Below are 72,089 nucleotides of genomic sequence, written 5' to 3' on the forward strand. Positions count from 1 at the left end.
TGTTAGTAGTTTGAGTTTCCCTGTGAGTCTGAATAACGTGAATAGCCACACGAAGGGCTCCTATTTAGGCTGGGCGGAGATGGGAACCATAAGGGTTTCAATGACATTGTTTAGCTAAAATGGCTGGCTTTCTCTCGTAATAAACTATGGTCACGCATTGCGGACTTTTGTTCATCCGTTCCGAATCAGATAGCTTTGCATTACGAATTTGCAGTTTTCCAGAACCCTTGAGTGCCTTTAGTGCCTTTCATATAAAGGAACTCTTGAACTTTTTATAGTTAGATTGAGCCTATATATGCCTCATGTTTATTGGTTATGTTCTCATATTTGTTAATTTTCTTCACATGTGTAATTCATGTCATTTTGTTCGTGGTCAAGAATATTGAAAAGCTTCATCATTTACAATCCTTGCTAAATCCCTGGTGTAGGTACCTTATAGACAATACACCTTGGATGGACTAGATCTGAATGAAATGGATGTAATATCTTTTCAAACCTTGGTGGATTCCATACTGGATTCAGTGGAAAGAAGTCTTCAATTTTCTGCACTTGACATGGTATGTTCTTTATTTTGCGTTCAAACATGGCTCTATTATGTACCAAATACCAAGTAGTAACTAGTAAGTAATAATGAAGCTCTGGATAAGCATTGGGTTTAGTTACTGTCTCATTGTCATTATCACCTTACTGCAACTCTGCAAGTAGATTTGGTTTCTCACCTTGGACTTATTGCACATGTGTGTTTGTCTGTGTGTGTTTCACAATGATGTTTCTACAAAATTTTATTTACGCATCACTAAGTTCGCCTCTTCATAGGTCCCTTCTGCTGAACAAATGGAGAGTTTGATGCTTGACAAAACAGATCCTTCTCCTTCTGAAGATTTTCATAATATGTGCAAACAAGTAAGCAAATTTTAACTTTATTTCTTCCTCATCCACCTCAAGTAGAAAATCTAGTTCTTCATAAACTCAACAGTTCATTCAGACTCTCTTGGGGATATCACGCAGATACCATCTGCCATAATTAACAAGTCTGAGGTAGGACAATTATCTTCAGACTCTTTCCTCTATACTCCGCCGTAGCTCTCTTCCGGAGGAGCGGACCATTGATCTTGTTTACCCTCCCGTGTTTTGGCCACGCCCGGAAGTACTTATAAAAATGAGTAATAGACTTTATTGCGGTGGCAAATTACACACGCATACACACACTTTTTTTTTTTTTTTTGCTAAGTGAGCTGAGAATTGTATTAAGTAGAGGAAAAAGGGGAAGGAAATTACAAAAAGTGAAGGTGTAAAAGAAAGAAAAAGAAAACCGAATCACAGAGTGATATCTTGTCTTAGGCATTAGTACTTGAAGAAGTGAATTGCAACCCTAGTAGGTAGGCCTCCAACACAACACTTCTTCAAGTACCTCACCCATTCGATCAAATCTAAAGTAAGTACTTGTGCAAGCCTCCCATTTATATAACCATGGAGGCTTGCCATGATACGTAAAACGGGACTCGAAGACATAGTTGTTGCTTTTTTGCCGCTTGATCGCCGAGAAGTGGTATATGTACATGACTTATAATATCCTTGAACAAGTTGTATTAATTTTCTTGGGAGCTGGTCCATTGTCATCATGCAAACCTGATTTGCAGCTTTCGGATCTTGGACATAGACAAACTTGTTAATGTATTTATGTCTTTCCGCTATCATTAGTATTTATTCTTTGTGCAAAGATGAAGCGAGGTCATTTCACGGTTGCATACTTGTTTTGGAGTTCTTCCAAAAGGATATGTAATACGATGTGGAAGATATGGAGGACGAAGTTAATCGGTGGAAGAGTAGATTGCATCGGATTTGATTTTCTTAACGAAAGTGTAAGCTTATTGTTGTAGTTATTAATTTTTCTTACATCAACAATCAATAACCTGTTTCTAGAGACGATGATAAATTCTCGCTTAAGCAATAAAATGAAACGATGTTATCCTATGATTTTCTAGTCTTCTTTAGTTAGAATGTATCTCGAAACATCCTTCCGATCTATTATTGATTTCTACGCTTTATGAATTAAGTAGAACAAAACTATAGTAGTTGATGCTCTTCTTGGCATAATGAGTATAAAGCCAATTACTGACCATTTAGTAAAAGCAAGGTATAAAGCGTAACTGCTCTCTATGTCATGAAAGTGATTTATGGTGAAAAAAGTAGAAAAATTAATGTTCCGGGTCATTCTCTCATCGAGACCTAATTATGTGATGGTTGTCGCGTTTTTGTGAACTAGTTAGTTAATTCATCGGATTGCTATAATGAACAATGTCTTATTTGACTATATATGTCTACGACATGAATACTTCAGAAAGTTGTATGATTATGAATCTTCTTTGCTCAAAAAAATTCAATGTGTTCTTAATTTTGGTACAGTTGTTGTCTATTACAATTCAAACCCAATTTTTGTTTGATATTGTTAAGTGTTACTATAAACCTTCCGACTCGTAGCGAACGCGTGTTAGTACTAAAACCTTCCGAAAGTCAAGGCTGGAAAAGTATGTGCCACGGTGAGGCTTCTCTTCATTCTTTCTTATTTGATGAAAGTTTTGATGGCACTGACCTATCAAAACAATTAGATAGTACAAATGCATAGTGGTGAAGAGTTACCATTTCTCTTGCCTACTTACATCATAAAATGACATCAGGTGAAATTTTTAGGATTCAATAAATAGATGGAAAAGGGAGCTCAATAACAACCACAAATTCGCCTTTCTCATTCCATGTTGGTGTTAGACAAGCAACTTCTGAGTTACTCTTTGCTGTTAAACCCTTGCCCCTCTTTGTCACCTAGAAACTGTTATAGTTTGTGTTTTTTCCTAATTCACTAGCATCATTACCGTCAAGCTAATCCTTTCTTTGTAAAAATCTTTCAAAATGCATATATTGTGGTGATAATATTGTAAGAAATATGCTAAGATGGTCGCAATAATAATTATGACCGAAGTGAGATTGTTTTGACCAATTATTATCGTATCTTTGACGCCATCTCAAGTCCGAATGATACATGTATGACATGCAGGTTAATAGAGCAAAGTATCATCAAAGGTTAGATGTCATGTCAATTTTCATCTTATTAGTTTTCTTATACATTTTCAAATATCCTTTGGAAAGTTGCTATATATTTAACCATGATATCTGTTGGTGTATTCTGCAGAATTTGAATAGGTTTTTTCTTGCGTAGCGCGTAGTCTGGCAGCGTGAGAATGTATTGTATTTGGATACTCGAGGAGCAATTTCTGATCTGAAACGCATGATGAGCAAAGCAGCAGTTGACCCTCGTGGCATCGGCTTTTTGCCGCTTCTTCGCCGCACATAGCGGTTTCTACATCTTAAAAGACGAAAAGCAGTAGCAGCCTCCGTGGTGGTCATGTTTCTCAACTTTGCACTTTCTAATGGTTTCCCAAAGCATATGGGACGCCTGTCTAGTTCTCATTGGAAAGGAATCATTTGAATATTCCTTCGTCTCCGCCGACACGGTTTGACACACGGTCATACCCGATTGGCTCCAAATCTATAGTTGTAGAAAGAATATCAAGAGAACTATCACGGAAAAGCAAGTGTATGATCGGATCAATCAAGAGATAGTGGTTCGGCCAAACAACTTTTTCCCTTCCGAAAGAAAGATAGGGTCAATTTCCAGCACTAATTCCTACACTTGATTGGTCTCATATGTTACCTTAAAAGAGTTGGTTCAACACATATGGCTTAAACGCTATTCTAGAGCCCAGCCCTTCCTTCGAGCATTTTTGTTGATGGTTGAGCTTCCCCGATCCTAGCCTATCCATCTCGCCCTTGTTCATTTTGCGGTAGTGCGTGTTTTTTGTGCTTAGGTTCTTTCCCCGAGCCTCCCTATTAAATAGTAGCAAAGGATAGAAGGAATAGCTGAAGGATAAAGGTTAGGACAAAGGATATTCCGCTCCTGTTAAACAGTAGCAAGGGATAGAAGGAATAGCCGAAGGCAGGACTTCTTGACTCCTAAATCATAGGCAGGGGGTTAAAAATCTCATTATAGGTTGGTCGATACCTTTACATCTGACTATGCCATCTGTTGGAACTGCTTTTTGTAGTTGAGTTTGTTTGCTTGATTTACTTTATGTTTAGCCTTACTTATTTTATTGTTTCATTGGTGATAACTTTATGACACGAGGTTTTTTAATGGTTTGGCATTTACATGTACAATTTAGTTCAAAATCTATTAGTTTTTTGCTATTTTTGTCTTCTTATTTGATCCGTACCTTCATGAATGTGATCGAAGTTATAACTTTGATAAGTTCTTTCTAAGCTTTTGGCTTGGGCACCAATTTACGCATATAGGAGGTGCATAGTTTCACATGCATTGTCAACTTGAGTGTGTATTAGGTTTATTAATGTTTCTAATAAATTTACTTACGTGATTTTTTTTTTTAATTTGTTATGTCAGATTGGTCGATTGGTCGCCAGAAGTAGTAGAATCAAGAAGAAGCTCCGAGTGGATGCTGCTCAAATTAGCATGTTATAGACATTATTTGTAGAATTTTAGTTTTGAATAATTCGTCTAATTTAGTTGAACGTTGTTAAGATTATGTGAGACGATGTTTTTTCGCAAAAAATAGTTATGTGAATTCTTTAAGATCTTTTGTATTGATCGAATGGTTTAGTAATGAAATTCATTTTGTTATGATTTGTGGTGAATTATTATAGGGTTACTGTGTTCTATAAAAATTGTTTTTGGGTAGGGATTATGTAAATGAAAATGTACAGGTATATATATATGAATTGCACTATTTGTAATGCTAAATCGCCCCAAATAAAGTGTGCTTTTTTCTCGAATTTATATCATTCGCAACAATTTTGGTGTAGCTAAAAGATTTGATTCTACCGTAACGTAGACACTTTTTGCCACACTTAGTGTGTCGCTAAATTTATGGACGCCTGTTGCCACGCCTAAAATGTATAGCTAAAAATTCAAACTTTCCTTAGCGAAATAGTGTAGCAAAAGGTTGCCTTTTGCGATGCCTAGTTGTGCACTAAAGGTATCACTTTTGCAACGCCATCCTAGTTGTTACAAGCTCTTTTTCGCGGCGCTGCCGTGCAAATAGTTTGAAATAAATTTGCAATTAATTTAATTTTCATAAATGAAGTAGCAACGGAATTAGTGTATTAGCAGCGCCCATAGGCGTCGCAACAAACTAGGAACATTTGCCACGCCACTTTTGGCGTTGCATTTGAGTATTTGAGACGCACTTTTTAGCCACGCCTTTGCAACGCCATCTAGTGCGTTGCGACAGATTTTTGCCACGCTCAAAGGCACCTTTAGCGATTGGTTATGGCGCTGCTAAAAACATGTTATGTTGTAGTGTGATATCCTTTGTGATATGATGCTACAGTAGTGTCCTCTTTTTTTCATCCGTTTATTTAGATTGTGGCTTTGTTTGGTAGTATGTACCCTATTTTCTAAAAGTTTGTTAACTTTTGTCATATGCGATTTATTCTTTAAGTGATTTTAATCTGCACCAACAATTTCTAATATGATAATCCAGGGATTCCAGGCCAAGGTGTAGATCACTTGGGCTACAAGAAGCCTAGGCAGCCAGAGCACATCTAGGCATCTAGCTGACATGGAAAAGCTAAGCTGCATTTACATTATATGTTCTCATATGTTACTATCTTAAAGTTATAGCTCTTTTTAATTAAATAAATTCTGTTTATGGTCAATCCTTGACTCCTCTACTTACGTGACTCAAAAGCAATCCTCATACTCCAACTTTCAAAGACGCACACGCAGAACATTCCGTTCAAATTGCATGGACTTCCGGTATCATCTGTTTTCCATCCATCTCGCCCCATCTTCTTCATTGTAACAAAGAAAGCCATCCGTGTCTTCGATCTGGTGAAGCGTAAGCTCATCAGGACGCTGGAGCCAGGCGTTCGTGAGGTTTCCTCCATTGCAATTCATCCTACAGGTTTTGTTATCATTGCTTAATTTGTTTGTTTATCACTTTTCTTTGTAGACAAATCTTCTCGAGTTACACACCAAACTTGCTTTTCTGGTGTTAACTTTCCATCCAGGCGATCATCTTATTGTGGGTAGTCGCGAGGGAAAACTTTGCTGGTTTGACATGGACCTTTCATCTCAACCTTACCGAAAACTAAAGTATGTCACTCCTCTAAGCTTGAAAACTTTTCTGCAACTTCTTAGGTGCTATGTATCTACCCTTGGATGGCTTTGCCAGTTGTTAATCCCTCCTAATGATTCTGCAATCCCATAGAAGCTCTCCCTTAAAGACACCATTATTACATCTACAATTCAACTGGGATTAGCAAAAGGCTCAGACTTTTAAAGATATTATGTTCTATTGTGACACTTCAAGCACTTTAGATTCCCTTCAACACATGATTTTGTAACTGAGTCCTCAAATTTAGTTTGGGGAGGGTGGCTTGAGGATCATATCAAGTATCAAGTTCTCCTGATCATCATGTTCATGTATCATCAGTTTAAAAGGGAAAAAATGTTAGGGATTTTGATATTGTTTGAATATCCAGTTGGTTGAATATATTATACGTGCATTTTGCAAGCTAATTTTAAAGGCTTAACTACCATGCAGGTGATCAAGATATTCAGGCATTGTCTACCAAGAGAACCATTTATGCACATAGAGTTACAATTGATAAAGCTCTGCACCGTCAAAAATTCATGGCGGTTCATGTATCAATTTTCTCTTTTTAGGTAGTGTTCTTTCAAAAAAATTAAGTTCTCACTTTATCCTTAATCGTCATGTGTTGATATCTCTGATTACGTTTTTCTTCTGCAAACTAAATCTCTTTCCATAGCTTTATTTCCGAGACAATGAGTACAATGTTTAGTTTATAGCTAACGACAATTTTATTATTTTTTCAGTCATGCCACTACATGCGGTGAGTTGCTACAAATCATTATTAAAAGGTTTAAAATTATAGATGGCGACATGAATGAGGTTGTTTTATACATTTATGTTTAGGCGGACTAATTTAATTGCATGACACTTTTTGTAAGCTCTTCTCTATATTTTTTTTGTACTATATATGCTCTTCCTTCTTATATCAGATTGAATTTGGACTAATTTTATTTTTTGGCAGGGTTGGTCAAGAACAAGCTGCGTGAGTATTGCAAACAATTTTGGACCATCATTGGCAGCTAAGTTATAAAAGTATCAAACCTTGCAAGAGGCTGACAAATTAGTAGTATAAACAATTTCGTACTTTTGGACTGAGCTTTACTTCTGTTGTATAATCATGAAAGCCTAAAATTTGCAACCTAATGTTGATGCATGTTGCTTTTATATTATTTTGACATCTGTAAATACTAAAAATTCATCCTACACTTTTATTTTCCATCCACGTGCGAGCACGTGCATTTTAGCTAGTTTAATTAGGGTATTTGGTGGCAGAAAAAGGCTGGTCTAATTTAAAAGGCCAGGTTAATTATGATGTACTTTACTAATAGAGATAAGACCACACACTGACCTCCTTGGTGATAAAATATTGATCATTATTCCCTCCGTCAATGGCACCAATGGGATATTTATAATCATACCAAACCAATATCTCAAACTAATTAACTTGATATTTGGTTATATACGGTGTTTTTAGTGGAATAAATTATTTAAAACACTAACACAATTTTTCAATAACACCAATATCATATCACAACCAAATTTTGATAGTATATCATTGCCATGAGAGGATAGATTATTATAATTAACTTAGGTATAATAAAACGATGTGTCGATGTATTACAACTATCTAATTATATGTGACATACTGACATGACAAATTTTGGTCTAATATATCGAAAAAAAATTATAAGATTTTTTTTGGAAATGGATGCTTGAATGTGTTGAAATAGTTGAAATATTTAATGGGTTGGAAATAGTTGAAAAGTTGGATGCTTGTGGAACATTGGGATATGCCGAGAAAAGTAGTTGGAAAAATTATGCCATAGTAAAAACTTTTTCTATGATTTAAACTTATTGATATGGCCTGATTACATTACTTTGATGAGGTTAATTTACAAATTTAAACATAGACTGTACCATATAATATTCTCAAAGTACGGCTATATATATAATGGTAGATGTATACATATAAATGAACATTAATATGTTGCCTAGGTCTACGCAATGAACATATTAATACATATATTTGCCTAAGTCTATGCAATGACCATTATATTTATACATATAAGTCATAAGGCATCAACATATTAATTAGTTTGTAGATATATAAATATAAATTAATGCAAATATATATAATGGTACGCACAACAATGTGTACTTAGGTCTATGCCATTGTATTTGTTTGCATATGTTGACTTTCATGACTGATCGACCTCTACAAATTAATTAATATGTTGATGCCTTATGACTTACATGTTATTATGCTAAAACATATACTGACATTACATATGTCTTGACCATGATATGTGTTACACGTATTGACCATAATATGTTTCAAACACACGCTGACCTAAGACTGACCATGCTCACCTTGACATTCACTTACCATGAATGATTTTAACATATGCCGATTGTGAATATTTTATACATATACTGACCACCATGTATTTTGTTTTTTGGAGTAATGACATGCATGGACTCTAAATTAACCGGAACTGATCTACACAACATGCTGCTTATGTGCTACCTGAATGCTATATACAATGCACACTAACCCATATATAGAATGTTCGTGATCTGAGAACTAACACATCTATTCCTTCTACATGTACATCAAACCACATGCAAATAGAAAAACTTATTATTATTATTATTATTATTATTATTATTATTACTATTATTATTATTTTGCTACCGAAATTGATGGATAATTGAGATTCCAGGGCTTCAAACCAAATTGCTAATTTTCGTGTGATCGTAGCGATCTCTTTTTCACTGTAGTTGGAAGCGCATAAAAAATTAGTGTAATCCTCAACTGAAAGATTGCATAACAACCCATAATTGATCAATCCCTATCCAAAGAGAGGTAATAATACCTGATTGGATCCAAGCAAACTTTAATGTGAATGAGATGGCCCCTTTGCACAATATAAATTGGGGATTACTCTTAGATTACTTTCCTCTTAGATCGATTGGAAAATGATGAAACTGGCTTTAAAGTATTGGAACACTTCCTCCCACACTTTCCAATTTGGAGATGTCAAACTTGTCCCCAATAGTAGAGGAATTTGCTGCACTACTAGGCAGTGTAGATGAGGGTGCATTAGTGCCAATGCCATGAAATGAAATGTGATCTTACCCTTATTCCCCAAAGCCACTCCATTATGTGTCTCCAACTTCAGTTTTACGAGCTCCAAGAAAGGTTTTAGCCCTGTGCGCCTATATTTTAGACCAAGTCCTTCTTCGCAATCATGCATCAGAAATGATGTCCTTCATACTTTTGGCTACTTATTTAGAAGTTAATCCCAACACTACTGCACTTGTTCCCGTCGAAACTATCATTGGGTTTGATAATGTGACGGCTGACCAACCTTTCACCGAAAGTCCTCATTTTCTTTGGGTAAGATTTTATTTTTATATTTTTTTTATGCACTTGTGGTTATGCGCCCACATAGACTTCTTGGAAAATCAACCAACGAGAAAGCTTATACACGTACCAATGAGGAAGCTCATAAGTGTTGTAAAGGTGCATTCTTGTCACGACCTTACGAATCTAGATGATTGGGGAAGATGATGTTATGACTGAGTTCAAATGATCAAACTGCCTACGTATCCAGTTATATGGTGAACTAGAATCAAGTCAGACGTAGTTCATATTGGAATTAAATGATTGTATTAGAGATGTAATGACTGTGAGCACGGAGTTCTCCCTCCTTTTGTTTGGTCACCACCTTGTATTCATATCTTCCAATCTTTGGTGCTCCATTAATTGCCTAATGAATGAGATCCACCTTTGGTGCTCCATTCATTGATGATCTTTAGTGCTCACGTGTAACCGAAGGCAACTTGTCTCTTGGGTTGCCTGGTTGACCACGAACTAAGTGTAACATAACGATCTTACCAGCTATGGCTATGGTCGCTCGTTCTAGCGTAGCTGGAGATGGTGACTCTAGTTCGTTTAATATGAGCTAATTGTCTTTGGTGATGGGCACATCTATTGACCAGTTGCGTACAACATTACAGCGACCTGACTAAGGTCTTAGTATAATCGACCTGGTGAGTTGTGCTGGACACGTGTATAATATACATTGGTTGTGTATATTAGTCCCTCACACAACCCCCTCTCATTAGGTTGTTCTTATTTTGTATGACAATCTAATGAAAGATTAATTCCACACGTGGGAAGCAGATGTGGTAATGACTGAAGATGCAAGTGGTGTTGCTTTGACAAGTACTGAATTGATCCTAGAAGTGTAGGTCCTCAATTAGCGAGAAGTGGTAGGCTATGTAGCCTTTGAGCTCAAGTGAGCGTTTTGCTCTTAGAGAGCGTTCTGCACTGAATTGATGATAGAAGTGTAGGTTCTCAATTAGCGAGAAGTGGTGGGCTATGTAGCCTTTGAGCTCGAGTGAGCGTTTTGATTTGGAGATGCAGTTGATAGCTAGCCTTGAATTGGTGTGACTATAGTTGAATCGAACTCGATCCTTATTAGCAGGGCATCGAGTTGATTGGTGGATAACTAGCTTTTTTGGAGCGTTATTATGGTTTATAGTTAGTCTTGAATTGTCGTGATTGTAGCTATCCCCAGTTTTGGAGCTTGATTGACCTGTAAAAATGCGAGCTACCACCAAAGAGTTAGTACGAACTAACAGTAGTAATTTTGGAGATGTATGGAGCATAATAACAAAATTGAACATGTTAAAATGACATTAATAAACCCTAGTCCGGATATGGTTATGGCTAGCCCCCAGTTTGCATTGGAGTTTGATTGACCTGTAAGAAATGCGAGATATTGGGGAGGGGGCCAATATGTGGATGACCTGCAAGGGGGCACTAAAAATGCCATATGGCAATATGAGTCATTGAAAATGTAAGCAGTTATATGATCGAGTCATTTCATAATGAATCTGTTTGCAGATGCCTATAGCCAATCCCAGTTCGGTGATATTTGTTGCTAGCCCTAGACTGACATTGGGCGTGCTGTGTGCACGACCTGTTAGGAGTTTCTCCTGAAGTCATGGTGTTTGAGCTCGAGTTGACTTGATGACCTGTTGGGAGCTGTATTATCCTGTAATAAATAAATTTGCTAGAAAGCTAGAATGAGCCTCCGCCTTTTCAATCCAAGCGAGTTGCAACGGATTGAGAATTTGATCGACCTCCAGCATATTGGTCTATGGTGATACACTTTCAAGAATGCAAGTGTATGGATAATGGATCTGTGTTCATTTTGTTGTTTAGCAAATTCCATACTATTGTAGTGACATATATAGAAAATGAAAGTCAATACTATAATAGTGTTCGGATTTGTAGTCTTAGAACTGACAATGTCATCAAAGCTTGCTCCAAACAAGAAATTCATGCATGTTGCGACCTAGTTGATAATATTTAATTTAGAATTGAGTCCAGCATCACCAGGTACGTACTTATTATCATTATGTACCTAGACATGCGGCTGTAAACTTCGAGGCCACATGTAAACTCTTGGAATGTCCAAGGTTCCTGAGTATGGTAGTATATGTTGCACAACAATAAGCCACAGTACAAGGAAAAGGGGAAAATTTACTCATCTGTTTAGAATTGTGTAGCCTCTTTATTCAGCAATTCGCAATGTCTGGATAGTGTTGATTCGAAAGTTTGAAACTTGCGTTCTTATACTAAAGTACATCTGCGCGCTATAATATTAAGGTAGGACCAATTCGTAGTACAAGCGAACTGCCCAGGAGGGTGCTTGGACTCGCAATAGGGGGTGTCAGGTCGCCATTCTTAAGTCATCCCACCTAATAGAACTCTGTTAAGCCAATCAAATGAATTGGCATATCAAAAGAGTTGAGTACGCTTAGTTCTGTAATTAAAATGGTAAGTCAATGAGACAAATTAATAATATGCTATGCAAATAGAGAATTGGCAAGTCGTAGACTAGTAGTAATAGGATATAATTTTTGTAAAGGCAGTGATCTGCAACTGTCACACCCCGAATTTCGACAGAATTCGGAAAAACAATATTTGTTCCCGAATCTTCGATCTTCGAGGTGTGACGCACTCTCAACTCCTAAAAACCCATAAACAGTTTAAATATGCGGATAATTAAAAACCAATAAAATTTTAACTTAAACAAAAGTCCTCTTTATTACAAAAATTTACAAATAAGATTAGGTTACAAATCTCTTTTCAATAACTCTTTATTTAAATTTACAAATAAAAATACAAATAACCTTGTCTCAGCTGAAAATCTATATCACCTCAAGGGAAAACAAAACATATCCCGAAATACAACGCTTCTTAAAAACCACAAGCAACAACCAACCTTCTTCAACACACTAAACATGTAAAAGACTTATCAACTATGTTCATTTAATGAACACACCCGATAAGCAAACATGCAAATCGGGTCGACATTATAAAAATGCTGGTGTGAGTAGCTCTAAAATACAACATATATTTATACATATACATACACAATCCATAAGGCAGTTAGTTCCTCCACCGAGGCGCCTTAACTTCCAACAGCTAATATGACATTCTTAACTACAATAAGTAAGGCAGGTAGTTCCTCCACTGAGGCGCCTTAACTTTCCACTAACCACACAACAAACCATACGCATAATAAAAAGGCATTTAGTTCCTCCACGAGGCACCTTAGGTTATAACTAAACTAATAACCAGCCAAGCATATTCTATACTTACCGCATTTCATGCTCAATTACAGAGTGGGTCGTCTCTGCATAAGTAATTAGTTTGACCCACCCTTCTGCAAAATCATATACAATCATTTATCTAAAGATATATCCTTAATCAACATATTACCATAATTATATTAATTAAGACTTTCTTTGCGTGTCCCTAAAATCACGTCGTATCTATATCTTTCTTAGTTTTCCTGGCTACCACAATCGCTTCCCAACGCCGAACATGTACATCCACATGCCTCCCCTCACATAATGAACCACTCCGTGCGTAACTATCCTGAGTGGGATGCCGCACACCAGGTAACCCTCACACGAAAATCATTATGTAAGTACTGTCATTATACGGCATAAAATATCGTGCGTCTCGTTCTAATTTTGCAAATGGAATAATCAAGCCACCATTCGGCTACGCCAGAAGGGCCATTCAGCTTCACTGAAACGCCAGAAGGGCCAATCACATTACTTTCGCCATAAGGGCCATTCAGATTCACTGAAACGCCCGAAGGGCCAATCATATCACATACGCCCATCACAAAGGCCAAATCACATGAGTTGTGGTAGCTAGGTTCTAGGATTTTCGTTACGTAATTTATTCAAGTGTTATACCTTTATATCTCAGAATAATTCTTATTCTATCTCATGCCAGTATACTTAATTGTACTGAAGCTCAACGTTTCTCGTTATAATACAATCCACATTATCACGTGCCAATACTATTCATTGCACGATATCCAAATATCTCTATATCAAATCTCAAAAATTATATATTGCACTACACCATATGGAATATCTCAGCCTTCATACATACTACAATTCATTTAAGTAGCAACTCATAATAATAATCAATCATGAAATCTATTCGTTCAATATATTTATGTGAACTCAAGTCACCCTCAAAGGCACGCATTATTTTCATTTGTGCACAATATGAATAGTATATAAATAATCAAAATATAAGTCTGTTCCACCAAATATCAAAATGAAACGACTGTAAAAGAAAGAACAACTCAAGTCCAAATATCACGCATAATTATTCGAGTCCAAATCACAAGTCAAGTCAAACTGATCAGCCGTCAAAAACCCAAAATTAAAGTCCATGAATCTGAGTCCATGTGTAGTTTAATTCTCATAAAAACGTACATATCTAAGTCTTATAAGAATTCCCCTCTTATTACGTGCCAGTATTTATATTCTTTACACACTACTCACGTCAAATCTTAATTAGATAATAACAAACAAAATTATACCATTTTCGACAATATTTATATTCTTTACACACTACTCACGTCATTGTTAAAGTCAACCTGTCGTTTCCATGTTCAACAGGTTCAGGGTCATAGCCATGGTTCATGGGCAAGGGCAAAGGTGTATGGCTCCTGGGCTCATGACTAAGGAAAATGGTTCGGACCCAACTAGCCAAGCCCAAACCCAAACCTTAAAACCCGGCCCCAAAAACCAAAGCCCGAAATCGAGGCCCAAAAGTCTAAACCCTTAAAGACTCACCTTGACCCATTTTAAGTCAAATGGGTCGGCCCAAAATAAAAATAGAATCTAGCCCAAACCAAATAAAATAGAAACTGGCCTAACACTCTACTTAGTTTGGCCCAAAACAAAATAAATAGAAAAATGGCCCAAAGCAACTATGTGGTCCGGCCCAACCAAAAAATAGAAATCTCGGCCCAGCAACTAAACCACCTAAGGCCCAAACCCCAAGGCCCAAACCGACCAACAGTGTCATCTTCTCCATCAGCCACCACCAGCACTAGCTCGCGCGCCGGGCGCCGGCCACCACTCCTCACCTCCTCATAACATCGGTTCGACTCCCCATCAAAACTCAACTAACTTTAATAAACGCCAAATCCTCAAATCATTCAATCAATATTTTTCTTCAAAACTAGATCTAGAATTCGTGCCGCCATTAACGCCCCTCCGGAGCTTCAGCAGCACCACCTCACTACACGACCCAATCACCAACAACCCATCCCAACTAAAAGAGTTCAAACAAGTCAATATGATTTCAGTTCCTTTTTCTGGGCGACGCCATTAGCGCCTGTTCAAAGCTTGAACAGAGCTTCAACAGCCCCACCCAAATCCGGCATTCAAACCTCCCAATACAACCAATCCAACCACATTTACCTTCACACACACACAATCCATCCAACACTACAATCTTCTCATACAACCCGACAGTAAACCATCGATTTCAAACCTAGCAGTTTAACCACCGATCTCCCAACCCGACAACACCAACTCACCATCAAACCAAAACGGGAAAATGCATCTTGAATATCTAGATCTACAAAGTTAATTACATAAATACCTAATCGATTAATTTCTCAATCTTTATCGTTAGATTTGGGACAAGTTCTCCGGAGACAGCTTGGTTCTTAAAACAATAATCAATATGGTAAAGGCAGTTAACCCGAAATAATATACAGTACTAAAACAGAACCATAACACACCAAAACAGAATCACAATACAATATGTCAACAGAAAAGAAATTGACAGTAACGAGAACCATAAAAATATACTGAGCGGAAACAAAACTCTGACAGTAAAGCTTTTTCAGTAGATTCGGTGAAATATATTTAAAATATAACTACTCACCTTAATTAATAGCTCGACGAATCCCTTCTAGTCCGAATCGTCGCGCTCCAACGCTCTAGCCAACGAGCTTTTATCCCTGCCTCCATTTTTATTATATTTTATTATCTAATAACCCTATTCTCCAGAACAATATGAATATATATTTGGGTTTGAAACATAAGCCCAACACAGACTCGGGCACAGAAACCAGGCCCACATATCCCAAATCCAATCCAATTAAATTTTAAATAAATAAATAAATACGTATTTTAAATACGGGCGTTACAGCAACCCTATTTAAATTCTTCTAGTGATCTTATTTTATTCTTAATGGTCTGCATAGTGTAGGGGTTGTTGAGAAGAAATCAAATCAAACATGACCAGATGAAAATGATCAAGGGTTGATGAACACTTGTCAAAGTCGATCGAATGATGTTTGGAATGCTTTTTTATGATCTACAAAACTAGATCTTGAGATATTGTACTGACACAAAGCTATGACATAAGGAATTATTGCAATTTGCAACAAAAGCAACAAGTAGGTGATGCATATGTAGTTGCATGTATAACGTATATACCGCCATGTACATTTGATCTGGTTGAACTTTTGAGTTCATTATAGGGGGTGAACCACTTGGATATCCACTAGATGCGATCCTAATAGCATCAGCTCAAAATTTTGATGCATAAATAAAGAAATTTTGTGAAATAGAAAATTTCTACTTGCGTGGCACATGATGTAACTGAACTTGGAATTAGCATCCCATTCAGTTATGCAAGGCTTTATCAGCTCTAGCCATACCAAGGAGATCAGTAGTATCATGAATGACTTAATGAGGTCGAGCATGATTTGTAGTCAGCAGCGTTATGTCGACTATGCACAAGGATCTTAGCATGTTGATTTTTATAAACTAAATACAATAATCTTGTGGAAAAATAACATGTATGATTAGAAGTTTGCTATGTTGATGGTATGGCCAACAAACTTTTGTTCATGGTTATCCAATCAGGCGTACCAGTGTTTCAAAATGTGAATGTTAAACCATTGCCTTATCAGTAGAAACTAAGGACCAAAATTCTATGAACATATGATAGTTCGCTAGTTCTGAAAATTAGGAATAATATAAAAAGTACCCATGGGCCTTACAACTTTTCAAGACTACCAAAACTAATAAAACAAACTTATCTGGTCGGTGAAAGAATGCATTATGAAACCCACTATTTTCGTATAACTTTTTAGAACGTTGGAAAATTTTGATAATTGCCATGCTTCGTGGTCTTGAAAGAATTTTGAATTAACGAAAGAGAAGTTGAATTTTCAAGATATACCCCACAGACGGTGCCAATGTAAAGGTGTGTTCTTGTCACGACCTTACGAATCTAGATGGTTGGGGAAGATGATGTCATGACTGAGTTCAAATGATCGAATTGTATACGTATCCAGTTTTTTGGTGAACTGGAATCAAGTCAGACGCAGTTCATATTGAAATTGAGTGATTGAATTAGAGATGGAGCGACTGTGAGCATGGAGCTCTCCCTCCTTTTGTTTGGTCACCACCTTGTCTTTATAACTTCGGATCTTTGGTGCTCCATTAATTGTCTAATGAATGAGATCCACCTTTGGTGCTCTATTCATTGATGATCTTTAGTGCTCATGTGTAACCGAAGGCGACTTGTCTCTTGGGTTGTCTAGTTGACCACGAACTAAGTGTAACATAACGATCTTATCAGCTATGGCTCTAGTCGCTCGTTCTAGTAGCGTGCTGAAGATGGTGACTTTAGTTCGTTTAGTACGAGCTAATTGTCTTTGGTGATGGGCACGTCTATTGACCAGTTGCCCACAACATTACAATGACCTGGCTGAGGTCTTGGTATAATCAACTTGGTGAGTTGTGCTGGACACATGTATAATATATATTGGTTGTGTATATTAGTCCCTCACAAGTGTCTTATCCATGTACCCCCGATGCATCGATGGAAACTTATATTAAACAAACTTGCTAATGTCCAATCTTACAACATTGTCTAGAAATTTTAATTTGCTGGTGGGGGCTCACTGGTCATGCCAGGATACATAGTCGATCATTCAACTGCATGATACACTTGCCTTGTTCAAGACCCCCTTTTATCATACAGATAGGGCTATCAGGTAGTTTGGATTTCAGCAAGAGCCATCGATGTCAACCATTTATCCAACCCAAATGAGGATCACTGCTAGCCCAGTTGTGGAGATTCAATATGCGTGGGAGCATTGCAAAGTTGCTCATATATATCCCTTGTTTGTCTAAAGTCTAAAGAGCCAATGGCTTCCCAAGAGCAAGGAACTAAATTTCAGAAATTTTCGCAAAATTTTTACAAAATTTTTGTTTTTGGTGGGCATAAAAACATTTTGAACACTACATTTTCTGTTTGCAAGTTTTCAAAGTAATTTCACAAAAATTTAAACTATTTGTTCGATTTTGTTCATTTTGCACACTAATGTGCAAATTTTCATGAAATTTATAGAAATTTTCGAATGGTGGCAAGTGCAATAAATAAATAAAAAAGTGGTTAAATTATTTTTGTCAATTTAACATTTAACATTTAGTATTTACTAGTTACTAAACATTAAAGACCTAATATTTCTCAAACAAGCATTTAACATTTAGTATTCACCTTGCCATGCCATTCTTGTTGCTTTTCCCTTTTAATTTTTAATTTTTAATTTTTTATGAGGCACATTTGATTATTGAGATATATCATATATGTCTATTTGAGAGGATTGTTATATTTTGAGAGAGTGAGTTAGGGGTGGGAATTTGGCCCTAACGACCCTAACCCGGCCCTGACCGACCCGACCCTAAGCCCTATAAAGCCCTCACAACTAAAGCCCTCACAGAGTTTAGGGCCGGGCCGGGCCGGCCCTAATGCCTTCTAGGGCAGGGCTAGGGCTAAGATTCTAAAACATAGGCCCGACCCTAACCAAGCCCTAACCGGCCCTATTTCATACTTTCACTATAAATACACATACCATAATTGTCCAACTCTTTGTTAAATATTTTCAATTAAAATAACATTGTCCTTTGTAATTTATCACTTACACCCAAGGGTACTTCCAATAACTTGTTTTATATAACAAAAACTTGTCAACTTAGTGACCCATGAAGAACAATGAGCACTAGCCTAATAAAAATAAGACTTTATTCCTTTGATCATCAAGTCAAAGTCCATAACTTATTATTCTCAATTTCTTTTTCTCACTTATTTCTTATAAATTATATTTTTATTCACATCCAAGCCAAGTCTAAAACTAAATGTTTCCTTCCACACCATTAAAGCAAAATACAGAGCAGACATTTGTAACATAGAAACCGAAAAACACCCTTTGTCAGAAAAATGACATTTGTAATCTCAAACATTTCTCCATCACTTGTTCAAAAGCCAATATTTTCATTTCCATATACAAAGCTTGAATCACTTTTAAATTAGAAGAAATGTAATATTATATTTGTTTGAATCTATTATAGAAATAATTTATGATATTACAAATAGTTTAACAACTTCCATGACCCTTTAACCAAAACTATTATGTTTCTTCTTTATATCTATTACTTCTTCCTTTAAAATGATAATATAATTATTTGTCTATGTATTTCAATGTTAAATGTAATTTTAGTGAGGTTTGAGTACAAAGGAAGAACAAATTCGAACTCTCGATGTACTTGATTCATTAGATTGTGGATGTGCATTTTAAATTTTGGACTTATACATGATTATTACTTAGATTGGTTGGACTTTGAGTTTGTAGATTATTGACATTTTGTAATATAAATGAGTTTTAAAACCGATGTAGTAAAAAAAAAAAATATATAGGCCCGGCCCTAAAGCCCCGAGCCTAAAGCCCTTAAAGAGGGCTAGTGGTCGAGGGCTTGAGGTTTAGACTTTTAATGACCGACCCTAACCCGCCCTATATGCCGACTTTTAGGGTAGGGCCGACCCGACCCTATATTTGACTTTAGGGCCGGGCCGACCCGACCCTAATATTTGAAGGGCTTTAAATGTTTAGGGCCGGGCTAGCCCGACCCGGCCCATTGCCCACCCCTAGAGTGAGTTGTTCATCTTGGTCATTTTTTGTGTATAGACATTTAAATTTGAAAGAATATTTGCTACGCCATTTTGTTTGTTGTTGATGTATTCACATATTTTCTCTTGTTTTTCGCGAAATTTTCTCGAAAATTTATATATTTTCACCAAAACAATAACCAAAAACGAAATTTAATTCCTTGCCCAAGAGTACCAAACCTAGAAGATGTAACCTAAAAAGCCTGTAAAAAGCCCAAATGTGTTTATGGGCCGAAGAAATATATAAGTTTGGGCCTAAGGGTTTTAGCAGAGAGGGTTTTGCAACAAACAACAAAATCACATAAAATTTACTTCTTCTCCACTTCACCACTCCACAAAATGGCGGTTCCTCTCTTTCTATAAACCCCAAAATACCAAAATTTCAAACATTTCAACACTCAAAATTTCAAACCGTTACCCATTATGCTGAGGGTTTTATCAAATTCGTGTTTAAAACACAGATTTCAGACCCACACTAGTAAATTATTACCATCAAATGGAGGAGACAATAAAGGCCCTTTACTTAGAATATTGAATTCTATAAGGAGTTCAAATGAAAAGAACACTTCTTTTTACATTAAAAGAGTGTTCTTTTGCTCTGATTCTAGTGATGGGTCTGGTAATTCTAGTAGTAGTAGTAGTGTTGTTGAAGTTGAAGCTGAAGCTGCTGTTGAAAATGTAGAGGAAATCGATTCGAAAAGCTCTTCTGTTGTTATCGTTTCGACTAACCCTCGTCCCGAAGATTATTTGGAGGTAGTTTTATGATTAAGATTACCCTTGCTTTACTTATTTGGTTATAGAATATAAAAAGTAAATGCTGTGTGTTGAGCAATATTTGGAAATGATTATCATTTGTTTTGTTGTTATAAATTTGATGGTGCTAAGTAGATAGTGTAGTTATACTATTTGTCATTTGAATGTGTCATGTCTTATTTGACACATAAATTTATCCCATTGTTTTGTGGTTATTGACTTCTTATATGTGTGTTTTTGTGGCAGGTCTTAGCAATACCCCTGTCTCATAGGCCACTGTTTCCTGGTTTCTACATGCCTGTCAATGTGAAGGTATCACAATTTCTATTACTATTAACGTTGTTGTTGTTGTTGTTGCAAGGACTGACTCATCATTATTGTGGCCACGATATCTATTCAGGATCCTAAAATGTTAGCCGCTCTAGTTGAGAGTCGTAAACGGCATGCTCCATATGCGGGTGCTTTTCTTGTTAAAGATGAGCCAGGTACTGATCCTAGCATTGGTTCAGAAGCAGAGAAAAACATTTCTGATCTGAAGGGAAAGGAGTTATACGATCGTCTTCATGAAGTTGGAACCCTAGCCCAGGTATCTATTTTTTGCACAAAGATTTAGGCAGCCTATCAAGTTGTCTTATTAGAATGGATGTTTATTCTCTTTACTGTTAAGTCACAACACTTGTATTACCCTGTATCTTTTGAACAGATAACCAATATACAAGGGGATCTTGTAGTGCTTATGGGCCATCGGCGGCTTCGGATGACTGAGATGGTAAGCTGTAATTTGGACGCAGCATAAGATTCTGAATTCTTTTCAATGTCTTGATGTCGTCCCGCAATAAATAAAAGAGTAATTGTATTGGCATTTTTGAACTTGCTTCTTGCAAAATATAAAAAGATCCATCAACTCCTTACTTGAATTTTATTTTATTCTTCTTTTTATTTATTCCAAAAGAATGTCATTTTGAGATTGGTTATTGGGATATTATTGGTTTTATTAGATATTTTGTTTATATTTTCAATTTTGTTTTTGTGGTTACAATTTATATTATTAAGACAGCATTACTATTGATTTTCTTTAGTTGCCTGATACAAATTTCTCTCATGAGAACATTTTTACCAAAGCCCACTAACGACAAGGATCTAAAATTCTTTTGTGCAGGTGACTGACGATCCACTCACTGTGAAGGTTGATCATCTAAAGGTTGTTTTCCTGACCTATTTTTCTTTTGGGAGGCGGACAAAACTTTATCTTTTTTGCCTGTACCTTGACCCCCCTAAGATAAGTTTATGCTTTTATATTTTGTTTTGCAGGATAAACAATATAATAAGGATGATGACATTTTGAAGGCAACATCGTTCGAAGTTATATCGACCTTAAGAGATGTTCTCAAGACGAGTTCCTTATGGAGAGACCATGTTCAAACATATACCCAGGTGTGTAATATCTTATATGCTCGTTTTTTTGGGTGGATTTAGGTAACTTTTTTTTGTTCACAAATCAAGATGAGTAAGTTCCAGTCCTCACATCACTGTTGAAAGCAAAACTAGTTGATCAACTATAAGAAGCTGGAGAAGCTCCTATATGGGGACGTGATGAATATGGGTAGGGAAAGGGTTGCGGAAGTGTACTGTACTTGACATGGGTGGGGTAACAAGATGGATTGAGCCAATACACGAACCATCCATTTGTTGAGGTGTTTATAGTACCTGGCCTATTCCAGGCATGTTATCATTGTGGTTGAATGAATCAGTATATACTAGTTATTTTAATGACTGGTGCTTATTTTATCATCTTGAAGATTGCAATTCCGGCTTATGTACACTCTTTGTTGGTTTATCAATGAACACTTTCTTCATATTATGATTTTGATATGTATTGTACATAATTACATGGGGATGCTATATGGCACATGTTTTCTGATCATTTTTAGCTTTTAACTGCAGCATATTGGGGATTTCACGTATCCAAGGCTGGCCGATTTTGGAGCTGCTATTTCAGGTGCTAACAAGTCAAAATGCCAGGAAGTGCTTGAAGAATTAGATGTAAGCATAGTTTTCATCTTGTGTGTTCGCTCATCATGTGTCATGAATTTTGGCCTATTCTGATAATAAAGGCGCTTATTTTGTCTGACACGGTTATGTGCATACTAATTTAATATATAAAGAATTGTGGTGTACATTACTGACTGTTTTTCATCATTATGGTGATACTAATGAACTCAAACAAACGGTAATTGAGCTTGTTAAAAGAATTTCGTTTCCAAATTTCTCATTGTCGATGTTTGATAATTTTTCAGCAAAAAGAAAAGAAGAAAAATGTAGGAGATTAGTGGAATAAAAAATCTCAAACTGACACTGAAGGAGTGTTTAATATCATAAATTCCCTGAGAGTCATAGCCAGTGATGATCATATCATCAACATAAAGTAATAAGAAGAGAAGACTGACCCACGAGTTGAGGAAGAAAGAAACAATAGAGATTTATTATAGACTAGTTACAGAAATTTGGATTTTGGAAAGTAAAGTTCCTACACAGGAATTCAGACAAAGGTGACGAAGGGGGGAAAAAAACAGAGAGATAGAATCATCTCGACCGCGTCTGGAAAAATTGTGGATAGCTCTTTGGAATTTCAATTTTTGTGTGTATGTAATTATGGAAAGTGGCTGTATTAGTTTCTTTTTGTAGGTGTTATTCAACGTAATTCAAGCACACCCATATCTCATCATACATGCATATGTTTCCTTTGATCTCATGAAATAGCTCCATTTTACCGATAAAAAACAGAATTTGTACGAACGTTTTTTCCTAAGAAATTCAAGCTGTGGCTAGGGCTGCAAACGGATAGGTTCGGATTCGGATATGCCTGTATCCGAATCCGAAAATTTATACCGATATCCGAATCCGAATCTGACGGATATTAAAATTTTTATCCGAATCCGATTTCGGATATCCGAATAAGATATTGGATAAATATCCGATCCGAAAATTAAAATTAATTAAATTTTATTTGCTTTGAATAATTCATTTTACCACTATAAAAACTAGTATAAATATATATATTTGTCATTTATTATTATTATTTTGTTATTATAGTTTTATATTATTAGTTTATGATTTCATATAATATTTTATACAATAAAAATAAAAAATAAATTATATATAATAACTATTAATTTTTTAAATCGGATCGGATATTATCGGATGCGGATATGGCAGTATCCGAATCCTTATCCGAAACCAGTTTGGACATAAAAAAAAATTATCCAAATCCGAATCCGAAATTTTCGGATAATATCTGATTTTTCGAATACGAATTCGAATCGGATTCGAATATTTGGATATCCACTTGCACCCCTAGCTGTGGGCTGTGGCCTTTGATCTTTAAAATTAGAAAAATGTTTTATACTTTGTTTTCTGATTTTACATCTTATCTTGCCAATTCCAGTGTATGTTAAATGAAAAACGATATATTTGTCTGATTGTGCAATGATCTCTGTGTGGTATTATCTTCCTCAAGTTATTTCCTTTTCACGTAGTTATTATCTTTTTGTTTTTGACTAGTGGACATGTAGTACCTGTTCAACTTTATATCCCAATGTTGTGCAACTCTCCATGTTTTCTGCCAATTCAGGTGCATGAGCGTTTAAGACTGACTCTAGAATTGGTGAAGAAAGAAATGGAGATCAGCAAAATACAGGTACTTCATCATATTACCATTTTGTTAAAACACTCCTGTAATCTAGATTTTGTTCTATGTACATTCTTTTGATTCTGTGCCAGGAAGCAATTGCAAAAGCCATTGAAGAAAAGATAAGTGGTGAGCAGCGTCGGTACCTATTGAACGAGCAGCTTAAGGCGATAAAGAAGGTATACTGTACACTTGTAGATTTTTACTTGTAATTGTTTACCCATGTTACTTCTTGTCCGTTTTGGAAGTGATGCTACAAAGAAATGACTAGGTGATTGTTTTGTTGCTGTAGAGGACTGTTGCATACATTCACACCAATTGAAATCTTCCGTCATTAGTTTAGATGCATGAGTAGAAGATTCTCTTTAGGATCAATCCAAAATGGTTAGAATCTTACAGTTAGTATAATGTTCTCTTAATATGATCAAAATAAACTTGAGTAATTTGGGATTACAAATTTACAATTTTCTCAACTCGCAAAAATAGGTCTATTTCTTTGAATACTGTAATCACAGAAAGTATGACATCTAAGCATATTTTGCAAGAATAATAACCCGTGTCCTTTAGTTGGCTATTACTCCAAAGTGTAATATCAATCCATAGTACACTGACCTTTATTATAACTGCTATAATCAATGTTGCTAGTTTCAACTGTCATATAAACTAACATGAGTTCAGTCAGTTTGTGCCTTAGTCGTGTTATACACAATAGGCATCTTTCGCAGTTGAAGGTGGTTGGGTGGTTGTGACTGATGTTGACTTATATTTTTCTTGATTCAGGAGCTTGGTTTGGAGACAGATGACAAAACGGCACTTTCTGGTTAGTTCTACTAAATATTTTTCTTGATGAATTACTCATTTGAGAATTACGAGAGGTTGCAATTACATGTAGTGGCGTAGAGTGTAGGCCATTCTTTGGTTCCTACTAGATGATCTCTAGGCAAAAGTTAGTTGTTTGTAGTTTGATCACTATACTCTTTGGGATTATTATTGGTACAGTTAGAGAGAGGTTTACAGGTCACATCCTTAGGATTTCAAAAAGTTTGTAAAGGGGTCCCTCATATTGATATCAATTGGAGTATTGGATGTTAGGTTTTGTTCTGATTCCTCACTGTCTGCGTGCATTCTGTATGCTATTGTTTATTTGTATTATAGATACATGATTGGCTGGACTCTTCCTGTATACATTGTAACCTATTACAATATCCTCCACTTTATAGGAGTTTTTATGGATCTGGGTCAGTAAATACAAATTTACATGTTTTCTAAATTTTCCTTTTATTCACCTACAGCAAAGTTCAGGGAAAGACTTGAACCGAAGAAGGAAAAATGCCCACCTCATGTTCTGCAGGTCATAGAAGAAGAGCTCACAAAGCTACAACTGTTAGAAGCCAGTTCCAGTGAATTTAATGTGACTCGTACTTATCTTGATTGGCTCACCGCACTGCCTTGGGGATCCTACAGGTCTTATAAACTTTCATGCTTCATGTTCTCACTAAGAAATATTTCCTTGAATATAAATGTGAATATCAGTAGTTATTGTGATCCTTAGAACCTGATGGGGTGCTTAATAGTTTCCCAGCAGAACACATGAGCAATACCACCTGGGGTTAAGGCTTGTATTTCTCTGGAATTCCATGGGTAGTCCCCAGATTTATGCGAAAATGTCAAATATTGGCAAAAAGGGTAGTCATTCACATGCTGAGATATATATGTTGCTGTAGGCCATTATGACAGTGAGTAAGTGAATTGCTTCGAGATTTGGAAAATGTTAGTTGGAATTTTCTCATCCTAAAAAAAATGTTCATATGGAACACTCTATATTGCTTTGTAATAAATTCCCTGAATAGTTCATAGATAGGAACCTCATTTACATGCGATGAACATATTGTAATTATAGTTATTAACTACAAATGCTCCCTGAGCTCATGGAGGCACCTGATCAGTTGTTGGGACCAATATAATCTTGCCTGTTTCTGTTCTTCTCGAGTTGACTTTCAATTGAGAACTCAATTTGACATCCTTAGACTCTGACCAAGTGTTCATTTTTCCTTTTTCAAGATTTTGTATAGTTGACTTTGAATAAGTTCGTGTGAACATTGAATTTTGTAAGATTTTCTGTCTTTTAGAAGCATATGCTACAATGGAATCAAATCTTGGTTGAATTTACTGCAGTGATGAAAACTTTGATGTCCATCGCGCTCAGACTATACTTGATGAAGACCATTATGGTCTCACTGATGTTAAGGAGAGGATACTGGAATTCATAGCTGTTGGAAAGCTCAGAGGAACCTCGCAAGGTTGGTAAGGATGCTTTATGTGAATAAACAATATTTCATAAACTTGTGCGTGTTCTTATATATTCTATGACTGATTCTTCCTAGAATTGTCATTTCCAGAAAGCACTTGGTGTGGAATATTCACGACCCATACAGACACACTTGTGTTAATAATCAAACGAGCTAATTGTTTTTGAGGATCATCTCTTAAAAAATGTGTCATAAATTAATTCTGTAGGTTTCTCGATTAATTAAGTGATGCACACAAAAATTGAAAAATGTACAAAGAGATGTATATATGTTCGTGTGTCAATATGTATTGTATTAAACCTGTCTCAAATATTTTGAATGTAATGAGTAATGGTGATCGCCGTGCATATCGACCTTGTATTAAATTCATTTGGACATTTTTTAGCGTGTCAAAAGTGCTTCTCCAAAAATTAACAAATTTTCGTTCACGCTTGCAAAGTTTCTATTCGACAAAGTTAGAAATCTTAAATGAGCTGTTATTATTGTTATGAGGATTGAGTTCTAGGTTGGGAGATGTGGAGATCAAGTTCACAAAAAAACAAAAGAAAAATCAGGTAGTTCGAGGGGAATATGTAGATCCGCCCGTTACATGACCTCCACCTTAAGTAGACTCCAAAAGGACTCCACCACCAAAAGTGAACCTACAAGATGAATTGAGGCTGATTTTTTGTGAAGATGATCTTTGCACGATGGAGGTCAGCCCCACAATTATTACGCTCAATCGAATATGTCTAATCTTGTTGAAAATTTGTTTTGGAAATGAAAAAATCTGGATCGTTGGATAAACCCACAACAATCTGAATAAGTTTTGACAATGGTAGACGTGTTCAGGTGAGCTGATTTTTTGTGAGGATGATCTCTATTGTGGGGAAATCATGTTCACCAAAAATCAGCCTCTAACTCATTTTTATTAAGTGGTGGAGTCTTTTTTGGATTACGTTTTAGTGGAGTCTAGATAAAGCCCCCCCTGTATGTATATGGATATGAATTCCACATGCTGGGTAGGTGCTTTCTTTGAGCTAGCTACATTGGTTTGTCTAGAAATCAGCAGTACCTTGAGGTGGATGATATTTTATGCCAAAGTTGTGACCGCATAGCTATGTAGTAAGATTGTTGAAGATTCCTTATATTAATCTGTTTTGTTTATTTTGTGAGTAAGAGATACTGAGTTTTCATTTCTATTGCATCACTTACCAATTTACCACTGAGGGATTGTTTCACATTTGGAATTCCTGACATAATCACTAGTACTTTGTATTAACCTTATCTTTTTAATGGAGAACTTTAGCCCCTGGCTTCATGTATCATTTCTATTGCAGGAAAAATTATATGTCTCTCAGGACCTCCCGGAGTGGGTAAAACAAGCATTGGTCGTTCAATTGCACGTGCACTGAATCGAAAATTCTACAGATTTTCCGTGGGAGGATTGGCTGATGTAGCTGAGATCAAGGTATCATAGGAGTTCTTTCGGACGAGGCAGTCAACTAGTTGTCAATTCCACCAATAAATAATAATGAATATATAATGTCACTGTGAGAAGTTTACATGTGAATTTAACTCTAGTAATGATATGCAGGGACATCGCCGAACCTATATTGGTGCCATGCCAGGAAAAATGGTTCAATGCTTGAAAAATGTTGAAACATCGAATCCGCTAGTTCTAATTGACGAGATTGACAAGGTATGGTACTGACTATATTTGCTTTCTTGCAGAAAATGTGCATGTAACGTCTAATCCAAAGTTGGGGTTATTTGCAATATTTTAGTGAAACATTGTGTTAGCTAACTTAAAGTTTATCACTTGCTTTAGGATTTGTGATCACTGATTCACTCATATCTTTGATTGTCTGTCTTGCAATAGTTGGGAAGGGGACATGCTGGTGATCCAGCAAGTGCTTTGTTGGAGCTTCTTGATCCAGAACAAAATGCAAATTTTCTAGACCATTATCTTGATGTTCCTATTGATTTGTCAAAGGTGAGGAAAAATGACCCCTTGTTAGCATTTCAATGTTTATAGTTTATATTGAAGTGGGTGCTCAACTCCTTGTTACATCGAACTTTTTCTTTATCCCATTACAATTGACTTCATAATATGACAACTTTAGCAATTTAAAACAATGTTGTACACCACAATCTGAACGGTAGCTGGTAGTGTATGAGAATTTGGTGTGAATCTGTCGCACCAAATAGATGTAACTACACTTTATACCTTATAGTACACTTTCTTGATTTTTTTCTTCTCCTTGAAGGTTTCAGTGCATGCATCTGATAGCTTCGATTTTGACGTTTTTTCTTCATATTCGTCTTATTCTATCTTGTTTTTTATTTTGTTTAACCTTGTTTTCATGAAAACGATTTGTTTGACTGATTATCTTTTCTGGGTATTGTTCAGGTTCTGTTTGTTTGTACCGCTAATGTAGTGGAGATGATACCGAATCCTCTCCTTGATAGAATGGAGGTGATATCTATTGCGGGTTATATTACTGATGAGAAGATGCACATTGCGAGGGACTATTTAGAGAAGACAACTCGAGAAGCTTGTGGTATCACACCTGAACAAGTAAATATCCTTTTTCTACCAACTTTTAGCTTTAATTGCTCTGTAGCATGACACAATTGTTGTGAAGCATGGCAGTATATCTATCCTCAATTGTCAAATTTTCCTTGGTCGTTTTGGTAACTGGATATTTCATGGTTTGGGATTGGATTCAACTGGAATATGTTTAAGCTGTGTCATTCTATAACCCGGTGTTTGCCTCTTTGTATCACTGGTAACGTGGTTCTTAAGGAAGTGAATCTAAGTTACATTGACACGGATATGTGTGTCCATATCTGACACGGATACAAAGTGTCTGACATGGCGAAATATTAAAAATTGTGGCGTACGACGTACAATATATGTCTGTGTTGTGTCCGACACAGACACGTGGATTTGTTTCCGACACAGAATTATTTTAAAATATGGTGTGCCCATGTTACATAGAAGTGAACACATGCAATTTTTGACATTATGCTGACAATGAATTTGATCTTTTCACCCTCCCTTCTAATGTATTGGGGTGTAAATTGTTGTAATTCTGATAAGATGGTGCAGATAACACTGATAAGATTATTGAGCAAGACCAAGAAAATAGAATGTTTACAGAGATAGCTATGAAAGTTCCTCCCAAAGTTTTGTTCCTATTATGCGAAAATCTATTTTGCTCTCATAACCAACTCTAGATGGGTTCGATGCCCTTTAACATCCTTATAATTTATGCACGCCAAATTTAGTTGCGATAGCTCAGTTGGTGAACAGCAGCCTGAATGCTGCATATGAGAGGATCTTTTTAATCAGCTGACCTCTTAGACGTGTACCAACATAACCAAGCTTATTTGGTCTCTGTCTTTTATTTATCATGATATTTAGAAGTATAATTTAGCAAGTGAATCAACACACTACGAAATCATGAATACTTGTCCAAACTGGTGGCTGAAAAGTACGATCCTTTTTTTGGTCTGACATATTTGTAGCACAATACAGGTTATCACCAACTTATGTACTGGAATATGCAGCCATCTAGATAGGACATCTTTTCAGATTCCATATTTATGTATTTTAATATTTGTCTGTATTTATATATGTCCATATTTCTTATTCATATGGATGTCTATAGAAGTATAGGACCACATAGAGGGAAAACCCAAGTACTTAACATGTGCTTCAGCATTTTCAGGTGGATTTAGTTTTGCTTGGTAACGCAGTTGAAATTTTCCCCAACTGATTGTCTGGAATAATCAGCCATCAAGATAGGACATCTTTTGTATTTCTATATACTTATATGTATGGTTTGGTCTGTAAAATAGAAAAATAATAAGAGAACAAGAGAAGTCTTTTATGTTTTGGTGGCTAAGAGGCATTGTCTTCTGTTCGGTTATTCAAACTCGACTGTTTCTCAACTTTGATCTGTTTTCCAACTCTCTTTCTCACTTTATCTTCCTACTATAGATGGAGATAGTTGTGGGTACACATTTGAGTAGTGAATCTAAAGCTTGAAACTTATTGACAGGTGGAAGTGAAGGAGGCAGCTTTTCTTGCTTTGATAGAAAGTTATTGCCGAGAAGCAGGAGTAAGAAATCTACAAAAGCAGATTGAGAAGATATATCGTAAGGTTTGTCCTTAGTTTGCACTTGGAGGACGACTCAATATTCCTGAGACCTATATGATTTGTGTGGCAACAAGAATATATTCATACAAGTTACTCTTTGACCCTATTGTGTCATATACACCTGGTTCTAACTTTTCAATATATTGTACTATTTCCACTGTACAGTTCCCACAATATACTTCTGGTAATTCTGGAGTGTGTGGGGTTGAAATCCGTAGAACATAGGAGAATGATAATGAATTCCATTACTGTATGTCTTATGTTTAACTGCCTGACAGATTGCTCTGCAACTTGTGAGGGAAGCGGGACCAGATGAAACAAGTCAAGTCCAGGTTGCTGAGGCTGATGAAGATAAGAAGTCTCTCGATGTTTCTGGCGAATCTAGTATTGAAGGAAAGGCAATAAATGCTGAATCAAAAGAATCTGTTGTTGGAGTACAAGCTACGGAAACCTCATCGGAAGCTGAACAAATACATTCAGATTTGCCATGTGACAAAATCCAAGTTGATTCTAAGGTATCAATCACCAGCAATTAGTTTACTTGTTGAATTATTTTAAGAGCTTATGATTAGCAGGAAGAAGATGTTTTGAGACTAGCAGTCTAGAAGTCACTGAAAAAATTGTCCTGAAATTCATTTTCACCAGACAGTAAAGATCCAGCCAGTGATATGGAAATATATGCTAGAACTTTTCTTGATTTTATTCGTATTACTTGAAAACCACGAGCTTAAAAGATATTAAATACAGATTAGCTTGTGGTAAGTTTAATTTGAATAGTACAATCATATCTGTAAAGCAACTCAATTTTTTAAAGACGCAATGTTAGTTAGCCTGGCTTATGAAGAATGAACCTCCTTTTTCATATATGAGTATCAAAATGATGCTTTGTTTTTCTTGGTTGATAGCTACAACGTTATTCCCACAAGGCTGTAAACCCTTAAAACCCCCATTTTCCCCAGTGAAAGCAGAGATGGTATATTTAAAAACTAAAGATGTTGTAGGATGAGATCTCCTATGTGACAACGAATGACCAAAATAACAGAGTGGTAACACTGCTAGTGATGATGAATATTCTGGATTGTTTTTGCTATAACATTTGTATCTTCTTAATGTAATCTTAAATGAATTTTCGTACAATGCTTGAGTGGCGTTGTATTTTTTAACCGTACCGAACAAGATCCAGCTTTTGAAGTGACCGATCTGTGTTGGTTCTAGATAAATTTATGAAGTGTGGTTGCTTTTAATCAGCACAATGTATGACAAAAAAGGAGAAGAAACATTCTATGTGTATGTATGTGTGGTTTTTCGCAAAAGCTCATACCTATGGTTCTCATTTCTGAATAGTTTGATTTATTATTGATACAATTATATTAGTATGTGCTTTTAAGTATGCTATCTATTAAACCTGTAATTTGTAGTATTGGAAAGTGGAAGAATAAAATTCTTATTGAAAACCATAGTCTTGTTAATTTTGAGAATACAATACTCAATAGTCATCTATTAATTTGCACTTGTATGACAGGAGAATATAGCTGAAGCAAGTGAGCCTATGGAGAAAGCTCAAGAAACTGACAGAAGTGCAACCATCAAGAAAGTGACTATTGATGAGTCAAACCTATCTGATTATGTAGGGAAACCTGTTTTCCAGGCTGAGCGCATATATGAACAGACACCAATAGGGGTTGTGATGGGTCTTGCTTGGACTGCTATGGGTGGTTCAACGTTATATATAGAGACAACCCATGTGGAGCAAGGAGATGGAAAAGGTGCACTCCATGCCACGGGGCAACTTGGAGATGTCATGAAAGAGAGCTCACAGATTGCACATACAGTTGCTAGAGCAATTTTGCTTGGGAAGGAACCTGATAACTCTTTCTTTGCGAATTCTAAGCTCCACCTCCATGTGCCAGCAGGTGCCACTCCAAAGGATGGACCAAGTGCTGGCTGCACCATGATCACTTCGATGCTTTCTCTTGCCATGAAGAAGCCTGTGAAGAAAGATCTAGCTATGACTGGAGAAGTTACATTGACAGGAAAAATACTTCCAATTGGCGGGGTATGCAACCTAAACTTATATCCTTAGTCCTTGCAACATATTATAGCTATAATAAAGGTATAGAAATGCAACCCAAACTTCAATACCATTTCAAGAAAATGATTTTCCTTTAGTATAGCATACATATTTATTTCTACAACATCCTGTTCCTAACAGTTTGAACTGTTGATTTATTTCGTATATTGCTGTATGAAATGTCATTCTCTTTTCCGAAGTTTTCATCGACGTTCCTGATTAAACTCTTAAACACTTTTGTTGGCTATATCATGTGTGAAAATTTGCTTTGGAGAAATCATCTGTGATTCCCATGATACTATTTTCATTGTGTAATCTAACTAGTTATGGTAAGATAGCATTGAAAAACGTGCATACTCTTTGCTAACTGCCTGCCCCTTGAGCCCTTGAGTAATGAGGGACTAGTCCCTATGCTCACTCCCAGCTCCTAGGCAGCATGGCCAAAATTACCACGATATCTCTGCAAGTATTGGCGATGTATATCAGAAATGCGGGTGACGGATGATATTTTTGAATCACCTGAATATATTGGTTAAATACTTCCCATATATATAAATTCAGGGGCAGATATATAGGACAAAATTGATATTTTTGGCCTTGCTAGCCAGTGCATGCACCTTTAATATATAATAAAGTGCCTGATAGCTGAAAACCAGGTTTTTCGTTTTTGGTTTTACTTTTATTTTTATTTTCTCTTGGGTTGATGTTGCTACTTTTGTTTTGTTGGGTTTTGGTTTTTATTGAAATAATAGGTAATATATATATATATATAGGCTTTGAGCAGCTTATATATATTAAAAAAAAAAAAAAAAAAAAAAAACAAAAAAAAAAAAATCTTGGATGTCTTGGGATATTAAACATTGATACCGACAGAACTAGAGCCTTTTCATTAAACTGATATATATTGAATGCACAATTTCATACTGGAATTAGCTTCCACATCTGACTGCAGTTTTTTGCTCACAGAAAGATATTTTCTGATGGATATTACTTAACAGGTGAAGGAGAAGACTATTGCTGCAAGGAGGAGCGGCGTGAAGACTGTTATATTCCCCTCTGCTAACAGAAGGGATTTTGATGAGCTTGCAGCCAATGTGAAAGAGGGTCTTGAAGTACATTTTGTAGAAGATTATGAACAGATTTTCAAGTTGGCTTTTGCCGATGATTAGAGTGCAACTATCATAATTTCTCCTTGCTCCAGTCATTACTACCTTTCTGCTCCGAAGAGTAAAAAGCTTTCTTTGCCCACAATTGCAACTCGGCCAAGTGAAGTTTTGTAGGTGCATCTTCCTTCTCCTTTTCCCCCGGTTTAAGATAATAGTATAGAGGTGTAGTAATTAGAAAAGGTATTTTTTCGAGCCTCTTGGTCGATCAATGATTAATAATCATTCATTTTGCTTTTACCAAGCATGTAAAATTCAATACTCCCATAGCTGTAACAATTCTGGTCGTTTGGGGGATTATAAATAATTTTATTATTCCTTCTGTTTTATGCTGATTAGCTTTGCACATTAATCTCTGTAACATTTTTACTTGTCTTTCTACATTGTATGGGCTGATTTATGAACGTCAATCAGACCATTATTTAGCTCCCATTATTTATTGATCATATTCGTATATGTAGTTTGAAACGTTGAATACCCCTCATATCCTGTTGGGAAATTGTTGAATATCACCCCTCATATCCTGGTTTTTTTGGGAAATCACTTACTTTACTGAATAAAAGAACCATCTAACAATCCCTCGAGTTATGTGGGTGTTTTTGACAACTCTTAATTATGCATTTGTATTTGCCCCTCATTTTTTTTCATGAATTTTGTCTATCTCTCAGAAAAGTTGTTGGGGGCTTTTTAATGGTAATGAAGTATGAACCATGGTACTAATGTACTAGAACAATTATAAAGAAAATTGGAACAGGCTCCTTGTAACAAGTGAACTTTTGGCACTTGTTTCAAATTATAAGAAGATCCGTCCTCATTTACAAATGCATAAATTTCCAACAGACCAAACATAAAATATAAACAAATCCCAAGGACTCGAAACAAATTTTCCAAACTTGTTTATCCACAAAACTAGTCCTTGTTTCCATTTTGAACACAAGTAAAGAAACGAGTAGATAGAAAAACAATGGCGTCTGCAACACTGCTACAGTGTTCACTCAACTTCTTCCCTTCCTCACTTCCTTCACTCCAAAACTCTCGTTCCTTCCATTTCTCACTCTCTCACAAAAAAACCCTTTCCTTGAATCTTAGTTCTTCACAAACCATTTCCGGGTTTCACCCAGTTCTTCCCATCAAACTTTCTCCACCTCAAAACACCCCTTCTTTCACTGTTTTTGCAACTAAAGGTTATAAAATGAAAACACACAAGGTAAAGTATACTTTTTTCATGATTTGAGCTCATATTATGACTGCCCATTGTGTTTAATCTTATGTTTGTGTTGAAAATGAAGGTTTTTTTTTAGTTGGTTTTGGATTTTTTAGGCTTCTGCAAAGCGGTTTCGGGTGACGGGTAATGGGAAGATAGTGAGAAGGAGAGCTCGTAAGCAGCATTTGCTTGCTAAAAAGAATGCTAAGAGGAGAAATCGATTGTCGAAAATGGTGAGTTTTCTTGAATGCTTTCATTTTAGTATGGGTTGAATTGTTGAAATGTGAAGAAATGATACATAGACACATGCATTGTATGAGTGTTTGCTATGATGAAACTTGAATTGTCGGAAATGGCGGAGATTATTGAATGGTTGAGTTCTAATATGTGTTGACCGTTGCACAAAGTGATACAAAGAGAAATACAATGTTACAGTGATTCTTTTAAGAAGAGCGGTATTGATTGGTTCCGAGGGCGTTGTTGGTGGCTAGAGATCATCAATAATTCAGTTAGGTTGTGATATGGAAGATGAGTGCGTTTTGAGATTTGTGGAGAGAGAGATAAGCTAGAGATTTGAGCGAAAATGTACACATTGGGAATTTTTTTTGTCTATTTTGTTTTCTAAGACATCCATTTGGCCAGACACAACATTTTAACCCTCTTATGTTGAGAGACCTCCTAATGTCGGTCGGATAAATACATGTGCTTTTACATTGCTCAACACAAAACTACATTTGGAAGAGATGCTGATGTAAAGTGTTCACTGTAAGTTAGTGCATAATTTTTTTTCCGATTGACTGTTAGGGAGGTCTCTTGAGATATGTGGGTTAATTTCTTTGTCTAACCAAATCCACGTATGTTTTCAAGAAACTGGATAAAAGAAAAGTTCCTCAAGATCTGTACTCTTACGTCTCTCTTTAAAATTCTGTAATCTCTCTCCACAAGTACCCCAACTGTTCTTCCATCTCTCTCTGCAGAAATGGTATTCCACTGTATAATTGGTTTACCACACTCATCTCGCTAAATTCGCATATCACAACATCTGAACTGATCTCGATCTCTTGCAATTATGGGACAAAACAATTTCATTCTTCATCACCAATTTTAGGAGAGATATGGTCGGTCTTCACTGCCTTGAAGTATACTAGGTTACCCCTACCAACTGAAAAATTGATTTTAGAAATTGGATTGCTCGTGAGAGCAAGTGATAAAATACACACACCAATATGTTATATGTGCGTGAAATTTGATCGGCCATTATTCTAAACCATGCATTTTGTAAAAGATGTTAAGATTCTATTTTCTTGGAACATTTTTTTTATAGTCTTGGTCAATGTGATTAGTGCTTGTCTGCTGGGTTGATATTAAAGAGAAAAGTTGGGTGGATGTTTCATTTGTCTCCCCTTGTAGATATGGTAACTTCAGTTAGACGTGATTCTGAAGTATTTCGCTACTAGCGCACTGATGAGAGCATTCATACGATTTGGCAACTTCACATTTCCCCCTGGATTTCTTTCTTAACCGTCCAAGTCTTTGTGTTGAAACTTGAAACGAGTATAAATGTCAAGTCTCAATGTCTCTTGTGGCGTTTTTATCTGTCTTGATAGGATAGATTTACTGTTGTTATAAAGGGAAAATCACTTTTTGAAATGTTCTTGTTGACCGTAGAATTCGTGAGACATCGGAATCTCCTTATTCAAGATGTCACGAATCAATATTCAGGCTAACCAGTTTCATAGAGTTAGGGTATACAGGATATACTGATTGTCTTTGGAGAAATAATATATATCGAGACGTTTTCTTGAGAAAGTGCCTGTAATGTTACTCACTGCTGTAGGGCAAATTCTGGTCTGTGGAGAAATATTGAGGAAAGCCTAACCGTAAGACGACTTAAACACATTATAGTCCTTTGGCAACCAAAGTTGAGTAGCTGAATCTTTCAAACAATAAGCGTTTGAGTTTTTTTAATGCATGCAGTCAAGATATTGGTTGATGCTTGAACGTTGTATGATTTTCTGGCCTTGCTCCATGTTTCTGAATGCTTCTTTCTTTTGCACTACTTGTCTACTCATTGTATAGTGTTTCCCTCAGTTTCCACAATATCTTTTTGTTACAAATAAATTCGTTTTAATGGTAAAAACAAATTAGTTCTCATTTTTTTTTTTTTTTTTTTTTGCTCGGTAAAGTTGAAATCTCATTAAAAGTGAAAAGTAAGTAGGCCAAGAAAGCCTACTATTACAAATAAACAAAATAAAACTAAAAACATGGTCACAGGAGGCTAACCCAAGAATTACAAATTATTCTACTTCTAAATACAAAAGCCTATCCCATTTCACCATAAAATACTCAAAAAGCCTTAATAGATATGATAAGCTCCTGCTTAGATGCGGAAATGCCTTCAAAGTGTCGACGATTTCGCTCAATCCAAATACCCTACAGAATAACAAATGGTAATAAGCTCCAAAGACGATTGCCTGATGAGGTAAAAGGACCATGACCCCAACCCTTCAACAAATCCACCACTCGCCCAGGACTCACCCAATAAAAACAAGACTCTAAATGGAAAGAAGACCAAATGTTCCAAGAAAAAGGACATGCCAACAAAACATGATTTATAGATTCACCGACTTTCCTATACAATTGACAATAGTTAACAATAATTTTTTTACGCTTCCGAAGATTATCAATGGTAAGAATACGCTCTAAGGAGACTTTCCAAGCAAAGAAAGAAATCTTGGTGGGGACTTTAGCTCCCCATATGACTAGACTGGAAAAAGAGGGAATAGGAGTACAACAATTATGAGAATTTGACCAAGTAGGAATGTTGAAATAAAAAGACTTGACAGAGAAAATACTTTTCTTGCTCGGGTACCACACTCTCTTATCACAGTTTTGCGTCACAGAAGGTAGCGCATCAAGCCTAGCCATAGGGAAAGCTAACGCATCGATCTCCCAGTCATTCAGAGCTCTACAAAGACGTAGATTCCACGATATGCCAACCTTAGTTCTAACTATGCAATCTGTAACCCGTTTACCTTTGAAGCTAGACAAGCCAAACAACAAAGGATAACCGTTAGCAAGTGAACCTCCCTCTAACCAACTATCTTCCCAAAACAAAATATTGTCACCAAGCCCTAGCTTATACTGGACATCTTTCAGATACATAAGAAAAACATTAAGGATTTCTCCCACCAACCACTATCCCATCCGAAATGAGTTTCCCCGATTTGTTCTCATTTTCTGGGGTCTATTGTATCCCGATTTGACTTTCTTTTCATTCTTAACTCATACTCATTATGATGCACAAGTTGGTTTGATGCGAAAACATGAATGTGAGGACCTAAAACTCTAAATATAGCTGTTTTTTTTTTCAGAAACAAAAGGAAAAAGAAAGGAATTGAAGAAGAGAAGAAAAGTTAGAAACAGTAGGGAGTCTGAAATAAGAAGGAAACTAATGTTTAATATGTTGGGAGTTTACTGATCTCTTTAATTTCTTGTCAAGTGTGTCCAACAACTAACAAACACACCTGTAAATTAGCTATATATCAGTTGGCCTCTAATTTGTTGAGCTGTTGGGGTCCCGTATTTACTAACGTCTCAATTATGTAGTGTACGTTTCCCTTGCACTTCTTGTGTTGAAGTCTCGCTTATTCTGTTTCTTATTAAACCACTGACACCTCTTCCTTGCATCTTTTCACTATTATGAATTACAGGTTCAAGTTCACAAAAGCGATTATGACAATGTTATTGGTGCACTGCCCTATCTAAAAGTAAATCGGAAGGCAAATTAAGGTGACGGGTATTAGTGAAGGGTAACTTAGTTTTTCATTTGTCACTTTTGTAATTGAACCTGCTGATCCTATAGTTAGAGCTGCAAGGCAATGTTTATCATGTTGTATTATTAAAAGTGGATACCTTCTTTGCTTCAGTTTTTTAAGCCCCTCCATGGTTTCAGTCACAAGGATGCTAAATTGTGGAGCTGAAATCCACAATTCCTATTACGAAGTATTGCAATTGTGCTTTCTGAGACATCTTTGAATTTGAGTTACAAAATTTGATATCAAATTCAAGTTTGTTTGTTCTTGGTTTGATTCGAAGTTGTTGAGATTAGAGATATTGAAGCACTGTTGGCATCAAGGGTTAAACTTACGGTTTCAAACTCATATCCTCTTTGTTACTTGTTACTTATTCCTTCTTGAGTTGTTTTTTAAACCGTATATGGACTAACTGCATCAATTTAAGTCGTTATACAATTTACTCTACAGGAAGCAATTACATGTATGACTAACAGTGATTAAGTAAGACAGATAAAACGTAATATCCAACCCCTGTATACACCGAAACTTTGATTACCACCTGGAAACAACAGAATGTAAAGAGTGGAGTACTAAATCATCCCTGACTGGTGGAAGTGAAAGCAGTTAGCTCTGGCTCACATTGGAATCTAGCCATGTCTTTTTTATCCAAGGAAACCCATGCTTCTATTCCCTTGCCACATTTAGTATCTACCAGTATAACAGTGTTATTAAGAATCAAATGAACAGGAGTTATCTGAATTGGTTTCCCCCACCCAAAGTCAGCTTCATAGAAAGGGAACCTGCACCAACTGGTAAATAGGAAAAGTTGCAGTTCACCTTTCACATGTTTCTCCATCATCTCCCCCGTAGAGCTATAATACGTGGAAAGCCCATCATCGACTTGAAGTTTTCTCACGAAGTCCCCATCAACTTTCTTAATCGCTTTCCGCAAACGTGCCACCAAGGAATGCAGTTCTGGGGGGGGCTCTGATGTTGTTGATGTTGCCATGGTACCAATGTTAAGATTTCCAAGGACAAAAGGATTGGACAAAGGCGGAACCATTCTTTCACGTAGATTAACTGCATGGATCGCCACAAATGCTTTTACAGATTTCGTTCTCATTCTTACCACATTCATACCACACCTCCATATGAGGGCAGAAACTGCCTCTACCCGTGTCGGTTGGTGTTGTAAGTTGTTGTTGGAACATTTAGCTTTTAGGGCAGCTATATTCAATGCATCGAAGACGAATCTCTTACAAACAAGATTTTGTGCTTGGTTTCCAACGTCAGGTACAAAAGGTGGTTCATCTTTGGAAGGGAAAAGAGTACTTGTCATCGCGCCTAGTTTTGTGTGAAGAAGTTCGTTGTCTTCCCTTGTAATGGCTGCCCAGTTATTGATAAATAAACCCAAGGCAGAGGCATCACATGCTTTATGAGACATGCACACACCGACTGCCATTCCTCCGCAATCAAACAGATTAACTTGAATGGATAACAATGCCTTTGGACCCATTCCATAGAAGTTATCTTTTGGAAGTAATAGGTCGGCCAGCTCCTCCTGTGAAGGAAAATGGCTGAGAAGATGGGAGAGCTGACCATTTATTCGAGCTTCAAAGAAGTTAATACCCTCGTCGTTGCAGTTGATAAATCTATTATCATTTATCCTACCCCCTAACTGGTAAAAGTGAGTTAAGATCTCAGATAATGATTTCTTTAAACGGTCACATCGTTTATCATCACCGCTTTGTATTACTTTGTCGTCGCTGGCAGAGTAGAACAGAATGAGAGGCATATATATTGGAGCAGCATATTGATCAATGAGGGAGAGTTTGAAGCTTCTAAGATGAGAGGGTGTCGGAGAGGCTGGTTTGACGATCTCTTTGCAGACAACCTTAGCTCTAAGACAGGGGTCTTCTCCCAAGGTCAGTGGAAGGACCGACAAAATACTTGGCCGTCGTAGGCGTGGGAGCTGTGGACGTCCATAAAGCCTAGTTGCAAGACAACGTTGGAAGCTAGATTGATGAAAATCTAGCACCAAGTGATTGCTGCAGCTGATGGGATGGCTTAAGTTGGAAGTCATTGCAATAACTAGTTTTTATGGTGTAAATAATGTCTAAATTGTATTTCCTTTGTATACTGCAGACTTTGATTTTCATTTATATAGGGAATGAACTCAACTCGCCAGTTCTGACTTGTGAGTGACACCTAGTGACGACTAATGATCCTTTTTTTCTTTTTTTCTCTGGATAATACGGATGACTGAAGATCCAATGCTAGCTGTTCAATTGTAAACATCAAATTATACCATACATCAAAGCTTTGTAACTGACGCGCATCTACCGAAAACATGTAGCACCAAATTAAAGAGTACAGTTTCTCAATACAAAACAAAACAATTTCATTTGAAACTCTTGGTTGTTACTGCCGGCTGTAGGATCCTGTTTTTGCAAAAACATAGTAATCAGTATAGGACATCATGACGGTGGCCGGAAGATCTCAGAAGAGAGATTTTGGAGAATGTCTACACATAAATTCTTAAAAGATTTTAGAGATATACGATGAATTCGACCCCTTCACATAAATCTGTGTATCTGATAGTCTCTTCTAATCTTAATATTTTTACATGTGGCTGTCGAGATATGCGGGATGGATGTTTTTTGCGGAAGTAGGAGATTTTATTCTTCATAATGAGATGGATTTTCAGAATTGGACATTGTGAATTGGAGTCAAGATTGTACAGATCTCTGCAATTGGAACTTTCATCTGTTTAACTACGTTTTAGGAATTTGCATGAAATATGGAGAACGAATCATATTCCTTGAAACGGGGAATCGTTTTTGCATTGCAATGGTTTGGAATAGATATAATCGGATTCAGTAATGATCCAGCTAAATGCTGATCTGTAGTGATATGCACGTTATCAAAGACCATTAATACTGAGTAGTTGAGAATGCTCCCATTGACCCACGTCACCCCCCCATTTTTTCTCTCAGACTGACACATCAGATTTTACATAAAAAAATGAATTCTCTACGCCTCTTTTTGCCGATTTCAATTATTCGTAACCCAAAATAGTTAAAAACATCTTTCTATAATTTTTTTTCAATTCTACAAAACACTCCCAACTCTCACAAAAAAAAAAAATCATCTCTTCAAACTCTCTCTCTTTTTCTTCTCTATCCACCCATCTGCCGACACAGACCATCATCTGCTGCTGTGGTGGAAGAAGATGGTACTAAAACTGTCCTGGTGATTGAAGAAATTGTCGTGGCTGTCGCCAAAGAAGAAGAAGAAGAAGCAAAAACTGAAACTTTTGTTGAAACCAAGGAAGAAGAGACGACGCCAATTGTTGTTGAAGAAGAACAGGTACCACCAGAAGAAGTGTTCACTTGGGGAATTCCACTTATTGGTGACGAGAAGAGTGATACTATTCTCTTGAAGTTCTTGTAAGCTCGCGATTTCAAGGTCAAGGATGCATTCACTATGGTGAAGAATACTGTGCTGTGGAGAAAAGAGTTTGGTATCGAAGGACTTCATGATGAAGATCTTGGTACTGATCTTGAAAAAGTTGTTTTCATGAATGGTTTTGATAAAGAAGGACACCCAGTTTGTTATAATGTTTATGGGGAGTTCCAGAGCAAGGAATTGTATCAGAAGACTTTCTCTGATGAAGAGAAGAGTAAAAACTTTTTGAGGTGGAGGATTAGGTTTTTTGGAAGAAGTATTTAGAAGCTTGATTTTAGTCCAGGTGGTATTTGCACAATTGTTCAGGTTAATGACTTGAAGAACTCACTTGGACCTTTGAAGACGGAACTTCGTCATGCTACTAATCAAGCTCTCTCTATTTCTTCAAGACAATTATCCTGAATTCGTTGCTAAACAGGTGTGTGGTGATTGTTTATTGTTTATTGGTTTTGGTTTTGATTGAAATGATTATCTGATTATTTTGTTTGTTTATCTGTAGATCTTCATCAATGTTCCATGGTGGTACCTTGCTTTCAATAGGATGATTAGCCCCTTCTTGACTTTGAGGACTAAGAGCAAGTTTGTTTTTGCTGGGCCATCCAAATCTGCCGACACCCTTTTCAAGTTAGTCCTGAATTTTGAGTTTGCTTCATCTTATTTTATTTTGATTTGGTGGTGTTTGGGATTTGAAAATTATGATTGATGCTCAATTGCTCATATATTTCTGAATTTGGGTGTTTATAGATATATTGCTCCTGAGCAAGTACCAGTACAATATGGTGGTTTGAACAAGGAAGGTGATGCAGAATTTACCACTGCTGATGCAGTTACCGAGGTTATTATCAAGCCAGCAAGCAAGCAAACTGTTGAAATCCCTGTTACTGAGGTAAAATTATTTCTTAGTCCTTTTACTTCTATCATTTTATCATTTTAGTATTATAGATGCTCCTATGTTTAATTCCATAAGCTTTAAGGCATTGTCGATTCTCAAGTTGAGAATCTTTAAACTGAGATTCTAGACTAAATATTTGGTTGAAATAGCTCCACATGCGTTCCCATAATTTATATTCACCACGCGCTCTAGCTAAGAGCTGTGAGCTATGAGGAGTTCATGCACAATTCACATGTAGAAAACCATCGGAACAACGGCCTTTTTCACCTCCCAGCTCCTCAAAAGACTTCAGGGGTCTCCTCCTCCCAAATGCTTAGAGATGACGGAGCTAGAAGAATAATAAGTTCAAATTCAGATGTTTTCATCCTTTTCACTTATCTGCTTACATTAAGAGTCCAGAACCCTCATGACTTTTTGTATGCGAATCAAGGAGTGGTAATTGTTGAATATTGTTCTTAGTTAATTCGGCCGAAACAAAAACAAACTCACGCCCAGTTTTAGGAACTGTTCACGTAACAATAAGAAAAAAGGAAAAAATAAAAAAACCTTTCAGTCAAAACTCAAAACCCCACCCCCAACCTTTTTTAAAAAAAAAAAAAATTTCTCTTCTCTCCCTCTGCTCTCCTCCTGACTCAAGAACCCCTTGATTTCAAATTACACACTCTGGATTTCAGTGGATCGCGGTGAAGAACTCATATTCTTCTTAGGAGGGTAGTATGACGGGAATTCATTTCTATTTGCTGTAGATTGTTATTCACCTTCTAAAGACACTGTCAGATCTCTTGACCAATGAGCTATCCGTTTCAGAGCTGCGATGGCGGCATTGGATGGTCACATTTACATTTTTGGTGGTGGAAATCGTGATCTTTGGTATGACACATGTATTAGTTAGTTATATAATTTTCTCAAGGTATATTCGACTTACAAATTAGTGAGAAAACCTACATTGAACTTGACTTGCTTCTTCTGTATTCTGTACCATATTTATTGTGATTAAATTCTATAGTGAGCACTGAATTCAGAAAAAGGTGAACCATTTCTTCCATTTCTTTCTCTCTTTAAATTTAATCATCTCTCTCTGTGGAAAAACTCATCAAGTAGTCTTCTTCTTCTTCTTCTACACTGTAGGCAGTAAGTTTTGTTCTCTTTCGCTCTTGCAGTATCTATTTTTTTTTTTATACTGTTTATTTATTTATTTGTTTTTTTTTATTATGTTTGTGCTTAAAAAAATACTCTTTACTGTTTAGTAAGCTGAAAAAATCAGTTCATTTAGTTTTAGTGGTAATAGTTATTAAATTATTGAGCTTTGTATGTGTAAATTTGTGTTAGTTGGTGTTTTGAAATAGGCTAAAAAGAGGGTTATTGAAATTTGTTGTGTTTGGGGATATAGTTAACTGAGTAGACAAGTTTAGGATCATAAAGTTAACACCATGTTGTTTGTGGTGATTGAAGTCTTCATGGTGCTTTAGAATATAAAATATTATTACACCCAAGTTAACACCATGTTGTTTGTGTATAGTTTAGGATCATAAAGTTAACACCATGTTGTCTGTGGCTATAGGTAACTCAGAAGTTTACAATCTTTTTAGAAGCGTTGGAATTGTTGTGTATATGGCCATTTTTTTAGTTCATGAATCACGATAGGAAGGAAGGTGGTGGTGCTTGAGTGGGGGGAATAACATGCCCATTGCAAAACCAATTAGACTTGAAGCTGATTTTACACCCCACCACCACGCATACATCAAATTGCGTCTTAATACTGTTCATTATGTATTTTTTGTTTGTATGTCTTTTAAGTTTCTATGTATAGTGTCAGTAGGCCAGTACAGTATGGTGATAATTTATTTGGATTGCGTTATTTGCTCAATGCGTGGTTTTCTTTTTTCGTGTTCATCTCACATGGTGAGCACATGTTTATAGTTCATTTAGTGTATTACTGTTCACATGTTACTCAAAAAGGAGGTCATCATATTTGTTCTGCTGTTTTAGGTCAAGTGAAAAAGTGATGTCAGGGATATAAATTAGGTCATCATATAACGCAAGTGAAGGTTCACATGCGTTATAACCTTTTTTTTTTTGTTACACATGATGTCAGGGATTCTTCAAGACAGTGAAAAAGTGAACATCTCCTAATTGGGGAACACGTCTTTTCAAGAACCCTATCACACTGACATCATTGAAGGGGTTTTTGTACAATTACAACTATTCCAGCAGATGTTTTAATTATTTTTGGATGGGTTATTTTGATGGAGGTAAATAGATGAAGAACTTATACCCGAATTTGAAGACTTCTTTTCTGGTGAGATTGAATTTCCATTACCAAATGACAAGTTTGACTTGAGAAGCGAAGCCCAGGCTGAGACAAATAGAATCTATCAAATTGAGATGGAAAAAAATGCAAATGAACTTGAACGTTTAAGTATTATATATTTCTTTTTGCGGTATATGTAGAACTATTTGTAATGTGAGAACCATATTACATGCCATCTATGTTACAATTGCTTATTTCTTCAAACTGTTCGAGAAATTGTTTTAAATGTCAAACCATTTAGGCAAGATCAGTCAAGTATCCCCTAGATAGCAATTCATTCTCCAAACACAAGAAATATCTCATTCCAACAGAAAACGAGGGGTGGTCAACCCATTTGTTTAATTCAATTCACTAGCTTATTTTATATCTTGGTTTCTATGATGGATTCGTAGTATATGGCCGATATCTTGGTTGTAGTTTACTGCCTACAGAGTAAACTGATGTAAGACTGTAATTAAGAGGAAGAATATATGGCATTTCACAGAGTATCATTTATGGGTCTGCCCAAGGTTGCAATAAGTTGCATTCAGTTGCGTCAGATTGTAATCAAGTTCGCATTGATTTCATCACTCTTGGCTAATCTATATTCCAAATCATTGCACATGTAAATTTGATTACAAATTAAATTAACATCAATCAACTCCATAGTAGATCATTTTAATTACATTTCATGGTTCCATGATTTAGTCGAAGTGTTAATCAACTTCATAGTAGATCATTTTAATTACATTTCATGGTTCCATGATTTAGTCGAAGTAGTCAAGTAGCTTGAAGTTTTTGGCAATGTAAACCATATATAGGCATGCAACGTTGGTCTTAAGGAAATTGGTCATAAAGAAAGTGATTGCCAAGATGGTGGTATTGCCTATGGTTGTTGATGTGTTATTTGATTTTAAAACTTTGAAAGAGTTCTACCGGAAAGTCATGACATGCTCTTGCTCCCGCAATCCAAGACAACATGCCTCCCTATTCTTAGTTAAACCCTGAATATATGCTAACGACGTACCATTATTATAGGTTTATTTACTCATGCATGTAATCCATTATTCTCTTTGTTGGGGTTTCTTTGCATGCTAAGTGAGGACGAGATATTTTATTCTTTAATCGGAATTTTTTCATCTATACAAGTATTGTGTGTGTATAGTATTTTGATTGCAATCTCTAAAAAAAAAAACATAAACCCTTCAAACAAAGTATGTAGTGAATTATTAGCTATCAATATACATATATTATTTATTCAAGTGGACTTTAAACTTTTGAGTCATTAGCTATCTATGTAGTAAGTCCGGCCATAGGCCGGGCCAAATGGCTAGTGTATACATATAACCTGGTAACAAGGATTGGATCCTGAGGTGTGTTGGTTTGGTTGTTACACACTTCGAAGGCTCTACAAAATGTATTACTCAAAGCATCACATAAATAGAACAGGAAAGCTAAATAACACACTTATTTATCTATTTATTAAGATTAATGAGGTCTTATTCAAGGAGGGAAAAAATAGTCTACTTTATGGATAAGTTGATCTCACTAGGAAAAAAATATAGAGACTACAAATATATAGAAACTAAATCTTTGGTTAGTGCTAACCAAATCTAATCAAATAAGACTATAATAATATCTTCATATATAAATGATGATCATGAAGATATTCTAGACATCTCACTTATATAGTTATATTCCAACTAACACTTCATAAAATTTCTTATTATGTTCCTAATTGTTACATACTAGTTAATGCCTTTGTCTTTGCCAACGGATTGTTTTTGAATTTCTTGATTTGCATTGATTTTTTTAATATTATTTTTATTTTTATTTATTTTTTTTTATGTGGAAATTTTAGTGATACTGATAAAGAATTTTACAAATAATTAGGACAAGCGTGCAACAAGCTGCGCCGCAAGTCTTTTCTGAATAGCAAATCCTATTCTTCTAAAAACAAACTCGTTAGAACCAAATTTGTCATAACATTCTTGTCCATAACTTTTCAAGTCTCTTGAGAAGCTCAACAGATTGTTGTTCCAAGAAACAAAAAAGTGTCGAAACTAAACGGAATGAAACAATCTTTGGTTAGCCGTGCAAGCTTCCCTCATGCTTCTCCATCTTCCCATTTGCTCTCTCTTAGTTGCTCCCCGCCTCAAAGACTCCATTCCCAAGCCCTACCAACGGAGAGGCTCTAGTTACATCAACACATGCATGTCTCCCCTCCGACCAATCAGTATATCAATATATCCCAGGTCGAAGTGTGGATCTTCCCTCATTCGGATCGGTGAGAAAATTCACGGGAGCTTCCTTCTTCACTTGTACCCGACCCTCCAAAATGCATCACATACAATATCTCGACATGATCATGTCGGTATTTGAAACACGGAAAATATCTACGATTAAGCCGCATGGTCTCCAAAAGCATCTAGTCTACTCTTTTTGCAAAGCGGGGCATAGACCACCCATCGAGTACAAAGGAATCATGAGGCGGTGCGGAGAATAGAACGATACTCCAGCGGCGACATATCTTTGTCCAAGTCCCTCCATCGAATAGCAAGTAGAAAGTCCTTTGCGTGTTTCGATTTTGCAAGCATCCAATGATCGCTTTCGACGAAGCGAGATAACACAAACTCCCTCTCAAGACCAAGAACAATCTTACTATAGACGCTTCCGCCAAAACTTTTTGTGGTTTTGAGGGGGCGGTAGCATTCCCACCATAGAAGGCGGAGGTCAAAATCGGGTAGACAAAGACTTATTGCACTGCTAGCAACATCAAGAATCTCATCCAAAGGCACTGGCCCACACCTCCTAAGAATGTGGTTCTAAAGCTCAGACGTCTGACAACGGGAGGCCACAAAAGCAAAAGTAGAGACATCAGGGGCACAATAAATACCTAACCCACCCAGACGTAATGGGAGTGTCGATAAACGCCACTGCAAATCACCGAAGTTAGGACCATCAGAAACCACAATGCCCTGGAGAACACTGCGGAGATGCCGATCAAACGTCTTAGCTGCCTCTCTAAAAAGGGATGGTGGACAAGTACGAATCGCAAATACCAACTTAGAGAGCCCAGCACAAGCCCGTAAGAGAGCTAACTCACACTGTGGATCGTCTAATATAGCTAAGCGGTCCATCAAAGTCACAACCTTTTCAACACGCTTGCAAGCAAGGCCCCTAACAAATGATGGATCGATCGATCGCACCTCCAAGCAACGACTCCTGGCGGGCGGGACAAATCTGAAGGAAAAGACCCGAGTGGAGCGGCGTGGATCCAATGATGGCCAAAATAGCTAAGTTTTAGCCACATTAAGAACCGACCCATAAGAAGGTCCTTCTTCCGAATCATACTCAAAGCCGCCGCCACCGCTCAGTATCTCCAATCGAGTCCCATCATCTAGATACCAAGCATGTAGTAACAATCGACAACCGGATGGATCCCGAGAATCGGGGGATGCAACACCGGTGCAAATAGAAGGGGACCCAAAGGGTTGCCTTTTTGGACGAGATGCAGACCATATGTAGCTATCCCCATATATAACCTCGCGGGTTGACAATACAAGTACTCAACCCCAAGGGAAATAGTCGGGCAACGGATACGAACCTCTCTCAACATAGTAGTCCGATCAACCATGTTAAAGGCGCTCGAAAAATCTACAAGCAAAGATCGAAAAGAGAGGTATTGTCATCGTTAGCATACACTATCGCGGTTGGACACAAGTGCAAAAAAAAACCGCACCACCGTAAAACACCAACCCCATAATCGAAAATCCGCAAGTATCCTACCACATCTTGGGAAACTCCTTTCATTGCAATATTGGAGACCAAACGGTAGCCAAACCATCCCTACAACTATGGGGATCTAATACTATTATCCGGCGAGAAGTGGGAGTAAGCGGAGCACTCGCGAATGAATTCTCGCTAACGGTGTGGACATCGCCCCTCAGAACCAAAGATTCACCACAGGGGTCAATGCATCTAGCAAATCAGACGATATAGCTGCTGCAGCCCCACTCATGGCATCCAACAAATGCTGAGCTCGAAGACCATCACGACCACAAGAAGTACCCTTTGGAAATGACCGAATACATGACAATAGGGCATCTCTCTCTACCACTAAAGGAGGCTCAGCAAAAGGAACAGTCGGTCTCACAGGTGGTTGTCGCATCGGGTGTTTCTCCTCTAATGCACATATAGTCTCTGCAGTATTGGAGGCAACTCCTGCTGATGATAACACTTTGACCGCTGCAGCAAAATGTCCATCAGCAACTTTCTGTAAACAGCGACTCACATTCTGAGTGGAGGCAGATTTCCGCCTATTTGGATGAAGGAGACTCATTCTGGACTCTAAGAGACGAAACATACCGCCAGGCTCATTCCATGTCGTCAAAGCATGGAGAATCTGTTTTTGCTGAAAGTTTTTCCTAGTGCCATAACGGCGTTCGACGATTTCGTGGTCGGAAAAACTGCGAGTGCAACGCGGCAAGAGGAGGAGACGAACCCAAGACATAACTGAACTAGGATCAGTTGTAATATCCCAGAGAGCCGATTTCAGTGCACCTGAAAATGCCAATCGACAAGCACGTGGTATATTTTTCACGGTTCGGAAAGGTATACGAAATGCATTATCCAGTAATTTCTCATTAAGAGAAGAAGGGACAACAAGCGGATCAGGGGTATCACCAACACCCCTCTGTGTCGTGGATGCAAGATCTGTAGTGTCGGGCTTAGGAGGCGGCTGTGGTATGCCCACAATGAAACATGGGGATTCCCCATTCTCCAACAAAATAGGTGGTGGTATGATAGCATCTGGATGACGGCACGGTATACCAAATGCGTGGATATCCAGACAACGACCACACATCCATTTGTCTATAGACTTTAAGGAATTCTCCAATAACAAATACAAATCACAATCATCCTTAAGTTCATCCCGTACCCTATCAATACTCAACTGACAACCTACGTGTTGTTTATCAAAATGCGTGAGAAAGTAGGGAATAGTAAAGCCATTACTGTTAACCCCATTAGTGCATCCATGACGATCACGGAAAGGGCAATGAACACGTTTCTTAAGAGGCAGGACAATAGAACCAGAAGAAACAACTTTCTTCTTTCTCATATCCAAATCCTGTCAACAACTCAACAAAACCCAAATCCAATCAAACAAAACCCAACATAAGCAAATCCCCAATCCTGTCAGCAAAACTACAAATTCCACACCTCATCCCATCAACACACAAAACCTAAACCAAAATCTCTCCGATAGAAAAGTTTATCTCTGACAGCCACAAAAACCCAACGAATGAGTTCACCAAGGCAACCCAAACCTAACGAACCTAATACAAGTCCTTTCCTACCCCAAACCACCCCGAATCAGTTGCGGGAGGTAGTGGTAGAATCCAACAAAATGATAAAGCTCCTCGAGTGTTTGGCGGTGGGGATATAGCGGTGTGGCAATAGTGTGGCGCTGATGAGGAAGGAGGGTAGTGATTGTACTGGTGGCTGATGGTGTTGCGGTGATGAGGGAGGATTGGTTATGGACCGGAGAAGCGGAGTACAAATCAAAATCGGTGCTGCTGGTTTTTGGCCTGCTGGAAGGTGGCGGTGGAAGCAACAGGCTGTTGCTGATGGGAGGAGGTGGTCGGGGGTTGTGGTAGTGATTTGGAAGGTGATTCGGCGGTGGTGCGGTGGAGGGGCGAGGTGATGGGGATGCAGCAGCAGCAAGGTTGGGTTTAGATCGGTGGAAGAAGAGGGTGGAGGATTAATGGTGTTGGTGGCAGCTGGTGCTGGTGGGAGGTGGTTGAGAAGAAGGTTGAGTCGCTGTAGGCGGTGGTCGGGTTTCCAGATCTGTGGTTTAAAGGAGGCGGTGGTGGTGGCAGCGATGAGGTGCCATGTCGGGTGGTTTATGGGGGCGGCAGTGGGAGGTGGTGGTGAGGGTGTGGGCAGCACAAGCGGTGCTGCAAGTTGCGGGGGAAGAAGAAGGTCGGGGAAGAAGAAGGTCTGAAGAAGAAAGTGAACAGTGGCGATTTTTTTTTTTTTTTTTTTTTTTTTTTTTTTTTTTTTTTTCTTATTTAGATTCACCTATTTTTTTTGTTTTTTGTTTTTTATTTTTTTCTTATTTAGATTCACCAATTTTTTCTCCTAGCCACAGTTTTAACAGACATCATCTCTTTGTTCGTATCTTATTTAAATAATAATTATTGATATATTATTTTATAATTTTGGAATAGTTTTTTTTGTCTTGGACATATATATTTTAATTCATGTATTTTTCACAATTTCAATAAATAAAACAAAAACAAAAAGTATTTGTGAAAAATTCATCCCACCGAAACAATTTTGACTAATATGATACATTAAACGTGCTTGTCCAGAAACTTTATACATCACACATGCTTTGGCAATATATATCCTTAGCATGTATATACACCCTTCTAATGATTTAGTTTCCGATATTGAAAAAAAAAAAAAAAAAAAAAAAAAAAAAAATTGATTACAAAACATGCATATGAAATGCTCTACACGCCCATCTGGTACTTCGAATAGCAAATATAGAGATTTGTCATAAAGCATATATGAGTAAGCATATATGAGTAAGCATAATGTGTTAACAAAATTTTAAAAGTAAACATTAGATAACAGAATTACTTGTGGCAGTGACATCCTCACTGCAGAATCAACAACAGACGCCACCCTATGAGCACAATCCACGCCATCTGGAAAATTTCTTTGGACACCCCCCAATATATCACATATTTGTGACATAACAAAGTCAAGTGAAATCTTATTTTGAACTCCTACGCGATACGCTCGTTCCTAAAATAACAGCAAAGTAAGTTACTTTTAACCCAACTTTCTAAAAATTACAAATTTACACACATTTCTACAAGATACTCAAATTTACACACATAAGTTACCGCACCTTATTTTCTGTACCTTCTTGTTGCCCCACAATTGCCTTTGCCCATAACATGGAATCCAAATAAAGATTGGAGTTAAAAAGCACATGAAAAATCTGCCAAGTGAAGATATACAAACCATTAAAATAAGAAAAAATCATTAAGAAAAAGGATCTAAAAATAGAGTAGGAACTACTAGTACCTTAGAATTGAGGATCAAAATTTACAAGAACTTCCATGAAGGGGCCACTGCATTGGCATTCCGAAATCCATACTGATGGACTTACATTAAAAATCTGCATGCCACCACGTAGACAAAGGACAAGATGTAAAGTGGACTCCTACTGGATGTTGTAATCTGCCAGGGTATGACCATCCTCAAGCTGCTTACCAGCGAAAATGAGCCTCTGCTAATTCCCTCATTGTTCTAAATTTTCTCTTTAACATTGTCGATTGTGTCAGAACTCTCAACCTCCAGTCACAACCTTCTGTTTATCAATCAAATTTAGACAATAAGGTTGCTTTTCATTGACATAACACATTCTAGCTGCCTGCAGCAAACAGAAGATAAATGGGTGAGAATAGTGTATTTCAAACCGCATATAAAATGCAAAACCCATCAAACTAGAACAAGAAAAAGGAGCCAATTATCTTTTCAGGGTTCACCAGCTAAGACCCATTTATATCCAACAATTCATACTAAAGCTTGCAGATGAAAGAATATATGGCTTACTTAACTAATAGAATACATTAAAGTGTGAAAGAACAACAATATAAAAAAGGGAATATAAATCCAAATGAAGCACATAAGATGAACAAAGGGAATACCAACCTGTAATTTGATGGTGATACCTCTTTCTCTCTCTAGATCCATGTTATCTAGAAACTGCTCCTTCATTTCCCTTTTCTCTATTGTACCGCATACACTGTAGCAACTTATCGCTAAAGTTGACTTCCCATGGTCAACATGCTGATAATGACGGAGAAATTTTCGATATTAGAGATAGGAACACGTGATTCAAAAAGAAAGAAAGCAGCTTTCTATTCAATGTAAAAATCTCTTAACAAGTTCACCACAAGTTCATAACCAGAGTCATAACCACAAGTTCATAACCAGAGTCATAGTTACATCAGAGTCATAACCACAAGTTCATAACCAGAGTCATAGTTACATCAGAGTCATAACCACAAGTTCACCACAAGTTGTTACCAAGATAAGCAAAATGGATTAACCAGCATAATTATATTCACCACAAGTTCACAAAAAAACGCAATACAAAGAACTTGAAATCAACCACGCACTCATCTAATTTTACAATGAAACTCGAATTCTTTCGACAAACCATCGTCGTCAATTTCAACTGTAATTTTGACTTTTTTATCTTTTTTTGAAGACGAGGAAGAGGTGACTGTGGAAGAGCTTGAACTCGCTGCCAACTCAATGTTGCTCCTTAACAAAGCTAACAACGTATCCAACCATTCAAAATCTTTCCCACACTCGGTGCAATTCAAGAATTTTCTGCCTTCATTTTCATTTTTCTTCATTGTTGTGTTAACCTTTCTGAACCCCGCGCAATTCAGCTGTTTGCATCTTAGATTCTCTAGAGGTACTAATGACGATGCTCTCGCGTCTTCCAACCATTGGAAGTCTCCACAAGCGCGACAGGTCAAAATTTTTTTCCCAAGAGATTGGATTTGGCTCGACTGTTTCAGAATCCTACTTCCACGACATTTTCGAATGCAACAAGGCGTGGACAACCAACAACATTTCTCTGATGAATGAGTGTTATCACCACACCTATTGCACAGAGTTCTTTCCATCTACAGTAACAAAAATCCAAACAAACAAACATCTATTTAGCTACACTTGTCCAACAAACTAATAAAAAGTTGAGTTTTCTAATTTTATATAGAAAGTTAGGCTAAACTGAGAGATCCAAGAACAACTTAAAACCTAAGCGCACAATGCGGATGCATCTAAAAGCTCGCCAGAGCTCATAAGGCGCATTACCATTTGGAGACAAAGAGGAAAAAATATACATATTTCGAGGGTGGCTCCTAACTCACTTCATTTCAAATGAGCCAATTCTGTTATGTGTTATGTGTTAGCCATAAACATATTTGCTAAACATAAAAACAAAATTAAAACAACAATATAATCAACCAATCATCAATATTCAATAAAATTCTTCAACTATAATGACAACAAAAAAATAAATAAGGAAAAAGAAAATGAAATAAGGGTTACATGGTTTACTTTTTCGGTGAATGAAAATGAAAATAAAGGTTTACCTCAAGAGAAATGGTTGAGAAATTTCGGTGAATGAGAAATATCATGTCAGAGAACAAATTTTGGTCAGAAACATAAACAATTCTTCTTCACTTAAGTCTTCAACTACCAAAACATAAACAAGTTTTGAGTATTCTAAAGAAGATTTAACTACCAAAAGAGATGGTACAATTCAACCAATCTTCAACTACAACTTCAAGAAACATAAACAAATAATTCTTCATTCTAAAGAAGATTTAGTTACAAGGCACCGAACTTTCACTTTCCAACCAATCTTGTATCACTCACACCAATCTTGGATGAAACTTTTGAGCCTCCTACAATAGTAGCAAACGACCTTTTTGGATTAGACACATCTCCAACGATCGAGATAGTCGAGTTCCTGAAACAGGGCAGAGGGAAAAATGTTAGAGTACATGCACAAATAAACACCAAAAACAGCATCAAAATGCCAGAGTACATTCCACATTTTTGAGAAAAAAATTCCTAGAAGTTGGCATCTGCTAACTCTCAATCTCTTTTCAAGCTTGTGAATGAACAATACGAACATTTTTAATTTTCTTCATCTCTCTCCTTGATCACTCACAACTTCATTTTTTACAGCTAGCCTTGTATCACTCTCAAATGACACATCCAGCTAGCCTTGTATCACTCACAACTTCATTTTTTACATCTATCATTTGAGTTATCCAGCTAGCCTTCCAAAAGAATGAACTATTAGGTAGCCTTTTATCCAGCTAGCCTTCCAAAAGAATGAGATGCCTCACTAGGCATACTAACCAAGCAAACACTTTGAGTGGTACAATGTTTACTCACTAGGCATACTGACCAAGCAAACACTTTGACCAAGATTACAAATTTGATATTGATTTAGCATGAAAATAAAACACACCTTAACCCCAAGAAGCTCAATCATATTCGTCATCATTTGTGTCCTCGTCTTCATTCTCCTCCCCATCCTCACCTTCATTCTCGTTGTCGTCGTCGTCGTCGTCTTCGTCCTCTAACTCTACATCCAATACTGTAAAGCAAAAAGAATGGAACGTTAAGTTTTAAAGGCAATTGTGTAAGATAGGATGCTACGAATTAAGCTTAAGGAAGCAATATTATACTTACTTGGGCCCTTCTTTATGTTTGGATTTTCAGGACAATTTCGTCTGTCATGGTTAACACCAACTTTGTTACAACATGTACATCTCCTCTCTGTCTTTGCTCTGGCTTTTGCTCATGCTTGTTCAAGACCCCCTTTTATTCTACCACTGTCCTTAGTTTTCTTATAAATCTTCATGACTTTTTTTCTTCCTTTTGTTTGAGAGATGTTAGGATTCAAAAGTAAAAGTTGGGATGGGTCATCAAGTGGCGGTGCTAAACTATCAGCAATGGTGTATGAATTAACAATAGAAATACCAGGGTCAACTTCCTTCTGTTTCTTGAGCTCCATTGACAGTTCTTATAGTCTTTGCAGCATTAATTGGTAAGCTGAATCAGTTTCCGCAGCTTCATAAACCAACTGATTAGCAACCATTTGAAGTCGAGTAGTTCTCAGTACCTCAGAGTTCTCATGGCCACTTACCAGTCCACGGTCATACTCAGCTCTATACTTATTTGCCCCTTTCATCCACCTCTTAAGAATAAAGTGCTTGGGAATCTTAATATCACGACTCTGAAATACCTTTATGAGGTGTCCACAAGGTATCTCCAGAAACTTAAAAATTTTGCATTCACAATTACCTTCTTTTGTCGCTGGGTTGAACTTCACCTTCCATTCACGCTCGTCACCTTTAACTCACGACTTATAAGTGTAGGTTCTGTTGCCGTCAATACCTTTTTCATCATCATGCAGGACATACTCAGTTTCAGCTAATTCGAATTCTTGCTTGAACCTATCATACGCATTCCTTGTATATACACTTGCTGTACTCTTCAAGAGAAAGGAATTACCGCTTACAATCTGATTCGAGTGTTCAGTAATATAATCTTATTTTTTTTCTCTTTCAACAATCCTCATCAAACACTTATCATTCTTCACTACAAACTCTCTAAGAGTTGTCGTAGATGTGAAAAAGTTCTTGTAAACAGAATTCTTGCTTCGTAGCCTGTGGTAGTGAAGTCTTAGGCATAAAAGTATCCAAGTGATAAACTGGAGCCCATTTGTGTCGAATCTTGTACATCTCTTGAAGCCATTCATTCTCCTCCAACTTAAAACTAGACATCAATTATGCCCACCTCCTTTCAAACACATTAGGAATAAATATTTGTCGAATACAGTGTTTGAATTCTTTTTTGAATTTCGACCTCCTGTAATAATAATTTGGAAGTTTTTAGGGGAACTTCTTCATAATGTGCCATAGGCAGAATCTGTGTCGAGTATTAGGGAATACCGTACCCACAGCTAGAGTCATAGCTCTATCTTGATCTGTGATAATTGCAGATGGGGCATGTCCACCCATAGCTCCAAGCCAAGTCTCAAACATCCACTGAAAAGAATCTTCTGTTTCATCCAAAAGCAGTGCACAACCAAATTGGATTGATTGCATATGGTGGTTAACTCCAGTAAATGGGGCGAATGGCATTTCATAGATATTCTTACGATATGTGGTGTCAAAGAAAACCACGTCACCAAAATATTAAAACTGTGTACGCGACCGACCATCTACCCAGAAAAAATTAATGGCCCTTGCTTCATAGTATATATGTATTGCATAAAAGAAATTAGGATCCTCTATACTTTTCTTCTTGAAAAAATGAAGCACCGCGGTAGCATCACCTCTCACCGGTTTCTTGTATTCTTTTGAGGGGCCCAAATGGTTCCAACAATCCCTATCATCAAAACCAATTTGTACTCCATCAAGTATATCAACAACTTTATTCACAGGTACACCACCATCACGAAATGAGTCAATCAACATCTTAGCTGCAGCAGACATATTTCTATTAACAGGCATACACATTATTTTTGCCGGACTAACCAGACTGTGATTGTGCTCGCAACTAAATTTCACCACTTTCCAGATTCCACTATTTTGCTTTGTCACCCTCATTGAAGCAAGACACCCACATTTAACTGTATTTATGTTTCTTTTTCTCACTTCTTTCTCAGTTCCATCCACATTCTTATTTTTGCCTCCTTGATCTCTATAAACCCCAAATCGCGAGCAAGTCATTTCACAACTACTAACTTCATCCGAACGAGAAAATGATTTTTGAGAGCTTCGAATTACGGGACTAAATCCAAACGATTTTCCGTAATTTATAGAGAATTGTTTTGCAGCCTCAAGAGTTTCAAAACACATTCCCAAACATGGTGGCTTCACAATTTCCACTTCCACTTCAAACTCCGGAGGTTGAACAGAGGAAGAAAATGCCGCAGAAGGTGCTGCAAAAGGCTCGGGTTCGTGTACTGCAAATAAATGTGTCCACGTCAAAAAAAAAACATAAAAACTAACACGGTACAATAATACAGTATTGAATTCGTTGAAACATTAGCTGAACTATATTTTTCCTGCTCTCCAACTTCATCAATCAATATGGAGTCGTCCATTCCTACAAATAACTCATGCAGAATGTTCCATTAGCCAACCACAATCAATAAAATTACCCAATTAAAAACTCCATAACATTCAGTTATTCAAAATTCAAAATTAACACCAAATTCCCATATCATATAAAAGCCCATATAAAAGCCCAATTAAAAAAAAACAATGCTGTAAAATCCATTTCGGTAAATGAATGAAAATGAAAATAAAGGTTTACCTCAAATTAATGAAAATGAATTTCGGTGAATGAGGAAAAGGATTAACTTTTTTGGATGGAGATTTCAATAATATTTACTAGATATGGTCGATTAGAAAGAGAAATAGTTGAGAAATTTTGGTGAATGAGAAATGGTCGATTTACTTTTCACTAAGATCGATCTTAGTTTGGAATAGGAGTTTCAGAGAAAACAATCGGTGTTAATTTTGAAAATTTCGTGTTTTTTTGTTTCGCTAAAATGTTTTTTCCGAAATTTCGTTAATTTCGTTTTGCTGTGAGATGGTCGAGATGGTCCGTAGGATTGGAAGGAGATCAGTGGTGAGGATTCACTGTGCCTAGAATGTGGCTACAGTGAATGTGCCTCTATCCCACTATATATATCAGTGGTGAGGATTCACTGTGCCTAGAATCTTTATATATATATATATATATATATATATATATATATATATATATATATATATATATATATATATATATATATATCGGGCCGGCTACGTCGACATACTATTCTAACATATTATCTTGACATACCTAGCCAACCATCAGATCAAATAGAATCTGACCCCCAGATTTACCTCTAAAAAAACCAAACAAATGAATTGAAAGGGGCGAAAATGTCATTTTATTTTGCTAAAGGAAAAACCCAATTTTCTTCTTCATAGCTTTTTCACCCAAAAAAAAACTCATTTTTCTTCTTCTCGAGGAAATCTCGTTTTATTTTTTTGACTCCCATCGTAAGTATTTCTTGTTAGGCAGACCAGTCAAAGAAGCCATAATGTTTTTGTCCAGAATTGAGTGCCAATTCAAAGCCCTCACCGTTTCTTCTTCAAATTCCGGTCATTTTGAGGCTACTGATTTGAATGAGAAATTCGAGGAAAATGTTGATGTAAGTGATCACTACATTGATCTATTTTAGCAGAAGACAGGGAACTGAAGCTTAAACTTTTTCGGAAGTACAGTGGGTATTTGGGAGGTCTTACGCAGGAATTTATGAAGAAGAAAAAGAAAGGGAAACTCCCCAAGAAAGCTAGGCAAAAGTTTTTATGACTAGTGGAGTAGGCACCACAAATGGCCTTACCCATCGGAATCGCAGAAGCTAGCTCAATGATTGGTAGCATGCCTTATTAGTGGCTGGAAGGATTCTACATTTCTAGACAGCTCGACCATAAATGTCGTTTCTGAATACGAAAATCTTGTATAGTTAGCGTATCACTTTTGGTTGAAAACTTCCACAAACACTGGTTTATGTAAGTAATGTTACATGTGTTCAAGTTCAATGCTCGGTAAATGGCCTTATAGATGCAATCAAGTACATTCTAATGCTCTGCCTCCCTAAAATTTTCCTTTAAGTACCTATGTCACACTGCATTTGTTTGTGTAAGTTGTCACCACTGCATAATTTTTTATGAAGAAGAGTTAATTTATACGGGAACTATAAAAAGTCTTGTAACAATTATATGTTGTGTTATAAGAAAAAGATCAAAACCAGATTTCCATGAAAACTATAATGGGAGAATGGTTAATCTATTTTAATCTTTATATGATGCCCCAGTTGTGAAGAAAAATAATTGTATAGAAGTAGTCAATAAATTCAATACAAAGCAATTGAAGAGCTTTTGTTACTTTTTAGTGAACTTTTGGTGGTTGCCACTGTTGCAAGCGATGATGTGGTGCAAGTGTTTTTTCTTTGAATCCGTAGATGGGTATAGCGAGTTGAATACTAGGTGCAATGAGGCATTTCTGCGGGGGCATTTTTGCAACTGTAGACATGTTCTGGTATATTTTACAAAAACTAGCATGAGATGGGGATATTGTCGTGGCTTCACAAAATTAAGTCTTAAGACCTGACATGTTACACACCTGCATAAATACAGTATCCCATGTTCTGTGTACAGTCGTAACCAAATTATGCTTGTGACAACAATTAAAAGAATACTTTAGAACAATAAACAGGAGCCCTTCAAATTAATAAATCAGTTCATAATGCTCAGGAATATCTCCACTGCAGTAACGCAATATTGTCCACAGTCTGAAGTCTGAACACACTTTGTCTACCACATTGTCTCACATAACCAAAAATAATTGAATGATTTAGCACTAAAAAAAAAAAAAAATCAATAACAACACTTGTTATTGCTCGGCACCCCCTCCATGCAAAAATATCAGCACACCCCTATCAAAGTTCAACACCACAGCTATCAAAATTCAGTATCTCATCCCATTGCTAATTAGTCATTTGCTCGCTAAAAGTAGCCTGCAAGTAAAATACATGCTAAAAGTTGACAACAAATATCCAATATTAAATTTACAAAAAAATAGAACACGTTATTACGTTTTGAATCTTGTCCGGACAATTTCTTGAGTCATGTTTTGTAATCTTTTGGCACGTTTTACACAACCTTCCATTATTTTCTTCTTGGGCATCTCCCTACCAGACTTTATTCTCTTATTTCTCCCCTTTGTTTGAGAAATGTTGGGGTTCAAAATTAAAACCTGTGAAAACAAGTGATAAGAAAATACCTCCGCTACATCAACTTTGCGCTTCTCGTTAGTTGAAGCCATCTCTTTAGTAACTCCTTTAGTAGCTCCTTCAATGAGAGTTTCCTTACACTTGGCAACTCCAATTGACAGTTCACTCATTTTCTCTATGAAAAATGTGTAACTCTCAACATTAGTTGCTGCATCATATGCCAATTGAGTAGCAACTTTAATGCAATGGGAAACTCATAAAGCCTTTTGGTTTCCATGACCGTTCACTAATCCACCATCAAACACGACCCTGTAAGTGTTTGCCTTTTGTGTCCACCTCTTCAAAATAAAGTGAGCTGGAATCTCTTCGACGTCATACCGCAGAAAAATCTTCAAAAGATGAGCGCAAGGTATACCCATAAACTTGAAATACTTACATTCACACTCAGCCTCCAGGGTTGTTCTATCAAAACTCACTTTCCAAACATTAGTATTCTGAGGCTTTCTTGATTTCAAGAAATAAGTTTCATTTCTGTTCCTGTCAACCACCTCTTCAACAATTTTGTAGTAGTTTCATGCATTTTCCACCTGAAACTTAAATTTATTAAAAACATTTATTGTGTCACTTTGCCAGCATGCTTCAAAAGGAACTCGTTTCTACCCACATTGCGACATTTATGTTCAGTGTTGTAATCAAAGTCTCTTTCATGCTTGGCAATCAATCCCAAACTTCTTTCGTTACCATGAACAAATTGCATGAGAGTAGTCGTCGAACTAACAAAGTTATCATAATAAGAGTTCATTGATTCACTTCGTCCAGTTGTGTTCATTCCAGCAAAGAAGGTGTCTAAGTGATAAACCCGAACCCAATTTCTTCTTAACTTATACATTTCATTCAACCAACTATGCTCCACCAAATCGTATTTTACCATCAGTGCAGGCCACTTGCTTTCAAAATCATCTATCCTATAGGATTTAAGAACAAAATTTAGCTCTGTCGCAAATGTGTTGTTTTTATGGTAGACATGCCCCAACTTCTCTGAAAATTTATTTGAAACATGCCAAAAACAATGACGATGTCGTGTAGAGGGGAATACCTTAGCAATTGCTCCAGTCATTGCCCTGTCTTGATCAGTGAGAATCGAAGTTGGAGGGCGACCACCCATAGCTACAAGCCATGTCTGCAATAACCACACAAATGTTTCCTCAGTCTCATCAAGCAATAATGCACACCCAAATTGAATGGATTGCAAATGGTGGTTGACACCAGTAAAAGGAGCAAAAGGCATTTCATAAATATTAGTCCGGTAAGTTGTATCGAAAGATACAACATCTCCAAAGTATTCGTACTGCACCCAAGACCGTCCTTTAATCCAAAAAAAATTAACTGTGGTACCACTTGGATCTAGTTGAACAGTGTAGTAGAATTGAGGATTTTCTGCGCTCTTGTGCTTAAAGTAATCAAGTACAGCCGTCGCGTCATTTTCTTTTGGTTTCTTTCTTGTGGCAGAATAGTTTTGACACATCTTTGAAGTGAGCCCAATTGCATCCCCAGAGAAAACTGATGCAACTTTTGCCACTGGTAAACCCTCATTATCAAAAATCTCTGTCAAGTTCTTTGCTGCTTCTGGCATAGATTTATTCGACCTCATTGAACCCCTCTTGTACGGAGAAACCAAGCCATGACTATGGTTGTTTTCAACCAATGTAACTGTGTGTATATATTGTCGAAGTTTTTCTTTGCCAATCTCATTCTTGCTCTACAATCACACCGCGGTCGAAGTGTTTCTTGATGTTCCTGACACTCTAATAGACACATCTTCTTTTTTGTTATGGATCCCCTCACGTGAACAGACCAAGAGACCACTAGAAGGTACGTCCACATGTGATTGTCTCTTAACTGCACTCCTAACACGCATTTGAAATTCCTGTTGTCGACCATACTCCTTGTAGTATTTCTTCGCTTCCTCGAAACTGTTAAACGACATTCCTACATACGGTGCTTCTAACAATTGTATGTCTTCGTTTGTGGCTTCAATTGGAGAAGAATCCACTAGTACTGAATCGGGAACATCGGAAGCTCCATTCAAAGTCATTTCTAGTACCTAAAAAAATAATAATAATAATTAAATAGATAAATGGAGGCGAGTACAACTTAGAAAAAACATACAATCAGTTCATCAAGGACGCGATTTTTAGAGCCTGAAAACCTCATTGGATTGAATGGCTAACTACCCTACTGGACTCGATGAGTTCCATAGAAGGCAGAATGATGTAAAATGCTTAACATCTATACTATGTGCAATTTCTTGCTACACAAATTCGGCAGAATGATGTAAAATGCTTAACATATATACCATGTGCAACTTCTTGCTACACAAATTCTCATAAGTACGTAATGTTTAGCTAGACAACTATTGGACAAAATTTGTTAGAATAATTTAGTGTATTTGGTTAGATCCAAGATACAGCAGGGGTCTTTCTTTGGTTTCCTTCATAATGGTCATTTGGATAGTTACAATGCATCGTCTTTTACAGCAGGGGACGACTATATATATATATATATAACGAACGAAACAAGAAATACTTACAATGGGAGTCTGCCTAACAACCTTTACGATGGGAGTCAAAAAAATAAAACGAGGTTTCCTCGAGAAGAAGAAGAACGAGTTTTTTTTTGGGTGAAAAAGCTACGAAGACGAAAAATGGGTTTTTTCTTTAGCAAAACAAAATGACATTTTCGCCCCTTTCAATTCATTTGTTTGGTTTTTTTAGAGGTAGATCTGGGGGTCAGATTCTGTTTGATTTGATGGTTGGCTAGGTATGTTAAGATAATATGTTAGAATAGTATGTAGAATATATATATTATCTTTTACTAAGAATAGTATATACTCTGTTAGTACGAATTTATTTCACTAGAAATCTATCTAAAATTACAAACTAATTAAGATTAACCATATATACCTGAAGCAACATCATGACACTACAACATAAATGGTATTTCCCATCAGATTAAAAAGTGATCTGATAAGTATAAGACATCACTTTTGAGAGTGATGTGAATGGTGGCAATGTGAAAAGTCAGGATTTTCCACATCACTTTTTAAATGATGTCCACAAGTGATGTTACTTCACATTACTTTTTAATTGATGTCCACAAATGATGTTATAACTTTGCATCATTTTTTAATCGATGTCCACAAATGATGTTATAACTTTGCATCATTTTTTAATCGATGTCCACAAGTGATGTTATAACGTTTAACATCACTTTTTAAGTGAAATCAATAAGGACATCACTTAGGAAGTGACGTTTTATTCAGATTCCAAATTATTTGTAAAATAATGTGAAATAACTCTATAAATCACTTTAAAAGTGATGTCCCATTTATCAAAATAATAATAAAAAAAACAAAATAATAAAAAAACAAAATTACCAATATCATCCCAATATAATATCATTTTCCTTGTCATTTATCATCAAATAAAGATGAAATGTATCTTAAAATCACATCCATCACACAAATATTATCTCCAATTACAAATATTACACTATATACAAAAAAATTCATTTCAGTAATATATTAGATTTTGAATCCAGGCATACGCCTGGGATCTTTTAAGTATCTTTCGTGATATAAAAGAAATACTTTATTATGATAGTTTTTTATATTTAAAAATTTTATAGTCTAATTCAAGCACAAAATGTGTATGGCTCTTTTGCATAAGACTCCTAAGAGTATAAGCAACTAACCCAACCAATGAGGCAGTGATCCACTACTAATTTTATTATCATCACTTGAAGTTTCCAAGTTGAAGTAGAGTTTACAAAAAAAAACATTCAAAACCATTATGCTTATTCTTGTGACTTGCATTGCTTGGAAAGATAGTCTGCAGTAAGATATGTCATCCTTCCAAACCCCAAAAACATTGCACGCATATATTGTTCCAATTGCAGTTTTTTAGTACCGCCAACTTGTTTCATATGTTTGAATTGAGACTATTGAGAGTCATACCAGATTCGACTTACATATAAACCGACTTTAATAGTTGGTACTTTAATGGGCTTTGGGCTTGGCTATTGTAATTGGTCCAAACTTAGTTGTTATTAGAGTGAAGAGTACGTGCTCTTGAGTTAGAGTATGTGTCCTAGTGTCTCCTATTTCGACCTTTTTTTGTGAAACCCGTGTCCAATTTTTTAGTTGAAACTTGAAACTGAGAATGAAGTTATTACTTCATTTCTATTTGGATTAATTTGAAGTAATTATATTTTTTTTGGATTTTTAAATTCCTTTTATGTTCTTCATCAGTTGCATTCGTCTCCTTCAACAGTTCTTCTTCGTTCTTGACAGTGTTACTGCATGTATTTATTTGATATATTTGTTTTTAAGTATATTTTTTAGTGTAATGAGTAAATCCGTTCTAGAGAATTGGTAATTGATTAAATCTGTAGTAATGTATAGTAAATTGTTGCATTGTTTATTATTTCTTTGGAAATATACTATTTCGTTGACCATCCCACCTCAGCACCTCTTTAACATGTCTATTATTTTAGTCCAAAGTAATGTGATATAGGTAAAGGTTTGATTGTTGAATTGTTTAAGTAACACTTATGCTATGGGATATTTTGAGAAACCCATTTTTTTTTTGTTGAGATTTTTAAACTAATAAGCCAGATAAGTTGTTTTTATTCCTGTGCGGGCCTATTATATTAGAGAAAGAAAATTTTGTTCTCCAATCTTTATTATACTTGGTCATGTGTATTTGTGTATTACTATATTAGTGTATATCATTGTATATTTGCATATATGTTGCTTTAAGTAATGAGTATACATACTCCAGTTTCTACATCCAAAATAAGGTCAAATCATTAATGAGGTCTTATTCAATCTCACATTTTAATGATTCAACTACATTATCTCTTCTAATTTATAAACCTAAATAAGGCTTTCAAGTAAACACAAGTAGGTTAATTAGGAAAAAAAATCCTTCGAGGGGAAAAAAAGAAAGTGCTGTACCCAAATGAATTTGCTCCAGTACCTTTTTATAACTACCCTGGTAGTATCTAGTATCTACATCCTTTTAAAATCGAACAGCTATACGCCTATACATAACATTCTTCACCACCATTCACAAGTAAGAAATTGAGTAACATCTAACAGTAGAAAAATATGGAGTACTAATTGGTACCTAATGTTGAAGGCTAATATATGGTTTTAATATTTCTTCACGATTTCGTGGTGGGACAACGATTACACGTTCTTTTTGTGTACAGGTATGTGTGTTACAGTAAAAGGAAGTCATCAACTAAAGGGAGAAGCCATTCACTCTGCTAGTTCTCTACCCCTTCTTGGCCGACTTTGAGTTGCAAAAGCACAGTTAGAACATAGACATAGCTCCTTGAAAAGCCGTGGTCTACCATCATCTCTCGCTTGAGTTAGACCATCTCAAGTTCAAAGGACATGAAAACTTATCCGAGAGATTAGCTATGACAAAACCTGCAAAAACCTGGACCACATGGGATTGATTGTCATGTTCCTTCTTGATTGATAATAATGACAGAATCCATAAATACAACGCTAAACCAGTTATACAAATTTAAACCTGAATGGATCCAAAGATATAGACTGCTGAATACTGACGTCCATGGATGACCATATCAGCCACCATTGCAAGTGGTATTGTAAGGGACATACCCAAGGTCGCGACTAATGGTGTTGTCCATACCACCGAAAGGGCCCTGTGTGTGATCACATGTAAACAAAACAGTAATATAAGAAGAGATGAGCCATTCGAAGAGGGTAATTAACTTGGACGAGGAAGATTTCGTACCACAAATAATCTGAAAGAACACTCCCGACCAAGCCATTTAACAGAACAGCTTCTTCAATTGATGTTGAATGCGGAAATGTGAACTTGGGTTCGATTCCCACAGCAGTCAGAGGCCACACTGCAACAATTCCAAAATAATATTAAATGGTTTCATAATCACTTGGACTCATGCATACAGTGATGCTTAAAATCCTTAGTTTACTCCTCTGTTAGATCATGGAACTATCCAATAACCACATTAGATCACAGAGTACATACAAAGTTAATTTTTTTAACGTTTCTGTTCTACATCAAGCATTTATCTCTCGACGCAGTTGTCACATAACACATGACATAATTATTGGCTTCTTACCGAGCCACCAAAGGCCGAAAAGGACGAACAACCCAATGTATCCGAAGAATTTTTGCACATCGACCTTTTCTTCTTCCGATCCAGCACACCTCTTCAGCAGTACTGCAATAGTAACCGAACACTGTAATTGATCGGTATTCTTGCAAGCCTTAAACAGAAAATATAACATGTGAAGAGACAAAATGGTGCACCTGTAAATAAGCCATATGATATTGCAGAGAGAAGACCAAAAACATCCCCAGCAATCGAATGCGTTGTGGTTCTTGGGAAAAGAGGGCATCATGTTAGTTTAAGCACAGGATATTTAATAATGAGCTTATGGCTAAAGACTTATAGGTAAAGACGTCTACAAAGTCAGATAAAAGAAATGAATATGCTATGGTATTATAAGAAAGTTTAGAGAAATGGTTATTACAGAAGGAGAGAGTGAATGGAGAATCCAAAAAGCATACTAGGATTTATATATTTAAGGATCAAATTCTTACAATGATGGGTAGACTTTACTTTTGCGAAATTGCTCTTTGTTTATTCATCTTTGGTATCCACTACCTAAAACGGCTAAAAGCCATATCAGCCATGTTAATATATATTGCTGATCCTAAATTATCTAATTTAAAGCTCCAAGATAAGTGGCTAAAACAAATAAAATTAATGGAAGATAAAGAAGTTCATCCAAAAGGCGCCGAACTTTATGGATCTTTAGGATAATAAATCGCAGAATCATACATAATTGAGTTATGAGTAAGTTTTCAGTTAGATGTATCATAGTTATTTTGGAAAAATATGGTGAAGATCAGTACATTTGTATCGCTATAAGGACTTGAGTGGTTTAACAAAAAATGAAACCTAGGAAAGCAGATAATCCATCATTAAGAAAAATACATGCTAGTTACTCTACAAAAGGAGAAGAGATTGCAAAAAATAGTGAATGAAGTGTTCTTAGGCTAGAGAAAGCAATACCCAGATGTGCTCAGCAATTCATCAGTTGCCCAAGTTTTTCCAATTGTGGTCATGAGAACTCCAGCCATGCTGATAAAAACAGCAACAACTTTTGCTACATTCAGGGAATCCTGGCCGATGTATGCCCCAAAGAAAAGAGTAAAGAGCCCCGATGTAGAAGACAAGATTGTAGTACTTGCTACGCTTGTGTTTGCCAGTGCAAGGCTGGAAAGATACTGTACCAACAAAAAACGTACCATATAGCTAGTGCAAAAGGCATGGGAAACGAAGCTTATATATGCAGAACTAAAAACACGAAATAAGAAAGATCTTTACCTCTGTTGTAAACCATACAGGAGCAATGCAGAAACTTCGCTTTGCGATATCCCAAGAACAAAGTCCAGAATTCTTTTCCAGTAAGTCATCCTCATTTTTACAACTCTTATCCAGTAAAGGTTGCCCCTCTTCCTTTCTGCTAAGATCCAAGTCACTTATTAGGCAGCTCCTCAACTCTGTTTCCAGGCTCGGGTTAACTCTAAATGGAGTATCCAGTCCTAAGAAGCTCAGATCTGACTTTTCACATGCGACATTCTTAAACAAGCAAGTAGCAACGAGGCTATATATCCAATCCTTGAGAAATGCTATGGGTAAATATATGACCAAGAGAGAAACCCCAAGATAAGTGAGTGCAAATGGTTGTTTATACTCCACAAAGATTCTCTGCAAACCATGAGGAAAATATTTATCGCAGGAAAAAGGATCATACATTCACACATGTATCGTACACACACACGACACCAAAAAACAAAAGGAGATAGAGGAAATGAAGAAAATTTCACTTGTTAAAAGAACAGAGCATTTGAAGCAGAGCTTACGCATAAAGTAGAACGAAACGTACTTGTACTTCTGTACTAAAGAAAATAAAACACCTTGTGTCATTGTCCACGCGATTTTATGCATTTAAATCTGCCATATTTCCTTTTGAAAGTGAATAAGTTTCTTGAAGACACAATAGAATGTGATTAGAATGTGCTAAATAAACTCTTAGGACCAGTCATCACTTTGCCGCTGAAGTATAGTCTTTTTTCCCTTCTTTTTCATATTTATGTTTATAGACTTTCTCAAATGCTAGCGGAAACAACTGGAAACTTTCAGATTGGAACTTCTTTACTTGAATTTCTTTATAAATCTCTTTTTTTTTATCCTCAAATATCACATAAAACTATAAAAGTTATTTCCTCAACACATGGTGTTACTTCAACAAAACCAACAACGAAAAACAAGTGATAAATTAATATACTTCCATTCATATTGTAGCATAGTTTACTAAGAGTACTATAGCGTGTCATCACTAATATGTATTCCTACATCAGGCTTCTTGTCTACAATCGTAAAAATTACATATAACAAGTCACAACTTAAAAGTATCAAGGTTAAAATGCAGAATGGTGATCCCTTACCCTTACAATAATGCATCACATAACCTATCTCTTATCATGTAACATCTATATAACCCTTGAGATAACAATACCACTGATGCAATATATTAAATGTTTGATAAAAAATTAGTCAAAGGGAAAACATGATGAAGAAATTAGACTCCAATATACTTGCTCACCTGAGTGACCTCAGCAGAAGTGACCCATATGAAGACAACAATACCAATCAAAACCAAACCAGCTCTATACTTCCAACCCATCAAACTCAACAACTTGACAACCTTTCTTTCTTTCTCACTGTTCCAAGAAGAAGAAAAAACAGTTTGAACAATGTAGTGGTTTGCTAACAATTAAAAATGAAAAACAAGAAAGATCCAATATTTGGAATCGTGGAATGAACATTGAAATCAAACAAAAACAAAGTGCCAAGAAGATTGATTGGTGATCATTTCAACTTCAAGTTGACGTGGATTGGTATTTGACAGAAACACCCCTTTTATTAGGCGGCGTCACGTGACTTGTAAGTTGTAAGAGTAAATGGAGGAGCTGCTGCTTGGTTTTTTGTAAGAAACGTTTATGCCCTTTGTTACAAAGGAATAATAATATGGTTTAGTGCAATGAGCTAGAAAGTCCCACCCACGTGCTGCCCATCTTCCACATTAGGCTGCTTACTTTTCCACATTTTGAAGATAGACCATCAAATTATTAATTGTTTTAGCTAATGATCCAAAAAGGTTAAATCTACGTCATCAGTTCACCTGTGTACGTGGATGATCATTCATCAGAGCATTGACGAATCATAGAGATATGTGCAAAATTTTGCCATGTACAATGCTTGTTTTCTCTACATTGAAACTTTTCGTCATACTAGCCTCAACCAAGGCCTTGTTACCAAAACAGATGAGAGAGAATATTTGAACTAGCCACGCTTATTACCATTTGCGCAAGCTACTCTCTAGGTCCATCCATCAATAAACATAATACCAGAAAAACGACTCTAAACACCAACCAACGACTTTAAACACTAACCTTTGATTGAGTAAAAAATGAAATTTTTTCATCTGAACAGAAATGTGAGCGAGTTCAACAACTTTTGAAGACCTATACTACTTGGGACCATCCGAAAGCACCTTTATTGTGTATATAAAATTATGAATTTTTAAGAATGTGGATGTAACGAAGAGTAAATGTATATTCAATCAATACCATTTCTGCTCAACAGTTGAAGTCAAAATTGAAGATATGGTCAGAACTGAAGAAAAGTTTCAAGTTGTACAAGAATACTGGGGTACAAGTGCACTTCTTTGCCGCACCAATTCATGAAGATCATGAACAATCTTAAATACTGCATCTGGTCGTGCCTGCTTCAAGGCATTCCTAGACATTGCCTTGAGCTCATCTGCTTTTGGACCAAACCATTGAGCAACAATAATAGCTATTTGTTTCGGCGACTTGCAGAATTTTCCACATCCATTTTCCACCACATAAGGCACGTTTCCAACTTCCTGTATTGTGTTAGGCATAAAAAATGAGCAACTCTAGAAAATATCCTAATGTCGCATGAAGAAGATCATGCAAAATGTTGGCTTTTCGAAGGTATTGATGAACCACAAAGCTTATAATCTCTATTCTCTATCATTCAATCTTGGGAATTTTTCTTGAGAAGAAAGTATTCAGAGGATCTCAAAGATTCTTAAGTTAGTTTCTTCCTGAAGATATATCCTGTTACTGTTCTTCTTTTCTTTTAATTTTGTTCATCTTAAAAGGCAATTTGTTCTTGAGAGTTTCAGTCACAACACAGTGAGAAATTTAGTCTAAAGACATAAATCACCAGCAAGATCATAAAACTGAGTAGAAAAATCATTTGATAATTATGAGTTATGACACACATAACGTCTTAGAGAGTTAGAAGCCCAAACAAAAGAAAGAAAAGGATTACCTGCCCAGCAATGTAATCATTCAAAATTATAGGAAGTCCCCGGATAAAGGCTTCTGCAATAGTTCCGGGCCCTGCCTGCAAATGCCAATTGACATATTACATTATAAGTATATCATAGAATTTTTGACAAAGGAACACGTTCAGATTCATAACAATTATTGTTATAATACATGCTATTACTAATGCTACCATTACTACGAACCACCTAAGACTACTAACAAATACCATCACCTTGAGTAGAGATTTACCTTTGTAATTATACAATCACAAGCACCCATGCAGTCTTCCATTTTAGTTACAAATCCCTTCACCTGATGTTCAAAGAAAATTTCTTATATCAACTGTAAAACTTATTAACAAGAAAGACTACATAAGAAACTGATGGCTCTGGCACTCGACATCAGAGCTACCATCAATAGAGATGTACATGTACAACTACAGTAAATGAGATCCAGAAAATTCAATTTCTTAACCACCAAATAGTGAGTGTTGAAAGTCTAAACGGTCATAAAATATTGGTAAGAAATAAGCAAATAGATAATGTGATGGCATTTGCAATTGCAATTTGAGTTTTTGGATATAAATATCCAAATTGATATCGTAAGGCCAATGAAACGTATGCAGAAGATGATACCTGAACAGGAATATTCCACTTGATCGAACGGAGCTTACTAGCGAGCTTCTTGTTACGGCCACATATGACAAGAATCTGGCCGACTGGTTCCCCAATACTTTTGTCATACAATGAATTCCCAAGTGCTCGAGCAGTGGCCTCAATTGGACCAATTCCTTCACCTCCTCCCATCAGTAACACAGCAGGAAGATCTTCATCCATTCCCAATTCCC

At 36.5% G+C, this 72,089-nt stretch overlaps 5 protein-coding genes and 1 pseudogene across 7 annotated transcripts in view; 3 read left to right on the plus strand and 3 right to left on the minus strand.

Moving 5' to 3' along the window:
• Positions 1-19,809: 19,809 nt before the first annotated feature.
• On the plus strand, positions 19,810-34,143 carry LOC147508420 (lon protease homolog 1, mitochondrial-like). The gene is made up of 20 exons (XM_086600948.1): positions 19,810-20,292; positions 20,539-20,604; positions 20,693-20,878; positions 20,996-21,061; positions 21,452-21,493; positions 21,604-21,726; positions 22,237-22,335; positions 23,924-23,989; positions 24,073-24,159; positions 24,761-24,800; positions 25,273-25,444; positions 26,156-26,280; positions 27,609-27,739; positions 27,866-27,970; positions 28,151-28,264; positions 28,682-28,849; positions 30,339-30,440; positions 30,716-30,952; positions 31,960-32,493; positions 33,507-34,143. The coding sequence occupies exons 1-20, from the start codon at positions 19,963-19,965 to the stop codon at positions 33,675-33,677; spliced, it is 2,964 nt and encodes a 987-aa protein (XP_086457074.1). The 5' UTR covers positions 19,810-19,962; the 3' UTR covers positions 33,678-34,143.
• Positions 34,144-34,575: 432 nt separating this feature from the next.
• Positions 34,576-39,038, plus strand: PRPL35 (Ribosomal protein L35). Its single transcript, XM_086600950.1, has 3 exons — positions 34,576-34,878; positions 34,992-35,108; positions 38,589-39,038. The coding sequence occupies exons 1-3, from the start codon at positions 34,636-34,638 to the stop codon at positions 38,664-38,666; spliced, it is 438 nt and encodes a 145-aa protein (XP_086457076.1). The 5' UTR covers positions 34,576-34,635; the 3' UTR covers positions 38,667-39,038.
• Positions 39,039-39,094: 56 nt separating this feature from the next.
• Positions 39,095-40,852, minus strand: LOC147508422 (stemmadenine O-acetyltransferase-like). Its single transcript, XM_086600949.1, has one exon. The coding sequence runs from the start codon at positions 40,753-40,755 to the stop codon at positions 39,268-39,270; it is 1,488 nt and encodes a 495-aa protein (XP_086457075.1). The 5' UTR covers positions 40,756-40,852; the 3' UTR covers positions 39,095-39,267.
• A 944-nt stretch (positions 40,853-41,796) lies between these two features.
• On the plus strand, positions 41,797-45,683 carry LOC147508423 (patellin-3-like; annotated as a pseudogene). The gene is made up of 4 exons (XR_015218056.1): positions 41,797-42,558; positions 42,640-42,764; positions 42,885-43,026; positions 45,128-45,683. The product of XR_015218056.1 is annotated as a patellin-3-like (transcript).
• Positions 45,684-65,755: 20,072 nt separating this feature from the next.
• On the minus strand, positions 65,756-69,822 carry LOC147508424 (putative transporter C405.03c). Of its 2 annotated transcripts, XM_086600954.1 has the most exons (9): positions 69,705-69,822; positions 69,484-69,601; positions 68,202-68,585; positions 67,887-68,101; positions 67,118-67,188; positions 66,927-67,028; positions 66,575-66,692; positions 66,347-66,482; positions 65,756-66,250 (listed from the first exon to the last, which is right to left on the minus strand). In XM_086600954.1, the coding sequence occupies exons 2-9, from the start codon at positions 69,562-69,564 to the stop codon at positions 66,164-66,166; spliced, it is 1,194 nt and encodes a 397-aa protein (XP_086457080.1). In that variant the 5' UTR covers positions 69,565-69,601; positions 69,705-69,822; the 3' UTR covers positions 65,756-66,163. The 2 variants fall into 2 exon arrangements, with proteins under 2 accessions (XP_086457080.1, XP_086457079.1); XM_086600953.1 differs by having other exon boundaries at positions 69,484-69,772.
• A 690-nt stretch (positions 69,823-70,512) lies between these two features.
• The window catches only part of MGD1 (monogalactosyl diacylglycerol synthase 1), a 4,577-nt gene continuing 3,000 nt past the window's right edge, over positions 70,513-72,089 (minus strand). Inside the window, exons 5-8 of the mRNA XM_086600952.1 lie at positions 71,878-72,089; positions 71,492-71,554; positions 71,244-71,318; positions 70,513-70,809 (exon numbers count right to left, since the gene is read on the minus strand). The exon at positions 71,878-72,089 is cut by the window's right edge and continues 13 nt beyond it. Of these exons, the coding sequence (XP_086457078.1) occupies positions 70,570-70,809; positions 71,244-71,318; positions 71,492-71,554; positions 71,878-72,089 (590 nt within the window). The 3' untranslated portion in view covers positions 70,513-70,569. The remainder of the gene's footprint in view (positions 70,810-71,243; positions 71,319-71,491; positions 71,555-71,877) is intronic.

Source organism: Coptis chinensis, chromosome 3 (genome assembly GCF_015680905.1).
Source record: "Coptis chinensis isolate HL-2020 chromosome 3, ASM1568090v1, whole genome shotgun sequence".
Classification (NCBI taxonomy): domain Eukaryota; kingdom Viridiplantae; phylum Streptophyta; class Magnoliopsida; order Ranunculales; family Ranunculaceae; genus Coptis; species Coptis chinensis.

Coding starts and splice junctions, on each gene's coding strand:
- LOC147508420 (XM_086600948.1), top strand. CDS start 19,963: ATGCTGAGGGTTTTATCAAATTCGTGTTTAAAACACAGATTTCAGACC. Junction 20,293..20,538: donor GTCCCGAAGATTATTTGGAG/GTAGTTTTATGA, acceptor TTTTTGTGGCAG/GTCTTAGCAATACCCCTGTC. Junction 20,879..20,995: donor AAGTTGGAACCCTAGCCCAG/GTATCTATTTTT, acceptor TCTTTTGAACAG/ATAACCAATATACAAGGGGA.
- PRPL35 (XM_086600950.1), top strand. CDS start 34,636: ATGGCGTCTGCAACACTGCTACAGTGTTCACTCAACTTCTTCCCTTCC. Junction 34,879..34,991: donor ATAAAATGAAAACACACAAG/GTAAAGTATACT, acceptor TGGATTTTTTAG/GCTTCTGCAAAGCGGTTTCG. Junction 35,109..38,588: donor GAAATCGATTGTCGAAAATG/GTGAGTTTTCTT, acceptor TATGAATTACAG/GTTCAAGTTCACAAAAGCGA.
- LOC147508422 (XM_086600949.1), bottom strand. CDS start 40,755: ATGACTTCCAACTTAAGCCATCCCATCAGCTGCAGCAATCACTTGGTG.
- LOC147508424 (XM_086600954.1), bottom strand. CDS start 69,564: ATGGGTTGGAAGTATAGAGCTGGTTTGGTTTTGATTGGTATTGTTGTC. Junction 68,586..69,483: donor CTTCTGCTGAGGTCACTCAG/GTGAGCAAGTAT, acceptor CATGGTTTGCAG/AGAATCTTTGTGGAGTATAA. Junction 66,483..66,574: donor GTTCTTTCAGATTATTTGTG/GTACGAAATCTT, acceptor GATCACACACAG/GGCCCTTTCGGTGGTATGGA.